Here is a 72,089-nt window from a genome sequence, read left to right as displayed (position 1 = left end):
ATTAATAGTCTCGGATCTTCAGTGTGTCATTATAAAAGAAAGGACTTGATCAATTGAAGTATTTCAAGTATAAATGGTTGCAAAGTTTGATTTTGCACCGTGAAAAATGTGAAAGTCTAACTAGTATAGATTGTTTTTTTTTTGTTTTTTGGGGGGGCAACATTCTGATTTATTGTCTATAACAGTCCAATGTTTGATAACTTCCTCCACCAAACACCTCCAACTTCACAGAATGAGGCTTGATCTTGTAGTTGTTGTCGTTCCATCAAATCCATGGCGAAGACAGGCAAACAAAGATGGAAAGAATGCTGTTTCAAACAGGTTTCTTACGAACAGGCTCCCGTTTCAGATGTCAGTCATGGTATTATTGCATTAGAGGATTAGCTGATCAACCCAGAAGGCATGCAAACTGGAAAGACAATCTATTTGCATGTGTATGAAAATTCAGCCTGCTTCAATGCAGGATTTTAATAAAGTATTACATTAGTAAAAACAGGTCATCAGTCTGTTACAGAGCAAAACCTGAAGTGACCGACCTTCACATTCACAGGTAATTGGGAGAACATGCAAATTCCACACAGAAAGGCGAAAAGACCTAGCTCGGACTCAAACCAGGGGACCAAACCACTACACCACTGGGCGAGCCCTATCATCTATAAAAATAGTAGGAATCATTGAAATGAATTTGTTAATGACTCCAGAAAGAACATTTGGAGGTCGTAGCCATAATTTGAGCTGGCTGTATATAAATAATGATCGGCACTCAAACTAAAAGTGCAGCTGGCTCGGGACTGACCCCGTCCCTGGATGACAGAGTGATCCCTTTGGCGTTTCAGTCGGGAATATCAAGCCTTTAACCCGCATTAGCCACGAGAGCAGCCCCAGTCAGCCCTGCACTGCGGGGCCTTCAAGAGCAGCCAGTTGGCTGGAAATAGGCATCATTAAAAGCATATATGAAAAGAGATGGGCCCTGGAGGAGACTAGTTAGCCTATGGACACGGTTGTTAAAGGTCCTGTTAAAGATCGCATGCTTTTCTATCTGGCCCGCTCCAAGTCGTAAATTTGTCAGGGCCGACAGCGGTAGGCTGGGTTCAAACGGTCAGGGACCCCTGCAGGTGGGAGTGTGGTAGTAATGAGCAAGGTGAGCCCTTTTAGTGGCGCGGTGTCAAAACACGAGGGGAAAAGTGGCGGGACGGAGCGTCGCACACGTCAAACGGTGTGAGAAGACAACACGGGGAAAAAAAAATATTCAACACGGGCCAGATTAGGACTGGTATGCTTGGATAATTAAACAGAGATTACCAGTCGGGTTCATATTTTTAATGGAAAAAAGAAGAGGAGAGGTTATGAGAAGGAGGGGTGGAGGTGCAATAATATTTACGAAAAACCTTCCACATGAGAATCAGACGTGGGAATTTTCTGCTTCCCCGCTAAAATGCTGTGACGTGATTTAGAAAGTGTAATCATATACTGGAAGCATATGATATACGACACTCGCGGTCCAGAAAATACCACGCTCCAATTCTGGTAGAAGAAGTGAGTGTGGCCCACTGTGATCAGAGAAAAAGCGGTTTTTAATAAAGATTGTGGAGGGAGAGAGGCAGGTCAGGTGATGAAGGGAGGCTCAAACACAGTTGGATCTGTTGGGATTGGGTGGTTCAGTGTGGGTGCGGTTTCTCTGGTCACATTTTGGGTGTTCTCGTGTTGTTCTCAGTGTGTAACAATACACAAAGGAAAAGTCTTTAGAATGAAATACGCAAATGCAGCTTCAGTTTTAAATCTGTTAAAGACAGCCACAAAGTTCACGAGAACATCCCGACTGTAAACACACTTTTAGTTGTGCACGAATCGACTGAACTCATTAACTTGCGCGGCGTATCTAAATCACAGGCACTTCATTTTGTGGTTCTGATTCTGCTTCCATTCTCATTCCTAAAGTTCCTGTGTAGAGACTCAGTTTGGCTTTTGGCCGTGGTTGTGTCTCGTTCACCGGGTCCCCCTGAACAAATGCTCTACCCGTCTCAGCTGGTCGTTATGAACAAAATCTCTCTTTGCTCAGTTTGGTTTAGTTTTTTTTCTTGCATATGCATGTGAGTTTGGACAAAAGAAGAAAAAGTTAAAAGCTGTGGGGAGAAAGACGAGCCACAGAAGACATTCTGAGAAGTTTTAAAGACGCCGGGGTACAGCATCATCGAATTATAGTAAAGTCTACAAATAAAAGTGATGAGGGGGCATCTGAAGAAACATCTCTCACCACAATAACCTGCCAAAGACTGATTCAGTCCTCCTTTTCAAACAGCTTCAGATCAAGTTAATCACATTGTCCATTAATCTATTAGTATAAAGTCCTCCACAACCGATATTCAATATTAAGGCTGATGAGCTGAATGGATAGTTTTGTTTTAGTTTTTTTGTGCTTTTGTCAGATGTGGTCTGTAGTGTGAATGTTAGTAGATCAGTGAATTATACACCTTAAGTCAATCAGGCCCTTAAGAGTCAACAATTAACTTTCAGGCATGTTTTTGGGCTCAAACCAACAGAAAGTATTTATTCACAGGAAGTGTCACCGAAGTGTCACACGCCCCCCTCCTTTTTCCCTCTTCCTTCCCCTTCTCATTCCTCTGTTCTCACATCAGGACTTCTCATTCCCTTCACTTCCAGACGTGTCCAGAATAACTCTCCCTTCTCCCTGATGGAAATCCTCCCACTCACGCGAGAAGCCCAAAACAAAGCTCTCACCTCTCCTGCAGCTGCAGCACATGGCTGGGACAATAACAAATAATAAGGAGAGCACTTCTCACGTACGGGCGCTCTCCCGTCACGGTCAGGGGTTGGCTTCGGCCTCATGCGGTCCTCTTATTGCAGAGCTGCGGGGACCCTGTAGCGCACAGTGAGACGATCGAACCACGTAGTTCGGCCATTATGAAATGTGCACGACGGCTGTGTGTCATTCCGCAGCGCAGCTTACGCGCACATTATCGCCGTCTTTCAAGCTGTAACTCAACATTCGTCTTGTAACAATCTGTTTTCGCACACGAGAGGAGGCGACCCGTTGTTGCCCCCGCCGACACCGCGGCGCAGGGGGACAGGATTTATCACGGCGCTCCACTGTGAGTCTCCCAAAGCCAGATCCCTCCCAAACCCCAGCCCCGTCTGTAAGACACAGAGGATAAAGTATCACTCATAGGCCCAAATGACATTGACAGATCTGCGAAAACAGGCAAGGAGCAGATTGTGGAAGGAGACTGGGAGGCAGAAACAGAAACCTATGCACACGAGGAAACTTTCTTCTCTTTCTCATGTGCATCTGGATTCCTGCACTTCTGAGCCATTATGTGCGAGTCGGAAGGTCGCTGGCTCGCCCCCAGATGTGCACCTGACAAACAAACGGATGAACTTCCACTTCCAGTGCGCGCAAAGGGTCACACACTTACTGTAATTTAGACACGCATGCACCGGGGCTGCTGTCCATCAGCTGTCACAGCTACTTGTTTTCCTTGAGGCGTGTTTTTCCTCCACACACACACCAAAGGAAAACTCCTCCAGCTTTTTGATCTGGTGCTCTGATCTGATTTTAAATCTGATTTTAGTAATCGATATTCTCCTCAAACCATTCAGGAGCGCAACTTTTCTTTCTTGACTCCTGAAATCTGCCTTGACATCGCCACGTGGATGCAATCTTCAGCAAGTATGTTTGCGTCACGTGCCTCACATGGTTTGAAACGTCGCTGATCTCGGCGCCAGTAATCTGTCAGAAGTATAGTGAGCAGCAGATGACAGCACAGGGAGGGATCGAAGTTAATCTCCCTCCGGGATGATAAAGAAAAGAGCATGCAGGTGGGGTGGTGGGAGAGGAAAAACAGCATGAAAGCAAATTATTAGCAGCACTAAAACACTGCACGGGTCAGCCCGGTTGTTAGAAGTCTTGGTGGGACGGCAGCATGAGCCAGGATCGTTGACGCTGCAACGTTTGTGCTGTTGTTTGCGGCCTTCACTTCATGTAGCTGAGCACCATTCCAGCCAGACATCTTTGTTTTCGTTACGCCGGAGAAAATCATCTGCAGCGAGCAGTAACTTGCACATGTGAGTTTTAAAGTACTCCCATCACACCGCATCAGTTAAGGTCATAACTGCCACTTCCTCCTGAACACATGACCTGGCGGCAGGTTGTCAGGCTGGTATGAAAGGGGCTCTGTCATCCTGACGCCTGCCCTTTTCCTTCCACCGCTATTAACATATGTCAACACCGGGAGAGTGGTGACACACACACACATACACACACACACACACACACACACACACACACACACACACACACACACACACACACACACACACACACACACACACACACACACTGTCGGCACGGTGGCTGATTTGTGGAACATTGCAGAAGTTTCTCACAGATCCTTACAGGCCGCCCTGCCTGTCACTTGGCATGCAGGCTCTCCTCAGCCCCCGTGTCTCTCCCTGCTGCTCCAAAACACTTCTATTTGTCCCGAAACAGCTGTGGAGCAACGCGGAGTACTGCATGTGATGCTAAATGCTCCCCTCTGAATGTGAGAAACGCTTCACATGTGGGTCTGAAGAGCGCAGTTCATCATTTCCTGTGTTGCACAGGGAGCCTTCTGCAGGTTCTGTCGCTGCGCTGGAAATGAGGCGAGAGTTCGACCGAGACAATCCAACATGATGCAACCATCAGTTCAAGCAGTTACACTAAAGTTATTATGTTTTTGGACTCTGGTGTAGTGTTTGGCACTCACGCCTCACAGCAAGAATGTTGCCCGGTTTGAATCCATGGTGGGGATTTTGTGTTTAGTTTGCTTGTTCTTACCATGATATGTTTGGGTTTTTTTTGGTTACTCAAAGTTTCCGGTAGATGTAGATATGAGTGTGAGTGGATTGACAGCATGTCCAGGGTGGAATCTGAAAGAGAATGAAAGGATTCTGGGAGCATTTTGCTTTCATATCTCAGTCATTATTTGATATAATTCAAACATTCAAATTTTTTTATACAATTCAAAATTAGATGTTACATCTCAAGGAGTTGTACCCTTAAACATTTAAGAAAATAAAAAATTTGAATGTAAAATTACCTTCAAACCTTTTCTGATCTTGTCGTATCACTTATCCATCTAAAACTCGATGAAAGAATGTCTGTGAAAAATGGAGCCATGGAGGTATAATTCATAAAAATTAAAGTAAAAGCTACAAGCAATTATTCAAAATCAATGCAAAAAATCAATTAATCAGTTTTCTTTTCAACACTGCTTCAGCCAAGTCAGGAGTTTGATCCTTTCCTAGCTGATTATTAGTGAAGGTTGGTGACATTCTGGACAATTCACCAGTCTATTACAGGACATACAGAGACACACACACTCACATTCACACTGATGGGAAATTTAGAGACACAAACAAACCTCAAAACAGTACCGGAGAAAATCCATCTTTGATTTATAACATGCAAGATCCTCTAAAACTCAAACCAGAGGTCTTCTCACAGTGAAACCACTGAACAACCAGAGCTCATTAATTTTTGTTAAACACAACAAAGTTGTAAGCAAAAGTGTAAAACACAAATGGGTACATTATGGGAAAAGCCTTTGAATTGAACTGAAGAAAACAAATTGTTTCCTTTTATAAACCAAAAGTTCAAATGGTATATGCACTGCAGTTAAATAGCTTGAACTTGAAGACTGCCTGCAATAACATGTACCACAGTCAGTATGGTCATTTCCCAGTGACTGAGGTTTTGCGGCGTGTGTATTTGAGTTGTTCAGCTTGTGGTTTGTTGTAACATGTCTGCTCTGTGCCTGCAGAAACCACTGTGCCTACGTGGTCCAAAGAAACATCACATGCACCATGCAGGATGGCGTGTCTACCTATGTGAAGGCCGAGTATACCACCAAGTGCATCTGGGGTCAGAAATGTCCCGTCGTCATGTAAGTTAAACAAATGAGAACAAGGAAAGCATTGGATATCAAAGTAAATCTGTTCTGTTCAAATTTCAAGTCCCATGAGTTTTTCAGGTCACTTTTAGCTGTCGGTTCTGCAACACAGAGCTCAGTGTTTAATGTAGTCTGCGTGAATGGCGCCCTCTACTGTACAGATTATATATGGCCGATTTATAGTTTATGTTGCGAAGCTCAGCTGAAAATGTGTTTATATTCTTCTTCAACAAAACTGTCAGTTGAACATTTAAAAACGAAATACGGGACCATTTCTCTATTTGCGCATGAACAATAGTGAAAAAGCAATGAAAGTACAACGGGAGTGAGTAGTCAGCATAAATACACCTTTACAATCATTCTGCAGATTGCAATAAAAAATTCTAAGAGATTAAATGACTTTTTTAACGGATGTAAGTGTATGTCATCTGCTTTTAAACTATAAGTGCCCTCAGGTTACCTTTCAAAACGCAGACGAAGGGGGAGAGTGTGCGTGTGTGTGTGTGTGTGTGCGAGCACGCAGAGTTTGATCACAATCAAAAGGAATTTCAGTTCAAACAACACAATAGGTGCTGACATGATGCCACATCATCTGAAGCATGCTTTGTCTTAATCTCCTAATCTGACTCTCATCCACATTTAATCCCATTGAGAACACGCTCATGTCTTCATCTCTTCTCTGCACTATCTTCCTGTGCTCTGACTATGTGCTCTTAATTAGTAACAAGCAGAATGACTCATACAGAACCCTACATGCACATGCTTAGTTCCTCCTCATATCTTCCCTCAGGTACAGAACGTTCTACAAACCAAAGTACAAGGTCGGTTTTAAGACGGTGACTGAGCTTGAGTGGAGGTGTTGCCCCGGCTACTCTGGAGAAAACTGTTATGATGGGCCCACGTCGCTGCCGGATGTCATGATACCACCTTTTAAAGGTTTGCCTCGCCGGCCTGGTCTGAAGGGCCTCCCCCATGGTCCTCGACCCCCGGTGGACCAGAAGCCAGGAGGAGGCCAGCTAGAACCAGGAAGACCGGTCCCTGGAGTGCCTGACGCTAAACCAATCCCCTCAGGACAACTGCCCACTGGGACGGGAAAACCAAACTATGGTGAGGACAGACTGCGACCAGACTGATGTATTCACTCATTCTGCTGCGGGCCACTCTAATGTGAAGAGTATGTGTGTCAGTGTAGCCACCTAGGATCTTTATGAAAAACTATTTTTGTGAAATCTCCTCTTTGTTATGTCCTCTGCAACTACAGGAAACAGATTTGGCGTTTCGGGAGTGACCGGTGAACGTTTGGACCGGATGGAGGACGACATGCGACGGCTCACTCAGGGATTGGACACTCTTAACGGGTTGGTGGTCGGACTTGAAGAGCGGCTGCGCACGTCCCTCCGAGAAGACACCAATAAGATCCTGGTGTCGCTGCTGCCCAATCCCCCCCAGGCCCCGGACTCCACAGTTGGCTTTGGAGAGATCCCAGATGGGACTCCTGATGGCGTGGAAGGAGGGGGACGTTTCACTGGATTTGGAGACTTAGCCGGGAGAGTGACAGAAGTGAAGGATGAGCTGCGAGCCAAGACTCACATTTTGGAGGAGATTAAGGTGCTGTGCAAATGTGTTTGTGCAAAACAAATTGGTTGAGGCTCTCTGAGCAATTCGACTAAATCACACCGCACCCCTTCCTGTACCAACCTCTGACGTCGACTCTCTGTGTCTGTAGGGGATGGTGTTGGGTCACGATGACCAGCTGAAGAGGCTGCAGGACGGAGTCAGAGGAAGACCGGTTCTAGGCTCCAGCTCCAGCTCCAGCTCTCATCTGGATGAGATCTTAGATGCCAGGCTGGCTGGGGTGAGGGCGGACATCCTGGACGGCTTTGAACGCCGGCTGTCAGGAATGGAGACGCACTGCAACGAGAGGATCGGGGAGGTGCAGAGGCAGTGCCACAGGGATCACATGGACGGTCAGGAGCAGATGCAGCAGTCACTGGACGGCAGAGAAACTGGACTCAGGGAGGAGCTGGGCTCTTTGCAAGCTCAGATTCAGGGTCTAACTCTGACAGAGAGCTGCTGCGGGCAGGTACGGTTCATTCCTGTTACTGCAATAAATACAGCATGAAAATACATGCAAGCAAAGGAGATGCTCTATTCAAGATTTCAAATTGATTGAATTGATCATATAAGCAGACCAGAAAATACATGTGAAATTCATTAAAGCATTTTATTTTTTTATATGTCCCACTCCCACCCACACACATCAACTCTGTCTCAAGCTAAATTACAATTTGTGGTCAAAAAGCAATTTTTCAATCGCATTACACTTCACAAGATATTTTTGTTGATGGCTGCTGGAATCCATATGTAATGACTATCATTTGTTGACATGTGATGGTTGGAGTTGAAAGTATGAGTCTGGATGAATCTTCATAAATACCCTTCAATTGTTGTTGCATTTATGGTTTATTTGTAGAATTAATTAGACCGGCAGTGGAAGGAAAAGTAAACCCCAGCTTTTAGTTTTGTCTCTGGCAGGTGTATTAGACTCATTTAGGAAAAGTATCTTCTCTTCTTATCCCTTGAAAAAAACAAACATATTTTTTCACAAAATGCCTTAAACCGGATCCACTGCATGTTGATCTGTTTTGCTGGAGGTGTGCAGGTGTCTGACGTACTTGTTGATGTCTGCAGGTGAACAGCCTGTCCCAGCGCGTGCTGCTGCTGGAGGAGTCAGTTAAAGGTTTGACGGAGTCTCAGAGGCAGCTGCAGACCGCCCTCAGCGACCAGAACATCCACATAGAGACCCTGATCGAGACGCGCCTGGTGGACATCGAAGGTCGGCTCAATGCAACCGACGGCGGAGCAGACGGGGGCGAGGGGCACCCGGGTGGCCTGGACGGCTTCAAGACGATGCTGGAGGACAAGCTGAAGACGCTGGAGGAGAGAGTGTTTGTGGCCGTGGAGGAGCTGAGCAACGCCACCGCCCCGGCACTTCTGGAGGGTCAGGTGGTCCCTGCACTGGAGACTGAAATCGAGTCTGTGAGGAGGAGAGTGGAGGGAGATTTAGACGGGATTCAGAAGCAGTTAATAGACCTGGAGCTCCTCTGCACATCTTCTTGCGCCCCCTCCACGCCGTCGGCAGGACGTGTCACTGGCACAGAGGAAGAAGAGGAGTGCGAAGGGATGGAGAAGAAGATGACAGACCGTCTGAACTCCCATTCGAACCAGCTGGACAGCTTGAATCACACCCTGCTGAACCTACTTTCCCACATCACCCAGGAGGAGTCGGAGGGAGCCATTCAGGGTGAGATCACATTACTGAAGGTCAACATCAACTCTGTCAATAGAACTCTGAAGGGCCTGAAGGACTCCCTCAGGTTCATCGCCAGTGAAGTGGGGCATGCCAATGCCTCGTGGGAGCAGAGGGAGAACCAACTCGTCAACCAGGTGCAGGGAATCACCAAACTGATGGGTCACCAGACCTCCCTGCTGGGAGCCGGGGAGCGGCGGCTGGCCCAGCTGAAGGGAGAGCTGGTGGCCTTGAAGAGACAGCTGGCCGGCGAGCTACAGGGCTGCCGCAGCACGGCCATAGAGGTGAAGAAGGAGGTGAAGAACGTGGGCAGCAGGGTGAGCCAGGTGGAGGGCCAGTGCAGCAGCCTGAGCGAGCTGGCCGAGCACCTGGAGAGGATCAGGGGCGAGCTGGAGAAATACTCGGACTCCTACCTGGTTGAGGTGAACGGCACCCTGGCCGTGCATTCAGAACAGCTGGCTGCGCTGAGAGGAGAGGTCAAAGACTGCGGGAACAAGGAGGCCAGCCAAAACGGAGACCAGTAGCATTTGAGCTACAGATTTTATTTTGAAGAGAGACTTACGTGTGCTTCTCATTAGGCTCCACTGACTTCCTTTACTTCTGTCGTCTCTCGTCCAGTTCCCATGTGCACAGATGAAAGTGAACTGAGGTAGTGAAAGTGATGTGAGGAGAGACAGACACAGAATACAAAGACATGCCTGAGGTTAAAGAGCCGGGCAACATTTTCCCTTGAGATTTTATGTTATGGGGCATTTGTTTATTTTCTTTGATTACGACTATTTTGTTTAGACTTTTTACCTTTTTTTTTTTTTTTTTTTTTAACTTATATGGAGTGACTGCATTGTGTTGATGTCAAACTGTTTGTATTAGAGAAGTGATGGAAAAAAAAAAAAAAAAACAAAACGCTGCTACGGGTTTCTGCTGACAAGCACCCTCGACATCCTCTGTGTGGACACTCGTCTGAAGAATACTGTATGCCAACTCGGTGCTATTTACGTTTTCCATAAATGTTTGTGTTCCACATGTTTATGAAGGGCTCATATGTACTGCTTTGACAGACATGTTCATTTTCTGCCGCAATGCTCCAAGTTGCAGGGAAATTCCAGGATTCACCATTGGGGGACAGTGAAAACACACTGCATGGTTTGATCGACAAAAGAGAAATAAAATCAGAAACCCTCAAGAGCTGTGCTCAGGTTGGACCTGTGTGTTTTTAAGGCACCATTTTGATGACGAAGACCCTGAAAAGTGCTATGCACGATGTGAATGTGTTTAATTAGGCATTACTGAAGAAAATATAATAGGACAATTACAATAATGATAATGACCATCATTATCATGGAAAACTATTAGGCATAAATATAGAAAATACACATTTGATTAGGAAGACGTAACTGATTCGCTCTCATCACTTGTCAAATAATCAAATAGCCAGAGCCAGTCAGCTCCTTTGTGTTCAATAATTATTCTACCACAAAAACAATACATGTTCCACAAAGTAATAATGCATGTATTAAAGCATAATCCAAAAGGTATTGAAATATGAGATGATCAGATAAATCTCTGAAATGAACTCTAATGATGGTGTTCTAAATATTTCTTAAGACTAATTTATTTGCACATAAGCATGACCATATAAGGATGACACAAACTTCTCTGACTGTTAATACCAACAAGGATTTTAGAGTCACTGAATTTTCCTCATTCCAGTTTCTCAGCAACTCCTTCCACTTTACAGTGGCAGGGAAGCTGGTGCCAATCCAAGAGGACAATGGTCGAAGGCTCGTGTTCCTCTGGACGAGTTCATGTCAATTTCATGGCAAACAGAACGAGACAATCAGACACATTGACACACAAGTCTCCGGAGTAACCGCACACACTCACAGCGAAAACATGCAAACTCCCAAGAGAAAGACTTGAACCGGGGGTTTCCCTGCTGTGAGGGGAGAACACTCGCCACTACTCCACTGTGTGGCCCGGTGTATTTTCAAGCATGTCACATGAGGGGAAATAAAGCCACACTAACCTCCATGTTCCACTCTGGTGGCAGATGTTCCACTCTGGTGGCAGCGTCATCACTCCCGACATCTCACTCTTCTTTGTCTTGTCGACCTTTCTCACCATCATCGCCGAAATCCCCATGAGAATAAATAATGCAACAATATCATCTGAAGTGAGCTCACAGAATCAGAAGGGTCATGAAATCTGATGTAACACGGGAATAATAAAAAGTTTTTTACTGGCAGTCAGATAGCAGATGTCAGTGCACTGAGGGCAGCGATACAAATTAACTTGTCGAGATTGTTTCGCGCTGATAATCTCACAGCAGATCTTGAAAATAATGTTGTTCGGGCTTTTTGTCGGCGTGAAATAAAGGAAAAGGATGACTCCAAATCAAAGGCCAAGAAAGGCAACAAATAAAGACCATAGGGTACCTGAAACCTGGAGCAGGGACAAAAGTGTGCAATGACCTAAAACTATGTAAACATTACAAATGAGAAGTGAAGGTTTTACTCTACACGGAGAGCTAAAAAAAAAAAAAAAGAGCCTTTAATTGTTTTTTGGCGTCTGTTGGCACAGATTTATGACAGAATTATGAGTATGCCCGTCATCAGGCTGCACTGTCTGCAGATTTCACAGAATATCAGCACATAGTTTCAGACAGCAACATCTTTCACTGATTAACTGACTGTCAGCATTTAATGGGAACCAGAAATATACATTACTTCATGCTGTACAGCATATAGGGTGGAGGAGTCCGAGGCGTGACTCCACACAGTAAGCTATTTTATGACGGGAATTCATTTCCCTTCCAGCTCTTTGTCAGAAAAGCACAGTTTCATTCATGCATTCAATTTGGTCGAAGAAGAAACTAAAACAGATTGACTGCATCTTGCAAGAGCCACAAAACACCGGCTCACAAGCCCGTAGTCACATGGTGAAGAAGTGAAGCTATGAAGTGAGAGTTTGCACATTAAAGTCTTGTAACGTCAAAGCTTGGGTGAGACCCAAAGATGGTGAATGAAGTCGAGGGAAATGAGCCGTGAAAATGAGTTGACCTTGCAGCACTGAAGCGCCTTTTAGCAGGTTTTCTGTACAGCATCAGCACATAGGTTTTTTTTTTTTAAAGACAACATCTCCCTGTAACCAGAACAGGACGACGCAATCACAGCCTAATGAAACCCAGAGGCCAGACATAAAAATAAAGTAGCTGGAGGGGCAGAGCAGAGCGGGTGGAGAGGGTGGAGGTCACAGGCACAGACTAATTTGGATGTGTGGCTGAGAGATGAGCAGGGAACAGGGGAATGACAGTGGGATGATTATGAGCACGAGACGAGAAATACGGTGGAAACTGTTCAGAGAAATGGCATCACATGGAAAATATAGGCACAGAAGCAGAAGAGGGAGGCGCATGGCCGTGACAGTCAGGAGCAGAGCTGATAAAATGGAAGAGGAAGAGGAACGCCAGGCTGATAGACGATGATGTGACGGGGCACGACAGGCAGGGACACAAAGGATGGACACTGAGACCGAGAGCACAACAGAGTCAAGCGGGATGAATAATGTGAGAAGTGGAAACAGATGTGTTTACATCCTCCCCGTCTCCCAGCTGTATGTCCTGTGTCCCGACAGAAAAGCCACAACAGGGGATGTTGAAAATGTCCTGCCAGCATAAGTGTGCGACACAAAGAGGGAGCTAAAACAGGGCAAACAGCAGCAGTGGGATTAAAGCCCCGGGCCGACTGCAGCTGAGCGCTCTGCGTCCCCATGGGAAGCTGCACTACACCAGGACTGTCCTGTGGGTGACCCGGCGACAGCGATGTGAGGAAGGAGGAGGAGGAGAGGGAGAAGACGGCTGCTGTAATACTGGGTAATAACTATACCTGAGACCATGACAAACTGTTATGTAATACCAAAGAATGTGACATATTCATGTGACAGCAACACATGAGCACTGCTCGCCTCCTCTGCCACTTGTTTTCACACATACATCAGGCCGCGCACACTCACATGCACAAAGGTTGCATCCCACAAGGCATTGCTGCTCACTGATTTGAGCAGATATGAGAGCACGGGCCCTCAAATGCATGTTGTCCGCGCGTATATCATATAGAAGGTACAAAGAGAGCTCAAGAACTGTGGAAAGCTAAAGGGCATGCCTCTTGTCTTTGTTGAGCCTATGTTTAGAAGTAGCACGCACACACGCGCGCACAAAGAGAGCGCAGAGGAAGTGTGGATAGAGGGTGACACCATTCTGCACCACTGAAACCCACATATTCAGTTATTCAGCTATTTCCTGATGCAGATTGCAGTTTACAACACTCTGTGCAGAGAAGTGCACTGAAACAAAGGCGCCACACAAGGTATCAAAGCCTTTGAGTGGCACAACACTCATGGGGGTGCGTGCGGATGAATTAATAATGGGTGTGCATGCGCGCGGCCATGTGGTGCGTACACATGCCAAGGCAACTCTTGAGATCTTAAGAGCTGCCCTCTGTGTGTGTCTGACAGCTAAGTGACACTAGTGTTAGCATACCAAAGCCTTCTGTTTCCAGACTCCATTAAGACGGGGCTTCTCCAGCCAGCCGCTTGAGCCTCGGCCAAAAATCTCATATACACACGCACACACACACATGCACAAGTTTCCCAGCAGGAGCCAGGCGGGTGTGTTTTAGTGAAGATAAATGCAGGTGTTTTTTTTGCACATTTTCAAATACAATGCATCATATTAGTTCATGTCACAATCTTTTTTTTATGTGTGTGAACAATGGTGCACAAATGCTTTGGAATGCATCCATGTCCCACGTTGAAATCCTATTCCTGCCACTTAGAATTCCCTTTTCTGAGAGCATAATTAAATTATCAGCTGTCACTTCTATTAACCGGCGGAGATGCACAGCTAATGTGCTAACTGCCAAAGGGCTGGAGCTGCTTTGATTCAATGAATCTTAAGTGACCCCTCGTCAAAGCATCTCATTCGGGATCTTATTTTGTTCTCTGCGTGACAGGCTGGAGGTTCCAAACAAGCGTTGTCATTGTCTCCGGAGCCGGACGTGCCCGGTCAGAACAGCAGTCATTGGCAAGAGTAGAAAATGGGATGGTTTTAAAAAAAAAAATAAAAAGAGCATCACAAAGAGGGAATCTTCTCTCAAGATTGTTGCAGCTTTTTGGCAAAATGTGGATCACAAGAAATGAAGGCCAGGCGTCTGAGCCAAAAGACGGACAATAAACCTCTGTTGAGGGAAAGGTGCTTAAGAGGGGACGTGATGGTGCCTATATCATTGCTTAAACTTCTTTATACTAATGCCAACATTTCATCTTCCAAGTAAAATCAATTTGTGACCATCAGACATTTAGACTTGAATAAGTTCCTTGTGTTGATCACCATCATCTCTCACTATTTTCCAGGCTTACTCTGGAAAAGCTTTGAAAATACAACATAATGGTGCAGTAGAGCTCTAAAACGAGCGGTTCCCGCTCTTAGCGGTGGCCAGGATGGGCTCTGTTTCTTGTTCAGGCAATGAAGTGTAAACGAAATGTCTCTTAACAGGAAGCATGGCCGGGCATGTTTGCACTCTGTTCAGCAGTCATCGTATGCAGCACAACCACATTATTGTCTATTACATTTACAAACCGAGTCAGTGACCACACCGATTCCAGGCAGCTAATTTGAAGCAGGCAGACCAGAAATAAGACACAGAACGAGGGGGGGAGGGGGGGGAGGAAAAAAAAGCATCAATCTTTACAAGTTTCATTTTATTGGTGTACTTTGACAATAACAATGATGGTATAAAAGAAAATTTCCATCATACAAATCTCAATAATCAAAAGATAATATGCCAATACACAAACAGATCCACATAAGGCTGACATCAAGTTTTGACAAGTGGCTTCGAATGGCTTCAATTCAAGGAGAATCTCTCTCTCCTTACAATAAGAGAAGAGCTATTTTTAAATTTTTCAACCTCTGTCGTTTTTTTTGTTTGTCTTTTTAGTAGTGGGCTTTCATACAAAAAAATAATTTGTGTGGGTTTTTGGAGTGGATTGTGTCGCTGGTTTGGGTGCCTGTGCTCCCCTGTTCCATGTATTGATCCTGCGACCTGCACCTCGCAACTGCCGTCACTTTCGAAGAGACATTGCACGCCGAAACAGGGAGCGTCTTCTGAAGTCGGATGTCCACGTCCACCGCGGACATGGCAGGACACCTCCGAGGTTGTGAAGGGCATCTAAAATTTATTGGATTGGAATTCTTTATTTTTTTTCAATCAATGGAAAAGAAATTAACCTGTGCTGGGAAGCAGTGATGTAAAAACACTGATGTCACTGTGTAAAGCTTCACGAGAACTGAAATGGCACCAAATACACCTCCAGCCAAACACCCTCTGAAGCCTTGTTCTTTATGCGAGCATCTGTAGTGATTTAAGACCTTATAGAATTTCTAAAACACTACACACAACAATATTTACAATGATCAATATTTTGATATGCACTTTTTTTTTTTCTTTTCATTTAAATAGTGTTGCTTATAAAAAAAAAATAAAATAAAAACTTGAGTGAAAAAACACTGCAATAAATTAAGAAGCTTTAAGGCTGCCAGTCTTGTCAGATGCCCAGAAAATGGTCCCTTCATTCAAACTGGCACATAATGGATCAGAACAGGTGAGATTATGGTACGATGAAGCCTCTTTAGTGAGCAGCAGTCCTGGTCTTGGTCTGGATTGAGACCATGTACATTAAATATATAGCAGGAACAAGACTAGCCAGCATGCTCTTATCATCTGAAATCAATGTAGTTCCCATTTTAGATAAAAGCGAGAGAGTGCTGACCGATTTGCCCCGTTACTATTTCATCTAGTGGACAAAAAGCTGTCTAGTAGTTACAAAAAGAACATCTTCCTAAATATATGGTGTTTGCTGATGAAGCTGCTTCTACATTGTGAAGTATAGAGCCAAACACGGACTCTAAGAATATCTCGATCATCCAGATGGCCAAATCATCACCTGAACACTCGTACTAAGACCATTTGGCTTTTGCTAAATGTCCATCTAGCTTTTAATTTAAAGCAACATTTTTTTTTTTTTTAATTAAAAAAAAAAAAAAAAAGATATTATACAGTGTATGATGTAGGTGTTAGGAACTCCAAAGAGAACCTGCGAGTCACTAGAAATCATAAGTCAAATCAGTGCTGGAAAAAAGAAAATGAAAGAATAGACAAACTTTTCAAAATGCGGATGGAGGACAGTTCGACCTCTGAAAGGTTTGTAGCCATTTCACTCGAACACACGTGGAAAAGAGAAAACCTTTGACACAAACTCTGCGCCTGTCCATGACTTTCACTGCTCACCTCCTGAGTGACTGGAGAGGAGGTAAACACGCGCTTCCACTTCCGGCAATGCACCAGAACATAAAATACAATGGGTTGGGTTTCAGCTGGCAGGATGAAAAGGCAACGGGTTTACAAATGTATGGATGTAAACTCTACTCGTATGCAGAATCGAGGGAAGCAGCCACACGGGTTGGAGGGATGTTCTGCCTGTTGATACCAGCATCTGTGGTGTCGGGATTGGTTCCAGTAAGCACGTCCAATGGGTCCCGGTAATGGGACTGTGGAAGGTCAGCACCATTGATTATCAATTCGGATAATGGAGGTGATCAGTGAAAGACAAGAGACCACAAGTAGGTTGTGATTGTGTCTTGCTCTTCCTGTGGTTGTCACACAAAATGGCCTCCTCCGACGTGTCTGCTCAGAAGATTAAGAACACCAGGCTACAGGCCCGAGTCCATTTCATTAGAACCAGCTACTTATGTCTGAGGAGGAAGTCTGCGTCCGAATGAAATGGAACAGCCTCGTTTTCACAGACCTGAACCTCGCATCCCACACAAGTACACAGAACTACGTTTCAGTGCATCTAACACAGTCTGTCATATGTCACCTACTAAATCTTCACATCAACCGCAAGAAAAATAAAAACTCAACAATTAAGGAAATTAATCCATCAAATAAATAAATCGAGGTCCAGCCTCTTTACCTCTTATTTCATCAGCCACCCACACCCCCCCCCCCACACAATACATCTTTAGAAATGCATACAAGGCGATTTGTGTGAAATGAAGTAGCTGCATGACTAGACGACAGACAGTGAGGAGAGTATGTCTGCACGATATCTTCAAAAGAAACTACATTTACAGTATTGGGATATTTTACTCAAAATCAACACTGTCAAACACATAAATCAGGAGTATTACACTCCTGTGTATTTTCAGAGAGCTATGTCGGGCACAGCGTTCGGCTGCAGGCAGCTGAACAAAAAACAAAAAAATAAAATAATCTACATGGTTTAACACCCCGAAGTCAGATTCACGCAAAAAATAAAACAACAGAAAAAACAAAACGAAACCTCACAAGCCAAATCCTGGCCACAAATTAACATACCCGACATCTGAGATCAGAACTCAGATCTGCGTTTCCATATCCAAATCTAGATAAAGATCACAAAATGAAATAAAATAAAATAAAATAAAGGCAGCCATAGATTGGTTGTTGAAGAGATACAATTTTTACAGCACCCATGGTGGAGAAGGGCTGACTAGCAGTATTAACACTCGACAATCTGAAAATAACCAAGCAAAAGCTTCTGTAAACACCAGTGACAGTGACAGCAATCAAGTATTCTCTACCTCCAATTTGTTCCGATAAAAATGAAGGCGAGTAAACATTAAGGGTGTGGGATCTAAAAATAAAAGAGTAACCGTTTATCTCTCCCTGGCCTGACTTCACACGCTGCAAGCAAAGTGAGGTCTAAAAGTCAATGCGTCGGTTTGGGAGTGCGAGTCTCCAGGAGGCCACACCGATACCCTTGCACTGACGGCGAGATACATACAGGCCATTTGCATAGCTCTCCCTCACTTACAGGCGGACATGTTCGCCGACACGAGCACTGAAAGGGTGGCATGTTTGTTTAGGCAAAGTTGAGCTGAATGTGAAGTTTGCATACGCAGTCACTCCTTTTGTGTCGTCCAATAAGGGTATGCTAGCACCCGTGCTATTGCATCTGTATTGTGAGGAAGTCAGGGCTAAGTTCCGCTGTCTGATATCACAGCTTATTGCTAACAGGATGAACATTGCACTTCAACATACAACCACGTGCAGGCAGCCAGGACATTCAATGCAACTATGCAAACACAAACATCACAGTCTCCAAATGGTATGGTTCAGGGACAAAACAGAGTTAGTAAGGGATGATTGAGGAATTAATATTCTCTGAACTTAGAATAAACTATTTCACATACAATATATATATATATATATAGAGAGAGATATATATATGACTGAAAACACTCAATCTCATTATCCTTTCTTGCTCTCTTCACCTGTAGATTTGGCATAGCTTATGCAGAGCCAGCTGCACAAGTCCTCTCGGTTAACGTTGCTGTTTGGTGTTGTGTGCATGCAAATGTTTTCACAGGTTTACTGCATTAACAAACTAATAAGTGCAAGAAGAAGAAGGAAAAAAAAAAAAATAAATCAAAATAATCAAAGCCTTAGGATCATGTCAGCGCATTTAGGTCAAGCTTTCGAGTGCGTGCGTGTGTGGGGTGTCCGTGCACCTGAATGTGCAGTATGTATCATAACTTTTTTTTTTTTCTTTCTTTCTTTTATTTTTTTTTTAAATAAGTCAAGCCCAATAGGGCAGAGCGAAATGGACAGAAGAAGAAATGACTAAATGAATGGATGCTGAAGGCCAAAATGGTGCAAAAGGCATGTGGAGACTGAAGTCTAGATAAGCCCAGATGAAAGGAGTGATGGACTGTGGCACAAACAAGTGCAGCATTTATCCCTATTTTCTAAAATGATTTATCAAACATACTAATTTGAGTCTCCATATTTTTTTTTTTTTTGCATACAAACAAAAAAAAAGAAAAAAAAAAAAAAAAAGCAAACGAATAAACGGAAAAGTCCTATGCAGTTTTGTAACCGGTGAGATATGGCTGATGTCCCAGAGGACTTTGATTCCCAGGTGTTTTGCAGTCCAGCTCTGCCTACATCAGTAGTCGGCTACAGGCGCAAGCTTTCTGCTCAAGCTGACTGTGATGTTGGTGTAGAGGGGCCTCCTGGAGACCAGCGGGGAGTAGTTCAGGTTGTTAAGACCATCCACTTTCTGTCTCTCTTTTGAGTGACGTAGTAGACTGTACCTGCAAGTACAAACAATCAGTCAGAAAAGCAGAAGAGGAAACAGAGATAACAGCACAAGCACAGACACATTAGGCTCCGTGAAATGAGACTGCTACTTTAGAAAAGACAAAAAAAAAAAAAAGGCTCATACATGAGGAACACGATCCAGGCTGTTATTGTGTGTGTTTCAGACAGAAGGAGCACAGACGGAGTAATGACTGATATTTGACAAATACAGAGGGCTTTTCCAAAGAACCGTTAAAAAGTCAATTTGCTATATGGATGAATTTTAATCCAACTGCTATATACTTCGCTCTTCTTTTTTTTTTTTTTTTTTTGGTCTGTTTCAAGCAACCGAAGAATTCGACCCTGAAGCATACAAGCACATCACATGCAAAGTATTTAAAAGAGTTGAAATACTCTCAAAGTCACTGCTCAGGCTCATGTGATATAAGCCAGTCACATGAAAAGCCAAAGCCTTGCTGCAGTTATCAGCTTCCACTTTCAACCAAAGGGTGTGTGGGTGAGATGTGTGCACCGACCGTCCCAGGAACTGGACTTCTCCGCGATGGTGATGTGGGATCGACATGTAGCGTCCCTGATCTCCGCGTGGTCTGCTCACCGTGTAATTGGCAAACTGCACCCTGCACAAACATGCCATGGCTGCTTTATTTGTATTGTACATAGCTGGGCAGATCAAGCAATGCAGTGATGACTCAGGCTTTAACCTTTACATCAAAAGCACACAATAATCACGAGTCTAACAGCTGTGCTATCACATTACGTTCAGTTAATAATATTCTATACACACACACACACACACACACACACACACACACACACACACACACACACACACACACACACACACACACACACACACACACACACACACACACACACACACACACACACACACACACACACACACACACACACACACACACACACACACACACACACACACACACACACACACACACACACACACACACACACACACACACACACACACACACACACACACACAAACAGAGAAATATAAATCACAACTGTAGACAAAAGGGGTTTCATATAGCTGGCAGGAACAAATACACAGCTTAATCGTAAAGAGATGGCAATGTACACTGAGAGCACTGTGTGTCCAGCTGCCTGTGGGGCGTAGAGAGGCAAAGGCAAATGGACAAAGAGAAAAAGCAGACTCATATTAAACAGAACGATATGCCAACTGGCCCAGCTCATTGTCCGAGCACGCCTCAAGAGTCAATACTGTGTGTGTGTGTCTTACCTGTTCCAGAGGTCATCATCTTCTCCTCCCCAGCCCCAGAATGCATTTGGAAATCCATTAATCTTTTTGAACTGCTTCACTGTCAGGCCACTCACACCTCCAAAGAACTCATTATACGGAAGCCTTGGAGGGAGAATCACATACATTACATTCACTTTAATTAAGGATATATTTGCTGAATACTCCCACAGAGGCAGAATGAGGACTCACATGTAAGAGTACTTGTCAAGTTTGACTGCAAAGTGCCGGGGCATATCCGTACAGCCGTAATAGTTCCTGTCGTTCTCCATGAGATGGTCGACATCATGAAAGATCAAACAGTCCCAGTCCAGGTCCTTCATAGCTTCCTTGTAGCCCACGTTGAACAACATGGCTCGGTTAAACGGCTCGGTACCACCCTGAAGAAAAACAGCCACCTCATTGCTATTCTTTGTGCATTGCACTCTCCCAACATGACAGTCACGTCGAACAAGATGGTTTCTCTTAACATTTCTAGCAAGTGAATACAGACAATTCTACTACTGAATGTCGGTGTGCATACCTGCTCTATGACATAAAAGGCAAACTGGAGTCTCTGTTTCTGAAGTACTGGCACCAGGTGTCTCATGAGGATGGGCAAGTGTTCATGTCGGTTCCTGAAGGGAACCAGGATTGCCACCTACATACACAAAGTGAAAGAGAACAGAAAAACTGGATTAGAAAGGCACGCAGACGCATCGATATGCACAGGAGTCATACAGGAACTAGATGTGGGCACGAAAGCAAAGTATAACTGATTTTCTGCTCTCTCAGCAGTGGGTAAATGGGAATGTGTGGGTGAAGGTGGCACCGTCACCAACAAATTATCAAGAAGACTCCAGATGAAAAAGGAGGAAGGTTTGAAAATCTTCATTTCCACAGTGTGATCTTTTCCGTCAACAGTCAGAAGCACTGAAGCTTTAAATGTTTTGAAGAGCTGCATCTTTTTTTCTATAATGGAGCGGTAACTATGACTGAGCTCAGAAACGCAACTGTGACGTTATCTTGGGGGGGGGGGGGGGAGCGAGAGAGAGAGAGAGAGACTGCTGGGTAATCACAGACTGAAAGAGAGAAGTTTGGTTGACAGGACATGAACAGTCTCTTGGGAAACAGGAATGTGAGGGATAAACAGATGGCAGACTAACTTGCTCTGGTGGACATAAAAAGGATCAACCAAAAATACATACACAGTGAAGGAACCCGGTGTAAACATGAAACACCACTACAAAGCACAAAGTAATTGTAGACTCCATTCTACTCTGCGAGACCGTGAATATTTCTGCATCTGAATGTTGGACAGTCGCATCCAAACAGGGCACAGGAATAATAGAAAACTGGTGTAACTGCAGGGATACATGAGAAATCCTCCCCACGATCACCTCTCGCGTACTCTCCAGATGACCTGAAAAGCTGCTTCCATGTAACTGTGCATACAACTATGAAGAGAGGTGCTGCACCAGCCTCGCAATGATCATGCAGGGTAGGGAACCTGAAACACTCCGTATTCCTCCGTTTCACTTCTACGATCGTTTTTGCGAAGGCTCCGTTTAACAGATTAACAAATCAAATGCCACTCGCAATAATGTATTGCAGTGCCTGGCTGCTCACGTCTGAAAAAAATGCAATACATCGTATGGAAATCATTCACTTGTAACATAGTGGGCGTCACATCAAAGATAAGACGAAATGAAGCATTTTGAGCGAGTGCATATTCGATTTTCATGAAACGAGGATTAACCTGTTTTTCTGTTTGCTTTCACGCACATGCATGCTTCACACTCACCTTCCAGCGAGGTATACAGTCTTTGGGCTTCCAGTAGCCCCCATAGGCCATGCTCGGTTCCACCTCCAGCAAGGACCTTTCCACATCCTCCAGAGATACTTCACTCATATTCACCTCCAACCTGCCCTCTGTGTGTGGGGCAGAAAGAGAAAGTGAGGAGGAGAAGAAGTAGTGAGGAGCAGAAAGTGAAAGAGAGCCATGCCACCAAAGGAGGAACAAAGTGGAGAGCGGCACGTGGAAAAAAAAAAAAAAAAAGTTAATCCAAACCTTTCACAGCATACTTACTCATAGAGGGGAGCCTCTCAGGGCAAATCTGCGAGGGGAAGTAGGTGAAGCCATCGGGGAGGTATGTAGTGGGAGGGGCATCACTGTCATTGAAGTTGAAGTCATAGGAATAATCTGAAATCACACACGGACAGAAGGGTTTGTCAGGACTTCCATCTCAACTAATTAAAAGTTAGAGTTGACTCTTCGCTGGCCTCACCGGTGCGCCTGATAATGTTTTCACATATGTACATCATCTACATCTGAGACTCCACAGTTGCTGTAAATTTGACCCCTGAAAATAACCAGGCTTGATGCTGCCTTCATACTTGGATAATATCATGAGTGTGAAGGGTTGCTCTTTGCATTTGGGTGTATGTTTTTCTTTTTTTTTTTTTTTTTTACCTGTGCCATTGACGCTGTAGGCCCCTCGCACCACTTGCTCCAGAACCTGAGCCCCAATGTTTTTTACGTTCTCTTTGATCTGGATCCCTCTGGCTTGGACCATAAACACATATTCATTCACTGTGGAAAGAGGAAGGAACAAAAGAAAGTTAAGCCATTTGGTTTTTGTTTGGGTATTACACAGGAGTTCAGGAAACTGGTTTAAAAAGTAAGCACACCAAATACCAACAGCAAAATAGCTCAAAGTAATGCCCGCTCAGCTGAAATAACCTGCGACTGTACAGGACTGTTATTTAGAACTAACAAACTGAGTGGGAATTGTCCTGAGCAGGACTTAATTGTTTTTTCCTCGTTGAGAAACAAACCTGAATAATATTCAACTTTATAAGAATGGGTCCAAGTGTCTTCCACCTGATGTGGCACAAAGTGATTATCTGCTCTGGTGACTTAATGAGGGGGATTTCCCAAGCACACATCAAGGGGCTTTCGGCCTAAAGAAGCCAAGTAATGGAATGTTAATCTATCATGAAGGGAGAGGGAAACAGGAAAACAAAACTCATTTAAGAGGGTAAAAGGGACCGAGACCACGAATTTTAATCCATTGAATGGTCACTGCCTGCGGTGTAGGACAACCGCACTGTTTGGCCTTGTTACTCTAATCTCCAACAATTGTTGATGCATTTGAGGAAAGAGTGACGGTTTCCTGGATGTATGAACACAAGAAGCCAAGAATGAGCCACTTCATACATCTCAAACAATAACCAGGACAGGCCAGCCCAACTCCATCCTATACCCAGCCAATCCAACACCAGCGTGCAGTAGCGCTAAACACGCCGTGTCCCCGGTTTACCAGTACTGCTGCAGGGCATCGTATTGGATCTGGAGGGATTACCCCTTGCACTTCAGAAGGCATGTGAACCACGGATTAACTGCAAATTTTAACCTTCACGCGGTTAAATACGTTCTCACTGCCGTGGTTACGTTTTGCTATTAAAGTCTTGGCTGCCGCTGCTGAGTCGCGGGAGAAAGACACAGAAAGCAGCTGTGCGTTCATGAGAAGTCGGCATGTCTCGAGTCGTTCGCGATGACGGTCACGACTACAGTGCAAGACGAGTAGCATGGGGCAGGAACCAAATGTTCCCGAATCCTTCGTCATTGTTCGAATTTCAAGCAACTTGCCTCATCTTGAATTGTTTTCGTTTTTTCTGAACAGAAAAATGAGTACATTTTTTAGTATGCGAGTCACATCATTTTTTAATTGTCAACCGAGGTAAAAGGTAAAAATCCCAACTTGTGCAATGAGATTCTGGATCCAAGCTCTCTTCGTACGGAGCAGCAACTCCAACACTGTGCTGCCACGTTGATGAGTCCCACTGCACAATCACCGGTCATTAATCGAATCAGCGTTTGTCATAAAGCAATCCTGATATGATCCACACTATTCTATAGATGTGCACGACTGGGCGAGTGTGTGTGTGTGTGTGTGTGTGTGTGTGTGTGTGTGTGTGTGTGTGTGTGTATGTATTACTGCTGAGCTAGAGATCCACGGGATGTGATTAGTCATTGGTAATTGTGTTACACTTTCCATCACATTCATCTTGTTTGATCCAAACTGCCAGGCTTGCAGGACTACAGACTAGTGGCTAAGCGGTAACTGAAATCGATGCTCTCATTTCATGTCGGTGACAAGCAAATGTTACAATGCCATGAGAGGAAACCTGCTTCATAAAATAATAACAGAGGAAGCACAGACCAGATCCTGTTTGCTCATATTAGAGCCCAGAAAGATCTCCACATGTCCACTTGCACACACAACACACACACACACACACACGTCTGAGGCACCATATGATGGAAAAATGCTGAGAGGCTTCTGGAGTGCGACCCAGAGCAGACAGCAACATATTTTGACATGTCTGCTTGCCATGCCGAGCATATGGTGATACATTATCTATGCATCGGCCTCACAGAACAAATCCAAAGTGTACACTTGAATTCAAAGGCCAGGCAGATTGCGACAGTGACTTCAAACTCAGTCTTCTTTCAACACATTTTATAGTCATTTTTTCAAAAAGCCTTGGTACTTTTGAATTTCAGGTAGGCCTGGAAACACTAGCCGAAGCCATTGAGCACAGATGCGAAGACCCATCAATACCCTTTCTACTGCACAAAAAGCTCCTCAGTTCCTCTCGTCAAACGTGTGCTCCAAAGACGGTGTGGTGGTGAGCGCAGAGGTGTTCAAGGCTACAAACTGTGACAAATGCAATGACACTTGACGGGCCTCAACTTTAGAGGAAACCAACACAGTGGGCCGCAAAGCAAGGCCGTTACAGCACCCAGCACGTAAAAGACTTTAAGGTGTATACATGTGTACAAGATGACAGACATGTAGACCACGAAAACCCACAAACATGCCCGCTTTGCCACCCACCACTCCCACCCATCAAGCATGACAAGAGACCTTGAACGACCTTGTATTCTATAAGGCTCACAGAACATGCTGTCCCCATGCCAAGACCAGCCCACATCTCCACATCTCTCCCTCTCTCCACTAATCTATCCTTCCCTCTATCTTCCTCTCCATTACGTTTGCCATCTCTGTGCGGCTTCTATCACTTTCAGTCAAGTCTGTTTGTTCCTGTCATTTAAGTAAATAATGCAAATGACGGATTGCAGGCTGATGGGAACAGACCACAGACCTTCAGCATACTGTATGTAGAGGTTAATGGAAAAAAAAAGAAAAAGCCAGCAAGCCAGCACAAATAATGAAAAAAAAAAAAGAAAAGAAAAAAAAGACACGCACACACAACTCTGTTCCGTTTCTTCTGCGGGGCAATTAAGTGCACATTGATAAGTCAGCAGTGGGAGGCGATTGGTCCTGTGCTGCTCCCTCCCCGATAAGCTGAAAGCCCCCCCCCTCCTCCTTACAGCAGAAGTGCTCCCTCTATGCACACACTCCTCTCAGGGCTTAAAGCTGTCACTCTCAGAAACGGTCATTTTAATGCCACTGCATATCAGCGACACCCACAGAGACCACACATACACAAGAGAAACCCACGAGGTGGGGAACTATGGGTGCAGACTCGTCACATTACAGCAAATGCTAAATGCGTATTCCGCTGGTGTAGATGGCAGCTGAATTAATTACACTATCAGTAATGTAACACATTGAATTGCCTACACATGATTAAGCAGGTCCAATTCGATAGCGTATTGGAAAATAAACAGGCGATTACTCTGAGCATTAACACTAAATCCCTCACAATTAACTGGAACAACCTCTGTAATTCAGAGGTATTGATCTATTGAGGATGGTTAGAATTGGCATGAGATGATATAAATATACAAAAGTGTCCTTTTTGTGGATTACGGTTTCTCAAACGAATTATACTTTTACCTCTTTCGACCTGTCGTGAGGCTGCAGCAGATTAATGCAACACACACTCACACAGAGAGGTGTGCATTACCATATAGGGTTTTATATACGGTACCTTCCCTTTCCCTTATTGGCTGATGTTTTAATGTCATCAAATCAAATGAATGCCTCTTCGTCTTGGTTCCTCCTTTTTGTAAACTGTGTTTTCCGTGGTAGAGAGACCATGGTGTTAACTACCTTTCACACAGAGGCACAGATGACCAAACAAGCTCACATCCTGTCTCATCTGTCATTCAAAACCACACTGTCCTGTTTTGTTTTTCTTTTGACAAACATTTGGCCATGTAACTTACTTTATTATTCCTGCACCGTGTGGTGTAACAGCAGAACATTTAAAATATTTTCACCATGTACTTGAGGCCATTTGAACACTTCAGTATAGAGATAAAATAATACAAGCTAAGCCACACCAACACAGTACAATTTTGTGCACATTCAGACTGCTGTTAGGAGTGCTGTCTGATGCTACTCGGCAAATGCACCATATCAGGAAGCATACACAGCACTGGTATTCAGACATGTTTGCTTTGCTGATTAGATACCATTTTGACGACAGTTTTAGTAACACGGGCATTCATGGTTGAGTTCAGGTGAAGTAAGCACAAATGTGTAACGCTTTCTCAGAAGGGCTTTCCCACCCTCCCGTGCTGGAGGTACCAGCTTAATACGTTGTTGCTAAATAAACAATCATTAAGTCGTAATTGTCTCCAATGCAGCCACGAGCATCACTGAAGTTTTAAAAAGTGATGTATCATCAGTGATTGTAATATTGAACTACTGAGCTTTTTTTCTTTTTTTTACGTCTTTTTCCATTGGTACAAAATCTTTTTTTTCCTCAGTTCTCGATTCTCAGAATTGACGAGAACGTCACACCCACATTTTTAGCAAGGTGACATCCTCCCCGAGCCACCACAGAGGAGCAAGTAACACATCCGGCCACTGTGACAAAGACCCTCCGTTCGGTTAAACTTTAATTTTGCTTGGGGAAGTAGTTTTTGGAGGACGACCAGCATGAGAACACGTAGAGGATGGGCACGACAGCAGACCAGTGCTAGTTATGATCACATGACACTCATAAGTGAATCATGAGTCTTCTCTGAAACCACACACACACACCCACACACACACACACACATACACATTCACACACATACACACACACACAGGAAAGTCCTCACAGACAGAACACAGAAGAAACGAGTACCCACCACTGTAAAAAAAAAAGAAAAAGAAGAAACATGAACCATGACAGACAAGGTTCTCGGAGCAGACGCCTTAGTGCAAGAGAAGTGACGTCAGTTCTTATCACAGTTCCTGGCAGGCTGCCCACTTCCTGAGAGCATCCCAACCACGCGCAGTCCCGCTCCCTCCCCACCGACACCCCACTTCCTCTCGATATTTTAATTCATTCAATCGTTATCCGTCTCTCCAGTGTTGCTGCTGTTTGATTATCAGAGGAAGAGTCTGAGAGTGAAAATTGGGCAAAACGTTAAGATGATTTTCTTAATCACTTGGCTTTTTTTCCTCTTTGGTTCCGATTTTGTCAGTCATGTTTTTTTCCTTAATCATCTAGATTTGGGGGTGTTAAACACATTTTTTATTGATTTTATTAAACACATAATAACCTTAAAATTGAAAGTTTCTCTTTGTGGTGCCACCGAATGCACAAGATAATTTTTTTATCTTCTGCGACATGGAATAGTGTTGAAAGTAGGTCATCTAAAAATCGCATGCTGACAGAGGAAAAGAACAACTATATCAGCGTGAACTAAACCATGAGAAACGTACTTATCTACACGTATGTCACACATTGTGCCGCTCCTCAACGCCATGCTTCTTGTTAGGTCTGCCCATCAATGGAGGCTACTTGAAGACATGCGACCACCACTGTGCGAGCAAACCGTGCATGTTGAAGAATACATACACCCTTTTAGGAATACGATCTGATAATTCATCCCCGTTTAACGGTGAGACGTCAGCAACTGGAGCGATTACATAATCTAGGGTCACTTTCTTTAGCTATTCCACAGTCAAAGGTCTGTATGGGCCTGCAGGAGTAAGAGTGAGTCTGAGTTGGCTTATGAAAGCTCAGTATGGCTTCAATGTGTCACTACAAAATGACAGCAAGTGACGAGTCTGAGTAAAGATCTGATTAAGACAAGAATGCTTCACGTTCTACACTGTATAAACAGCTATAAACTAAACAAAACCGAGAAACACAAAGAAGTTAGTTATCAAAAACGCTTGATTCTGTAAAACAAATAACTGATTAACGATAGAGAGATTTCAATGAGTGCGTCTATAAAAACAAAAAAAGAATATTGTATTGATGTAAACCCTAAGGGTTCATTTTCAGGTCAACTGTATAATAGCACTAAAGCACTCTACAGCGCACTCACAAAAAACACAACGCTTTGAGGAAAACAGAACCAAGCATTGCACATTGCGGCTATTGTGTACTAAACAGGTATGACACACACACACACACACACACACAGTATCTGTCTGACTGAAACTACGATCCCATTCAAACAACATGAACTCAACCTTTTACTTCTGTGGAGAGAAAAAAAAAAAAAAAAGAGTGGAAAGTCAGCATATGCACATGATTATGAGCTTGGTATGACTGTGCTCAGCCTCGACAGACAAGTGAAAGTGATCCGCTTCAACAAGTATTGTTTGTGAGCACCAGCATGTGAGTAATGCTGGTGAGGGGGAAACCCAGCTTTCAAAAAAATTAACTGCCACCCACAATGCTGCATTGCATCGACAGTTAACTGCATGGTGGCTACTTCTCAGCGGAGTTATCCTTGACTCTACTCAACTTAATTATTCTTGGCTATCTGCAGAGCAGTTTCCATTTAAAGACCGGAAGGGAGCCTGAATAAACAACTACAGTCAGAACAGAAATTATTCAGACACCTCCTGAATTTCTTTCCTTTTTTTCTTTCTTTATTCCAGTAGAAATACTGCTGATTGGGCTCTGTGATTCATACAACAGCAAACAACCTAATTAATCACATTTTGACGGTCTTTACCCAAAAAACCTTAATGCGCCAAAATAAACCTAAACTATACAACTTAATCCATACTTTTTATCCCCGTTTGGCCCGACGGTACAGACGGTACCGTGAGCGGTCTAATCAGAGCCCGTTAGGCCTCAGGTCGTAATAAGCATGCTCATCAGTGGGACTATTATTGCCCTGGCCAGTTACATGGACATTATGGGATTGAGCAGCAGCATCCAGCCGAGTCTCATCATCAACTGGGAGAGATGAAGGCAGAAAGCAGGCGCATGGCCGAGCTGTCACACATGACCTAACAGCCATGCAAAGAGCCTCCTGCATCCTCCCATCACAGCTTTCAATTAAAATGTAGATATATCCATCCAGTCCACTTACCGATTCCCGGGGCGGAGTAGATGAAATATAACGCCGAGGTGGACAGTGAAAAAAGGAATAAAAGCCCAAGGAATGACCTTCTCCGGAATCGCAAATGTGTCGGCATCATATAGGCAACAACCGCTTTTCACATCAAAACTTCGAACTATGTTATAAGAACTTGATCGGATATGTCGACATTCGTGGTACAGTGGAGAAATTTTTGTTGAAAAACGTTGTCTGGAGCCGTACAGGTAGAGATGCCAACATGTGCCACCCAGCAGTTGGTATCACACAGCCGGCTGGCAGAGCCTGTGCCCCCCCGCTGAGAAGTTGTACACGTGCCGGTACCATGAAAACTCATTTACACACAAAACCTGTAACTTTTTTGTAAAATGTAGATTTGATATGCCTTCAATTATCTTCTAAGGTGTCAATATAAAAATCGATCCTTTTTTTTTTTTTTTTTTTTTTTAAATCGAATTGTGTATTTTATTTTTTTTTTTGCAATTGTACATCCAGTATGTCCATCCAGTAGGTGGAAATGAATAAATAATTGTAGAATCACTTAAGCGAGGTTGTACTGAAAATAATGATACCAAACGCTCAGCATCAAATAGTGAAATCAAAGGTAGCAAAAAACTGTGACTTTACACAATTGTCTATGAATTGCATTTCATTTTTTATAGATATATAAATTTGAGCATTGGTTTGTGAAATCAACTAATTGAATATGTTCTCTAAGTTGTTTAACTAATAAAAGAAACATGCTCTTTTCTCCAAATATGAAAGACAAACAAAACAACAAACAAAACAAAAAAACTTCATTAACATTTTTTGTTTTTTGTTGCAATTTTAGGTCTAGTGTGTCCATCCAGTATGTCAAAAATTAATAAATAATAGTAGAATCAAGTAGGTGCGGTTGTGCTGAAATAAGGGACACCAAATATTCAAGTTAAACCCTTACATGAGGGTAAATCCAACAGTGGTGAAAACAGGCACATTTACAATTAGGGCCTGAAGGGTTAAGGCAGGAACAAGAATTAGAAAATACAGCAACAGGGAAACACATGCACTGACGTATCTGAACAATTGTTGATCCATAGACTTCACCTTTTTTCAAAGTAGTTCGGTGCATTAAGGTTTTTTTTTGTTGTTGCTAAAAACAGTCAAAATGTGTTTAACGAGGTTGTTTGCTGATATAAATATGGATCATGGGGGCCAATCAGCAGCATTTCTATAGAAAGAACTAAAAATTCAGGAGGTGTCTGAATCATTTTGGATCCGACTGTATTTTCACTGCACCGTCGCACACTCAGCCTTCTACAGACACTTCCTTCTTTCCTCACCTTTGAGCTTTCGGGTTGATTTGCTGGTTAATCAATGACAATAATTGACCGATTAATTTTCAACCGACAAAAGCACAGTTTCGCATGTTAGATAAGAATGTTGAATTGATAATCCGCAATGTCACAGAAAAAAATAAAGAGAGTGGAGCTAATAACGTACAATTACAAGATAGCGCAGTAATATTTTGTTGTGTGCCTTTTATAAGTGAAAACTCTGTAATGGAAAATGCATTGTAGGAGATTAAGAGAAAAAAGAAAAAAGAAAATTGGCCAAATAATATATGGCGCTCAGACACGGCACACACACTAACACATGCCAGTAGGAACAACATGAAGTCTAGTTGAGTTCATTATTGGTCTTGCACTAGTCCCTCTGTCCCTCCATCTGTTCTGCTGTCCCAAATGTATGCATGTGTGTGTGTTTGACCTCCCCTGAGTCCCTATGTCTGCTGAGCCACGGCATGGCAGAGAAACGCAGGGACCAGACGTGGTGAGGAGAATTACATAAACGACACTGTGGTGCCAGGACCCCTTGTTTTCACTCTGCTGCAAGCAAACACTGAAAAACAGATCTGAGGGAATGAAAGTGAGAGATGAACAGAGGCATAGAGACCGACAGATTGTGGGTATGTATGTGTGTGAGCTCCTGCGAGAGACTTTCTTTTCCTGGTACACTCTCTTAAATCTTTTTTTTCCCCCCTCTATTCTGCTGCCGCTTGATTTTCTGGGTGGATAAGAGAATGCGGGCAGTAATGCAGGGGTTATTTCTGTCAATGTCAAATCATTCATGTAAGTGGTAAATGCCAGAGTATAATGGATTCTATCCTTGGTCTGAAAAGCGTGTTAGTGGATTTAATAGAGCGCAAGACAAAAAAATAAAAATAAATAAATAAAAAAAGATTGCTACCGTGACCCCATGTGGCCTAAGCTGGGAAGATGATGAATGGATGGATGCTTAGATGGGAATAAAGAAGAAGAAAAAGAGACTGCCGTTATAGTGGGGATGTGTGATCCCTGGAGGACAACGATCGAGGGGGAAGGACTTATCAAGAGTGGAAAAGTTGAGCAAAACATTGCTCTCCGCAACTGAAATGGATTAAACATGAGGACTATATCATTTTCACCCACGACAGTTTAGGAACTACCTCCATTATGAGTGTATTTGCTGAATTGTGCAGCTCCCCGACAAAACAAAATCAAGAAATTTTTTTTTAAATGTAATAACAACAGTATTAAATGAGCGTGGGAAAACTGTTGCAAAAGAAAAATGTGGGGGTCAGGGGGAAGTCAAGCATTAGATCTTTTCCTTTTATTTTTGAAAAGAAATCGCGATAATTAAGAAATAAGAAAATAGATAATTGGAAAATTGAAAAAGCCAACCAAAGGCTTGGCAGTGTGACGTACCAATACGTCTCGGTAGGATTGTGACTTGCAGGTGTTCAGACATAATCCCACAGATGGTGGCCTTGCACCACTGGATCCTCAAGTGAGCACCTCCAATAAATACCTGGGTAGAACTGCAATTGCACCATCACATGATCAGCAGGGTAAAACTAACTGATGATTGCTTTGTAACTCCTGGATGCGTAAATCCAGATGACAAAAATAACTGCAGCAGTCTGGTACATACCCGTTTATTTTCACTAGAAATGAGTGAAACATATCAGGATATAAGCTTCAGAGCTGCTCCTACAGTCTGCCTGCAGCTGGTGGCGATAGTCCTGCTGAGTCTCCTTTAACTCCTGTTTTTGTCTGTCCACTGTGGCTCCTCACACCTGACTGAGTCTGTGTTATGTAACAAGTGCAGTGTATGGAGAAGATCTGACTACCTCTGAGCAGCGCCTGCCAGAACCACGACAACGCAGCTCATTAATTCAGCTCCAGATTCATTTCCGTCTCTTCCTTCAATGTATCCGTTACGCTTTTCGTCATCTTGCAGCTTTTCAGGGTCTCTCTTCCTGCGGGTTTCATCTATCCACGCATCTAATTTAATCCTTCCTTATCTGCTTTCGCAATCGCTAATGTCACAGAGTGTTCATTACTTAAAGGGGACATATCATGATAAATCCACTTTTTTAGCCCTTAAATGCATTTTGTTGTATATTTAGAGTGTTTAGAAGTACAGAAAAGTTCAAAGTAGTCTCTTCAGGTGCTCCGTTGATATCTTTATATTCTGTTTTGGTCATATTTTGCGATCGGTTTCGATTTTTCTATTCTCTATTACGTTTTTTGAACAATGACGTCACAGTATTCTCAGCGGAACTGCCAAATTAGGACATCGACATTTCGAGCAATCCGCCATTTTTGTTTCTCGCTGGGATTTTGTAGTCCAACCGAAGTTACGAGAGGATAAGTCGAAATGTTCGGTTGTTGGATGTAGTAACCCACAAGCTTCGTTACACCGTCTCCCAGCATCAGAACCTTTTCGAAGTGCCTGGTTGAGTTTTATTTTTCACAGAAATGTACCCACATCTGTGGGTAAGGTCATTTTTGTGTGCGCGAAGCACTTTAAGGACGACTGCTTCAGCAACCTCCGCCAGTATAAAGAAGGATTTGCCGAAAGACTTGGTCTGATTGAGCGGTCAGTTCCTTCTATCTATGGAGACGACGAACAGAGCACTTCGGTAAGCTGTATATAACGCTAAAAGGTGTGATGATAAGACGTCCCTGTCATTGTTTTGTTAGCATTAGCAGTTGCACCGTCTTCATATGTTAGCGCTGTGTGCTCGTTTTAGATTATAATGTAACTTCTGTGTTAAATAGTCGTTGTAATACAGGCAGTATTGTAGTAGTGGGCATGGATGGAGAAGTTAGTGTAAATATAGTAACACACCATTGCGTTACATCCATATGAAGACGTTGTTCTGTAGGTGCATCATCGTCATTTTCATCTCGCTCCGCCGGGTCCGACTCTGGCTCCAACATGTATGGCTGGATGGACAAATCTTCCGTTGTTGACATTTTGTAAATAATGTGTGAATATAAAGTTTCTGCGCCGCTAGATAATTGTATCTGTTCTATCAAACTACAAAGATGGCCGAACAGGGTGGCGTTGAACCGAGTATCACCTCTGCAACCTGGAGAGGAGGCGGGGTATGAAGTGTCTCATTTGCATTTGAAGAGACCGCCCCAAAACGAGTTGCTCTCAGAAGCACATCAGAAAAGGGGTTGAAAAGGGGCCTGTGGAGCTCTAATAATGAGGAATTCAGACCCAAGCATTGCAGTTCCGCGTTGTATAGACCACAACTGTATGATTTATATGTAAAAAGGAAGGATTTAAAAGCATGATATGTCTCCTTTAATATTTACAAGTACAGCCCTAACACCATCAGTTAAACTCCCTCATTGTGAAAACCACAACACATTGCATAAACATGGCTCCACCTCCAGAACATACAGGAGAGGGTTGTGACAGTGGCAGGATCGGGGCAGGACTGGGGTAATATGAGGGCAGAACCAGGGGTTGGGATCGAGGCCCAGAGCACAGTTTCATTCCTGCGGTACCCCCGCTGCTCCCTTCTGCCCACTTCCGCCTGCTTTTATATTTGGTGGCTGTCCAGAACATTCTTGTGTTATTGCAGTGGCTCAGTGCAGAGGAGACACACACACACACACACACACATATATATGCGCGGACGGACACACACACACACACACACACACACACACACACACACCGTGCCGCCTATTTTCTCCTGCTTGCTCCATTTTCCTATTCCCCCCAGCAGAAAGATGAGGTCTCTTCACAGCTGGAGGTTACTCCTGTTGACTGAACAAATGGGCCATAGCGGGCAGCTACTATATCACACTGCCACAGCGGATTCATACAGAGGAGCAAAATGCAGAAAAAAAACACACATGTCCTTCCCACTGGATTTCCACATTTAAATCCACTCAGACTTACGTAGCTGCAGTAACTAAATGCTTCTGGTATTCTTCAAAACACATAACACGGCCGTTTTACTAAACACTTTAAGATCCAGTTTTTGAATCTGGCCAATTACGTCAAATAATAATAATAATAATACCTGCTTCAGTTCCTGCAAGTCAATTTTCCAGCAGAAACATTTTGTGCTTTGACGTGATGAGATACCGCGAGGACTATGTGAGTAACTCAAGGTGGCGGTAAACTGATTAGCAAATTTTTAAATAATCTACAAACCTATTAATTTCTGCCAACAGGGATCCAGGTCAGCACGGCGACACTGTTGACTCCCCATGAAAATAAAATAATACACATGCTGTAGAAAGAGCTGGTGGCTGTTACATTAAAACGTACATACAAAAATAGAGTTGATGAATTTAATCTAAAGAATGATGGGATGTAGTATAAAAGGATAGTGAGTGCGTGGATTGCTCGGCATTTTACTTCTTACTCCCCCTTCTTGTAAAGTTCACGGTGGTCTGTGGCTAAACCAAAGAATAAAATAAAGCTGCTGGTAATTAGTACGCTATACATTTGCACTATTATCATAGCACAGTGATTGTAAATCAGCCGTGGCTACAGCCATGCTTCGTTAATCAACTACGTTGCCCTCATGAGGTTTTATTTGAGGAGCCGTCTAAGGAAGCTCATGAAGAAGTTCTCTCTTGTGTTGATCGTTGCAGGCGAGTGTTTGTCACAGAGTGATAAAGTTACACTGTTGCTCAGCCAAAAGCAATGACTTCCTCTACCCGTTTTATATTAAAACCCCCTCCATTGTTTCAAACAAAGGTCAGGTGTAATCCAGCTTGTGAGGTAGTCTTCTTTGTATTTGCTGCCAGAAGCAGCCAAAGGTGCTGATCTGGATACCTGAGAATGCGACAGGTGTTGGAAGGCAGGCAGCGCGGTGATATCACTGTCAATTAGGCCGTGTTCGCCCGGACAAAAGCACTGGGTCAAACTATCTGGCCAAGTCTAGACCATAGGATGCTACGACGGAGCAAACAACATGAAGACGAGTGAACTTTTGCTGTTGTGCAGCACATTTAAACCACGCTTGTAAAATGCACCGCTTGGGATAGTCGATGTCAAACAAGTACTTATGTTTCTTGCCTCTGGGTGGAAAATACCCAGTTTAACCTTGAAAGAGGAGTTCACACTGTTTCCGTTTTGTTGTGAGGAAAGAGCGATTGCCCGTGTAAGCAATTCTCCATTATCTTTTCTATGATGCACACGTTATGACTCCAAAGAAAATTCCTTATTTGGAAAAGAATTTGGCTATTTTCTTATGACCGCTCGAGCACAAAATACAATATAGCTCTCTATGTATGGAAATATTCCAAAAAGTGGCAATCAAACTAAATCGCTTCTAAATTAGAACAATCCAGTTCTGCGGCTAGTAGATGCAGTAGTGTCGGCATGAGGGTGATTCATGAAAATTACTTTTTAAAGATGGAGCTCGGCGCTGTGCAGGAGCTCTGTTGTTGTGACGTCCTTATTTAAAAGTGAGCAAAAACACTTTGGATGTGTGTAGGTTGTTTTTTTTTTTTTGGGAGGGGGGGGGGGGTACATGCACACAAGTAGGTGTTGTCCGTCTGGAAAGCAATCTATTTTCTGTGTTTTTGCAGAAATACAGACTAGAGCGTCCTCGCTTTCAGTAAACACTCATTACAGCCAAAGCTTAAAACCATTGCTGTCCTCACAATAATAATCTCCTACCATCAGCAGCACTCCACCCATCATTAACACTGTGTTTGAATTATACCTCACTGGCAATATCAGTGCAGTACACCGGCTTATCACAAGTTACAGTTGGACGGCCCTGAAACACATGACTGAAGTAACTATGGTAACCATCTCAATAACAAAGAGAGGCTCAGACCAGGTCAACAAAGACTGGGATTCTCCTCAGGATGATTAGGTTACATAAATGATTAGTGGCTCAACACAAGACCCTCAGCTGGCCTCTGATGTGACTCACAGCTTTCCATCTAGACCCCCTGGCACACCTTCACCCCCCTACCCCCACCCCCACCTAAACTACACTCAGCTCCGCCATCTGTCTGTGGTCAGATATCCAGACATCAGGGGTGGATCCGGGTCATCTTACTGAACGTTTCAAGTCCCAACAGTATGACAGCTATGTGTGTGTAGGCATCACCTCCTGAATCAGCCATGACTGCAATGTCTTGCTACAGATATGCCAAACAGACTAACGTTACAGTATCTATGACCGAAACAAGGACTGAAGGTGAGCAGAGCTGGCGTCAACATCGCAATCGACAATGGCAAACTCTCAACACAGTTCGAGGATAGATACTGAAAAGGAAGCAGCATGGCAATCAATGCCTTTTTTTTTTTTTTTTTTAAAGGAACTTGCCAGCAGACAATTAACGTCACAGGGAAGTCTTTCTGTACTTTATACTTCTGTTCAGTTGATATACAATAAGGAACTCGTGTAATTAAAAGATGATTTGTTAAAGCAGGACAGCAAAAAGGAAGTGGATTCACACTTCAGCACTGTGCATATGTCCATGACAGAGTTATCGCTGTTGTGAAATTGAGGATTTGTTAAGTAATGCGTCTGAATTGCACTGTTTGTGGTGTATAAATAAAACTGCCGCGGATGAATATGCAGGCATAAAATACAGGAAAAGGTTAGAAACGCCTTCATTAAACACAATGACATTGAGGAGTGACTGTGCCATTGAGAGTGTTGCCAAAGCATCAAACAAGCACACTGCAAGACTGGAAAAAAACCCCAAAAAAACCTTACAGAGTCCATTAAATTCAGTAATATTACAATAAAGAATGGTTTACAATTGAGATTTGTAATTCTTGTTGATGTAATTTCTTAGCATTGAGTAATCTAGTGAAATATATACGGAGTGTGTGTGTGTGTGTGTGTGTGTGTGTGTGTGTGTGTGTGTGTGTGTGTGTGTGTGTGTGTGTGTGTGTGTGTGTGTGTGTGTGTGTGTGTGTAAGCAGGGTATCATACGGTCAGTGGAAGGCTTTAAGAGGATTGCTCATGCCTCTGATTGAGCTCACAAGGTGCAATGAACTCTCACTCTATTGATGTTTAACTAAATTCCTTTGTGAATAGAGTATTTAGAGTCACATGTCCTGGGCATGCATACAGGGACATGAGACACTTTTACCGCCAGTCGTTTTGCATAAACAGAAAAGGTCTAGAGAGGAGCTGGATAAATGTGGGTTTACTTGATGTTTGGACACATCAATAGTACGTAAGCAAGGCCAATCCACTTCAGACTCTTTACTGTCTACTAGCTGTGAGCTGCGGTTACTCTTACTCAGGTGTCCCATCTAAAGCGTGTTGGACAGAGAAAAGCCCATGTCTCAAATGACTGAAATGACCATGTCTTTGAGGATTTGTTGCCACTCGTATCATCATGGGAACAAGGATGGCATGTTTCTGGGGTTGGTGCAACAATAAAAAGAAGTCAGTCCTGGATGGGAACCATGGAAACGGCAGTGGAAATGTCAAACGACAGTCCTTAAGTGCTCCAGCCAGGAGGATTTCAACCGCTGCGTATCTAACTTTTTCTTTGCTTTTCACTTTCAATTTTATAGATTTTTATTATTCATACAAATAGTCACACTCAAATAATCATGGATCAAATTTGAAATAGTGAAAAGAATGTTACAAAAGTTACAGCTGAATAATTTAGTAACATTTTTTCATGCTTGCCTATTTATAATGTAATCCATCTGAAGCAGCTTGGCACAAAGTTAATATTTCACCCTGGCCATCTCCAGCCTGTGGAAATTAGCCCGAGGAAGCGAGCTGGATTGAGCTAAATGGACGGATCAATTAGGCAGCAGGAGGAGAAGGAGGGCGATATGAGGAGTGAGGGCAGCACTAAATCAGGCCTTCAGGGCCAGAGATGGATGGTTTTATGAAACTCAAACTCTGAAACAAACGAGACCGTGGCGGCGAGGCATCAGACACGCCAAGCTCAAGTATTATCAAAGAAACCAATCTCAACTTTCCAGGCACATTTGCCTATACTCAGACATACAGTCACTCCCTACTGCAATGCACAATGCACAGACAGTGCTGCAGTCAAAACCCAGAGCCAGCCAATACCGGGTGCTATGGTTACCACAAACAATGCTTGAAATTTTGAGGCCCCCGAACTTGTGAAAAACACCAACTTTACAAAGGCTGTTTAATGACGGCAAGCCAGAATTTGGAACTTCAAATATCCCATTTCTACTGTAAAATAAATAGAGGTCAACTGTTACGATGCAGGTAAATGAAAGTCTTCAACTAGGTTGAAATAAAACCCAAACAAGATTACCATAAAGAATGCCCCATGTCCTCATCAAAGTTAATGATTTACCCCCATTAGGGCAGTTGGAGCAACAAGTCGGGGGTCTAAAACAGTGCTGTCATAAACACTGCTGATCTGGGTTAAGGCTGAGGTTAGGGTTATGGTAGCAAACTGCATAGCTGCACAAACAATCCGCCTGGCCTCCGTGCTTCCCCACAACTCCTATCATTTCTATTCTTCTTTAAAATCCAAATCAGGATTCAAATGTTCCTGAGGTACGGCGGGCACCCGTTGTCACTTCGCAACAGCTTGCTTTGCAGGAAAGCCACTGCGAAAAAAAAATCCACCAAATGCACAGAGAAGTGAACCGAGCTCTGGATATGTGCCCGTTTGCAGCGCTTAATGGGTGTGACGAGAGGAAACGTGAAAACTGGTAAACAATGTTTGTCCGAGCAGAGGCACACTGTGTCAAAAGCAGCTTGTGAACACAGGCCCGGTCCCTGACATGACGGCAGAGTATAAGGCAAGTAAAGCATCAAAAAACAATGTTCTCGTCGCCACTGTAACCCCATAATGCAGAAAGATAATGGCTGAATCTAAGTCAAACCCATATTTGAAGTAAACAAAACTAAGAACCTCTTGACGATGTGACTCGGCTAATGTTGCCATGAAATGGCTCGTCCTAGTCATACCCTGGGTTATGAAATGCTTTATGGTTGCACAATTTCAATGACACTTACTCGTATAACTTTATGAATAGATGACATAATGTGAGTTGTGGAACCATGACCTTTCATAATGTTCGCTCCCAAAAAAGGAGAACAGCTTAAAAATATCGTCATCCAGTAACAGCCATAAATTTGCTCCATTCCCACACACAACAATACCGCTGACAGCATATTGACAGGAAATAGTGACGCAGCAATTGAAATAAGTTGATCAAATATGCAGTGGGTTCATAAATCTACACTTATGGGGGCAGGCAAACTGAAAAGTTCAAAAAGCCTATGTATTAGCCACTGTCAGTATGTGAGCGCTGCCGGACAAAATGTATTTCTTGACTTACGAGCAATCTCCGTGGTGACCGTTAGTGGAGGGTGATAGGCCGACGAAGCACGCGTCGGTGTCAATAAACTAATAAGTGGCTGTAAAAGGTATCGTAAGGTTGCATTAATACTGAACAAATAGATTTCATCAGCAGGTATAGGAAAACAAATCCTACACTGCCTTCAACAAATAGTGTTGCGTGTTGAGTCAAATTGACAACTTGAAATTACATTTATATTTTTTATTTTTTAAACAAATACATTAGTTAAAATGTATTGTAATACACAAGTGGAGCCCTGGGTTACTCGCTAACCATATCTGAATTGCCTCACTTGCTGCGAGGCGACTTGGAAAAACACTATAAAGACTTTGCACTGTCAGAAAACCACACCTAGATATTTAGCAGGTACAAGATAAGATACATGCTGCGTTACAGGCAGACCTACACCCACACAGCCATTCAGACAGCAGTACGAACCTGGGCTCTCAAGACAAAAGGCAAGCACCTGGTTTCTCGCTCGCTCCCCATGGATGTGGAGGTGTGCGTGTGTGTATCTATGCTCAAACCTATAAATAGAGGCTGCGTCTTCCCTAGCCCTCACCCCAGTGGGATCCTCTCATGTTTTAATTAAATAAACTGCTGCAATCAGGCCCAGCTGTGCCCTGCATCCCCAGCCTGCATCAGTCAGCATCCACGCTCACGGGCGACATGGGGGCCGAGGCGTTAGTGCATGTGAGTACATTGGAGGCAAGAAACACCAAGGCAGCGGCAGACCATGAACAGAAAACAGAGAGAGAAATTGGGGCATGGTGCTCTGCCACCTGGGTGTCATAGGAAGCCCTGCTCAGGTGTTCTGGATGGGTTCCCCGATGTGCAAACCAGCAGAAGGGAAGCAGCTCAGCGAAGGTCTTTCATCCCTTACTGTCCATTTCGCCCTCATCCTTTTGCCTTCTCACACACACCAAAAAAAAAAAAAAAAATCAAAAAAAAAAATCCTCTAAATCTTTCCCCTGTGGCTTCATGCAAATGATTTCTTCCAGCAAAACGGTTATTAAAAGTAAAATCATAGCAAAAGCTCAATATTTGCTGGTGTGTAGTTGAAGAGCATTTTCTGCATAAGAAATTACAACGTGATTAAAAAAAGGCTCATATGCTCTTTATTTTTACAAATACCAGTAACGTTAGTTTACCAAATACTCAAAGAGGAACCATGAACTATCAGGAAATCTAACTCTGACAATAGCATTTCATTTCCTTCCTCTTGAATGCAGACGATAGATTGCCTGACGTTACCTAATGGAAGAGGTTAAGACCATAACGTGGAGGGAGTGGGAGTATTCACTTTGTTAGGTATAAATCAACAGCCACCTTTACAAGGGACCTAATACGACTACCCTTCTCGATTAATTATCTTTTAAAGATCTGTGCTTTATCTGTGGATAGAAGGATGGATCGTGAAACAGCAAGTGCCAGGCAGACAGTAACAATAATGCATTCTGTTGGGCATGGTTAAATCAAATGCTAATGCTGTGTTGTGGTTTCAAATGTTTTTGTTAACCAGCCCCATTTGCTTCCTTGTCGTCTTTGACAAGCTGCCGGCTCGCTGGTGCTCTGACCACACTTTCTGAAACCTCAGCTAATGTCTGCGAATCAATACCACAACTAGTGAGTAAATCATACCACCTTCTGACAAAGAACTTCTTCCAGTTCTTTTCAGACGCATCACCAATCCGTCACATGACTTCCAGAGTCAGGCTCGCTGTAAAAGACTTAACTGCAGCTGGTAACAGCAGTAAAAGCTGCCTTGTACTTGGTTACCATCTATAATTAATGGACTGGTGCTGCTGGTCCTTGTTCCTTTTTCTAAACTCACCCCCAGTATTCCACATGGCCATTACAGCCCTACAACAGTCAAAACCTGGGAGGATGAATATGGCCTTTTGCAGTTCTCATTAAGTTACCAGACGGCATCAATACCTGAGCAGGAAAAACAATGAAAAACTGAAACGACAGAATATTTTTATCTCAGGTACTCAACGATTTACACGTTCATTTCTTTCGCATTTAGAGAAATCGTTGAGCTGAGTCGCTTGGACTTACACAGGCTATTCCTGTCAGTAATGTGTCTTCCATATGAGAATTGATTCATTTATTGATCAAGTTGTCCACAGCTGGTAAAAAGCGTGAATAAGTCAATAACGATTTTAATGACCGAGAAGCTTTCTTTGTGATGTTTTAGGCTACACCTGAGTGACTCATATGGTCACCATATACAAGATCTACTTATCCAGCATGTGCATCAAGGCCTTCCAGTGTTTCGAACAGACTTAAGGCTCAATCGGGCCCAACCTTAAAAAGCATGTTCAGCAAGCATAACAGCATACCATCCACCGGTGTCTTTTAGACAGTAAATAGGAAAAGGTCCCAGTGGCCAATTTTTAGCAGCACTTTGTTTTTTTCTGTGGAGCGTTTCCTTTTGAACTTTCCTCTTCTGGGTCCCAAAATAGACTAAATGCAGCCATGCTGTTGCTGCTTAGTTGCACATTCATCAGTGTTCTCAAAATCCAGTCAATGGAAAGTTATAACAGATCTGCTGGCACACAGTCAAGGACGGAGCCAGGCAAAGTCCCATTTTAACAAGTGCTATGCTTCAAGATAAGCCCTCGGATGCAATAAATTAATTCATGTTTGGGTGATGATTGCTGAAATAGCCAGAATATTACGGCAAACTGGATAAGAGGAGTTGACCATGGCCTGAGCTGTGAAAGGCCATCGCAGATTCAGTGATTATAGACATGAAATACTGTGAAATAACAGTGAGCTAACATGCAGGCCCACACGCAATAAGGAAGAGATGAGGGTGATAAAATAAGAGAAGGCTCTGCGTGATGAATTAGTGAAAAGGAATGGGGAGATTCAATGATGTTGCACAGCTGCATGTGACTTACAGGCAGCACATGATGTGAGGAATGACTTGCCTGTAAGTGATCTCTATGCTCAGGTTCACATCACAGATGCTATTTAGGCCTATGAATCATAATGCAAAAAAATAAATAAAAAAACAACACACACACACACACACACACAGCCAAGCGGTTACTTGCAAAATACAGTCGTTCAGCTGGAATGTTTTATAGACGCACCCAAAATCAACGCTAAATTATAATTTTTTTTTCCTCGTTTGGCCCGACGGTACAGACGGTACCGTGAGCAGTCTAATCAGAGCCCGTTAGGCCTCAGGTCGTAATAAGCATGCTCATCAGTGGGACTATTATTGCCCTGGCCAGTTACATGGGCATTATGGGATTGAGCAGCAGCATCCAGCCGAGTCTCATCATCGACTGGGAGAGATGAAGGCAGAAAGCAGGCGCATGGCCGAGCTGTCACACATGACCTAACAGCCATGCAAAGAGCCTCCTGCATCCTCCCATCACAGCTTTCAATTAAAATGTAGATATATCCATCCAGTCCACTTACCGATTCCCGGGGCGGAGTAGATGAAATATAACGCCGAGGTGGACAGTGAAAAAAGGAATAAAAGCCCAAGGAATGACCTTCTCCGGAATCGCAAATGTGTCGGCATCATATAGGCAACAAAAGCACACACAGGCACGTTTGCGTATCTCCGACGAGCGTACAGTCCTGATGTGTCCGGATGAGGAGCCGGTAGTCCGCGGACAAGCCAGGATTCGACGAACCGGGCGGAGCAGTCGGTCTGCGGCAGCGGCGAGCCAGGCGACGAGGAAGTCCGTGTATATTTCCGCGGCAGGTCGGGGGATAGGATGGAGCCTCCAAGATTCAATCAAGACACTCCGATTTCATTCCTGTTGGAGGGGGTGGGGTGGGGGTGATTGCGGCGGTACGGACGTTGTGTCCGGCGTCGAAGCGTTTGGACCTGGCCTGTGTTCTCAAACGGAGACCATCATTTGGGTTCCACGCTACGTCGCTATGGTGTTCTGCCCCTCCTGCGCTTCGCCTGCCGCCTGCCCAGCCCTGTGTGAATGGAGCGCTCCCTCCGCAAAAAAAAATGAGCAATACCTAGTGGGCGTTAACGGTGGCTGAAGCCCAACACACACACACACACACGTACGCGGCTCAACGCTAAAAACGTAACCCTGCTCCGCTCGTGACCACGTTATGGCAACCCGCACGAGCCCCGGCACAGTTAGCCCCCTTAGCTCGTGGAGTCACAGCACGGCGGTTGTAAGGAGCGACGGGTCAGGTTTACCTCACGTTTGAGTGCACGTAACGTTTTATACCACGTTAAAATGAAACGTTAATACGGGTTACCATTGGGGCTTTCAATGTACAGCCTGGATTTTTCTAAACTGGCCTACACCAAGTAAAAACGAAGCAGGGAGGCACATTTATACGTTCAGACTAATATAAAGTTTTTTTTAATGACGTTAGGGCATACTTTTGGCTTATATCAATAAATAGCCTCGCGCTCATCGACTATGAGTCACTATGAATACGATTCTTAGAGCCACTTTGCCTCTGCAGGTACTTCAGATTTTGCTAAATTCGGTAGAACTACAATTCCCAAACAACACCACCAAAACGTGGGCTTGCTGCAGCTCATGGGAAACTGATTACATTTTCATCATGCAGCGTTAATGCATCAAATAAACATTTCAACGCAGGATTTCTCCCTCTGAAACAAACATACACTTTAATATTTTACACACACAAACTGGGTCAAACGTGTCGATTTAGTGTGCTTATTTTCCACGCATTCAACCCAAAAACGTTTAAAAGACTACAACTCCCAGCAGACGCCTAACCAGGAAGTGCAGTCGTGATGTCAACAGCTGCACGAAGCTGTCGACATGAAACTGTCTGTCTTCTTTTATTACAAAACCTTATTTTCGTGTTTTCGGGTCGTGGAGTGAGAATGAGAGGAGTTAGTCTGAAAGTTTTGTCGCTGCTGTTTTTGCTGTTATTCGTGAATCTGTGCGTGACAGAGCGAGCTGAACGGGACAACTCGTTGGATGTGCGTGAGAGAGCTGACGATGAGCTAAATGTGAAACACCAGGAGGATAAGACTCCCCCTGAAAACATCCCCGCAGCAACAAAACCCGATAAAGAAGGTGACCTGGACTCAAGCGACCCCCTGAAGGACGGACCGCCTGTCAGGTTCTATGTCATATATTGGCCTTTTAACGGAGAACTTAATGGAGGCTAGTCGTACTTGCTCAAGCATAAGCTTTTTATATCAATTAAAAAATAATGCAAAGTTTCTCGTTATGAATCCACGTTAATAAGGTATTCTGTTAAAAATAAAATGAACAAGTTGAAAATCATACCAGGAGAGTACATAGATGTATGTCTGCTTGTATGTATAGTTTACAACATAAACATCCTCCTTCTTCAGGAAGCTCTTTCTCATGTTTCAAAGAAAGTGCAGCATGTTTCACCATCCATCCATCTTCTATATCAGGGGTGGGCATTCCTGGTCCTCGAGGGCTGCAGTCCTGCATGTTTTCATTGTTTCCCTGCTCAGACACACCTGAGTGATCATGATGACGCTCTGCAGAAAGGTTGCCAATGAGCCAATGATTGCTATCATCTGTGTTGACGTAAGGACACAATGAAACCATGCAGGACTGTGGCCCTCAAGGACCAGGAATGCCCACCCCTGTTCTATATGCTTTATCCTGTGCAGGGTTCCGGGGCACTGGAGCCCCAGCTATAGACAGACAACCACAGAAAGGCCTGGCCAGCATTCGAAAAAGCTAACCACTGCTCCACAGTGCCCATCTGTTTAAATTCTTGTTGGAACCCAGCCATAGGGTTCCAACAACATTTATTTGAACTGGACACCAGGTGAACTCACGCAGGAGGACACGCGAAGTGTGTGTCGAACTTCCTGGGATTGACAGTTTTCTTCTGGGCGTAAGGCCTGGCCCCGACATTGGGTTGGTCTTTTCGCAATCGGTCAATTTGGGATTGACATCTGTTACCAACTGAAATCAGACGTCCCATGTTTGATGAAACTGTGTGTGTGTTGTTTCGCCCGGAGATGCGAACGAGGCAAACTAATGAGTCTCGGATTCTGCAGTCCTTCTTATCTCAGGGACACAGTGACTCCCTGGCAAGAGACTCCTGCAGGTGTTTCATGTAACTGGTATGGATGTCTCGATAACTCCCTGGTTCAGTCATTGTCTGTTATTCAAATTTAGACTAACATTGCAGCTCAGTTAAGCATATTACTTGCCATCCCTTCATTCTATATATTTATTTATTTCAGGGTCAAGGAGGGCTGGAACTGATCCTACAGGTCCTAACGGTCACCCTGAAGTTCCCTGTAGATCACCCTCTTGCCGCAGCCGTCTCCGTCCCATCCAATAATAATATCTGTAGTTGACTTCCTGACCAATGAAGTCACATATGATTTATCATTGTATTTGTTTTACAATGGAGAGCATCTGCAGGATCAGCAAAAACACATTGTGTAAATTCTCACATCATGGTCATATAGCAGTGGGTTTGGCCCCTAACACTGACGAATGTGGTCTTTCACTATTGAGATAAAGCTGAATCGAGTGCCTGTTTTAATTCAGCCCGCTGGTCTTGGTGACCTGCTTCAGCTGCTCCAGTGGAGCAAACATTGTTTTCAAGGTTGAATATGTGACACTCATCCAAAAACTCTATGAAAATAGCTTACTGTATTCCCCAAAGCACTGTTGTCATCACATTCTCATCTGGTGTGCCCAGATCATCACCCCGTTCACCGCATTTTTAAGAAGTCCTCTCTTTCAGTCTCAAATTCAACCTGGTTGTCTCGACAGAACTTCTCTGCATGTATCATGCTTCTGTATCATGTTGCGTTACATGGTCTGGAGGAAATTACCTGTGGAGAACTGTATTTCACATTCAATGCGACATCAACAGACTAAACCTCAAAGTTATTGGAAGTAGTTGTGACTCCTTAGAATAGTAGCACTGTCTCATGGATACGACAGGCTATAAGTGACAAATCGTTATTTCTACACGTTCAGCTTTGACTAATCAGAACTGTCAACATAAAAGAGTGCACATTTAATGGGCTTAGTTATCGGCTTGACTCTCCACTCTTAATGTGCTTTTTTTCTCCTGTCCTGTCACCGTGCAGCAAGTCCAATGACACCACTGAAAACTACAGCAATGAGACCCTCCACTCATCAACAGCCAACACCAAGCCGACTACCCCGGCACCACCGACCCCCAAACCCATTCTGCCTGTCCAGACGGGGGTCAAAGCACAGGAAGAAGAGCAGTCCAGCGGGCTGACCATATTCTTCAGCCTGCTTGTAATTGGTGAGTGGACATTTACTCTCTCTGTCAACTGTTAGTGTTGCACTCTGTTGGTGCAGCTTTCCCATTCACAGAGGATTATTTTCTCAGAGGAATGTAGTCGAGTCTCCATCTGAGCACACGGCGCAGAACGTTAGCGCTAAAGGGAGCCACTACAGGAAGAATGCTCATTTTGCTTCATACAGTATGCATAGCTTTGAGCTTACACTGCTAATAACGGAAGGCAAATGTGCCACCACTTTAGTGTTTCATTCAGTCAAGCTTGAGGATGATGATTCAGGATGATGGAAGCGGGAAAAGGAAATGGTGTGGTTACACGTTGCAAGGTCATGAAGTGCTTTTTCAGGCACAATATGCACATTATCCACATTAGTTCAATCTACCACTGTAACAATAAAGACAAAGGAAATGGCATAAATCATGCATGAGGTTACCGATCAGACTTGTTTGTTGTGTGGAAACATAGAAAAGAACTACATGTTTTCGGGAAGTATGCACTTAGGAAAACTAACAAAAATGCACACATGAAATAGCTTGATACAGATTTCACAATTTACGACTAAAACACGTTGGGAAAACGCAGCTCTTCCTGAAATCCAATTGATCATTATGGAATGTTTCCATTCTTAAATGTATATACTTCAATGGTTAAAAGTTTAAGATCTTTCTAACAATAAACAATATAACTGGTTTTTGGTATTTTCCATCATAATAATGCTAATATGTGTACACATTGATTTACACAGAGTAATTTGCCTCAGATAATGTCACCAGATATTTGAAATGGGACAACAGAGACTTTTTCCAAACAATTGCCTCGCCTTTATAGCTTTGAACTATTTGGTGTGAAGTAACTGTGCAGTTGGAACAAAGTGAATTAGGCTGTATTTATGTGAACAATGGAAATTAAAACCAAGCTCGGTTCTATATTTTCTTTGGCGTTCCAGGCCTGTCTTCAGTTGGATATTTAACGACTGAGAACATTGTATAGTGGGGTGCGGTGGATGTTTTGGGGCTGATCTGAGTAGTTGTGACATGATTCTTTTGAGCATGGATGTATTTGTCCTGAATATTCATTCAGTGGTCTTTGCCCTCCCATCTTCCCTCAGGTATCTGCATCATATTGGTGCACCTGCTTATCAAGTTCAAGCTGCATTTTCTTCCAGAGAGTGTGGCTGTCGTCTCTCTCGGTGAGTAGCGTTCCTAGAGCATGTTGGGAATCCTGAAATATAAAGTATTTCTGGACTTCAGCACAAGTTAATGCTACGGCACATTTAACCAGAATAGCTTTCTTTTGTTGTGCATTTATAAACCACGCAGTGGATGTGTTTTTTTATTTAATTTTTTTTATTAATTTATAAATTCACTTTATTCGCTTGGAGTCTTAGGTCCAACAGTAAAATAGAATATTATATTCCATATTACCACTGTCTCCAAAGTCCAGACGTGTAACTCGACACTGCTTTCCTTTGGTCTGATTAAAACCTTTATAATTTCATTGTTGGACTGCTGGTCTGTTTGTAAACCAGCTGTGACTTTCATTGAAAAGTGAAGTAAATATCTATGGAATGTTTGGGCCTTGTTTAGGTGTCTCTTGATCTCTGTCAAATAATGATATAAAAAAAAAAATCAAAAAAATAAATCCAAGTTTTCACCTGAGTAAAACAGTATATCAACAGCATCTGATGTCAACACTGTTCATGCAACACAACTGGCTACTGAATATATTAATAAAAACCTTTTCCATGCCTGTTTTACCTTGAAGGGTTTTTACCAGAAATATCGAGGAGAAAAAAAACAGAGAAATCAAATAGCACTCCGACATTATTTCGTTTTTCAGAATACTCTATTCGAATACTTCTAATAAGTACACTGAAAGTGTGTCTTTCCGTCTGGATGGATGAATGAAGGTGAACCTGTCAGTGCCATGTGCTGCTGAGACACTTGAAGTTGACCCTCTCATCTCATTCCCTCTGTTCATGTTTGCACAGTTTTGCTCACACAGACTCGGCGACACACATCTATCTTGACCCTGAAGGTCTTTTCCTCCTGCCTGGCCAGTCTCTGGGGGTAGTGGGGAATTCTGCTGGCAAGAGATAACACTCTGCTTACAAATCTGCTTTTCCTTCCTCATCACTTCCTCTCTCCCATCTACTCATTGTATGTCTTCCTGTGCGCTATCCCTTTCAATCTGACAATATATCTGGACTCCCTGTGTTTCTCGGTAGCTTTTATTGGATTCAATTCTCCACCTTATCAGTCTTTCTCTGTGCCCTTTACCCGGCTTTGTGTTTTTCTCTCACCCTTTTAATTAATGCTCCACTGAGTCCTTTTGCAAGTGAGCTGACGGCCCAAGGGGACTTTTTCAAAGTCAAAAACTAAGACAATGGCCTTTTTTTTTTTACTATTCACACCTAAATTATTCATGAGCTATGGTGGACATTTGCCGGCGATCAATTTTTTTCCCTAGCCCACTAAAATAGCACCACTAAAATAGCACTTTGCTTCAGGTTTTCAATCCATTTGAGGGCGATCGCAGTAAATTCCCCTTAAAGGGATGTTGTGAAATATTTAATCAGTTTTATTATCATTTTTCTCTTCTGTCTCTTTCTAGGGATTCTGATGGGAGGCTTCATAAAGATCATTGAATTCCAGGAACTGGCCAATTGGAAGGTACAGTGTGGTTCACACCCTCTTTCTTTCTTTCAGTGGGACTCTCCATTAAGCTGTGAAGCATAACAAGAGACGAGCATTTTTCACAGGCCCTGTGTTTATATAGTCATTTAAATTGCCTTTAAATAAGATCAGTGTTAATAATTTTACTATCTGTTAAACCAGCCCAGTGTAGCTAGGAGGGAGGGACAAGAGAAAGTGGGCACCTTTCTTCCTTCTTGCATGAGCCACTTTATTTCATTCCAAATTCCCCGGGAAACCCCCCAACATCCCAACTCAATAAACATCTGTCGTCCATGTGCTGTTGTGTGTGTGTGTGTGTTTTTTCCATCTCTCCGAGGCCTTTCAGCTCAGTCATTCATTTCCTGGTTGCTGGGTTTTGTTAGAAATCTCATCTCTATCTCAGTATTTTTTATCGACTAGTAGTGACACACACTCTTCTTCGTTCCCAGTGAGCCTCGCTTTTTCTTCTTCTTCTTCGGGTTCTCACAGCCTTTAATTAACATTCCTTGTTCTCTGCCAGTGAGTGAGAGAGCGAGTGAACAAGAGCGGTAGAGAGATGGCGAGTGAGGGGGAGGGAGCAAATGACTATAGGTTGTGTCAATGTTTCTTGCACACAGGGGTCCATTGTTATTTGCCCCGGGGCCCCCGCGCTGGTGCTGAGTCATCAACACTAGTAACCAGAGCCCCCGGAGCCCCTTTAACCATGTTGCCTCTGTCCTGTGAATCTGTAGACAACATGAAACAAACAGTCCTGCACACCTGCTCATGTTGGTTGTGACGCTCCAGAAGAACTGAGCTGAACTTGCAGCACTCATGACATGCAGCCGCAGCTCTTGCAGGAGGCATGTCGAGGTTTATGGCCTATTGGAGTCTTGAAAAGACCCATAATGTAAATCCATTATGGCTGACCTATTTGTTTTTGAGAGAAAGCCTCTCAGAGTAGGATGCGTCATGCAACCTGTGCACTGACTAACACGGCCAGTGGCACAACTGTGGTTCTGCCAGGGTCATTTTTGTTCAGCTGCTGTGCTTATTCAATTGTGCATTCATTCACTTACGTCTTACCGTCATAATCAAACGGAGGCATCTGTCCTCCCTGATCAACTGGGAATCACCTCAGATCTCGTTGTCAAAAATGATGATAATCTTTTTTTTTTTAAAGCGCGGACATCATCTCCTTGAGCTATATTTCTGAGGCTGGTGTAGCAGGCCTTTAGGAGCGTTCGCTGTCATTGCTAAATTCACCCTCTCCTTTTTACTGCCAGTCTGTCTTCCTTTTGGCCAAGCCGCCCCACCCTCCCTCCCTCTCTCTCCTCCTCCTCACAAATTAACATATGAACCAGGGATTCATGTCATGCTCCTTTCAAGGATCCTCAATTGCTTTTCTCTCATCTGTCCGTCTCTCCCCTGTGCTCTGACACAGATCGTAGAACAAAAAGAAATAGCATGATGATTTGAAGCACTTTGTCTCCAAGACAAAGTAGAGAGAAACAGGTGAATGCATTTACTCTCCAAATAATCATTTAGTTTTGTCTGTGTTCAGATGTAGGGGTCTGTAGTGTTTGATCTGGGCTCACCATTTTTCTTTGGTGGCAGCAGCAGCGGTGTGTTTTAAGCCCCAAAGGGCAGTGCATACTTTTATTAGATCTCTCCTACGCCATTGGGGGAGAGAGTGACATAAGGAGTGAAGCTTTAATTGTGGTTTCAGGGCGTTTTTCCCATGTTGTGATGTCACTGGTTGTCAAAGCTGAGCCTCAGGGGGCTTATACTCTGAACGAAGGTCTCTCCAGTGTCCCCACTCATAGTATTCTCTTATCTCTCAACCCTCTTTTAACTCTGCTCCCTTCATCTTTTCTCATTTAGTTCAAGCTCTGTCTCAGCACTTCTCCAGAGTGTATCCATCCTCTGCTTTCTGGTTTTTATCCATTGCATCTTTTCTTCTCTTGTAACATAGTCACTGGCCACTCTGTGTCCTCGTTAAAGAATATATGGCAAGATCTACTGACCTTCAAGTAATATTCGAGGGTGGAAATAGAAGAGCGATATGAATGGACTTGAACATGATGATAATGATATTGTTTATGTTGCCGCATGAACTGGTTGGGGCATGTTAGAAGTTGGAAGTCAACTGGGATTTTCCCATCACACGTGAAGACCGATCTGAAAGCAAAAAACATAGAATGTGCAGTGGGAGCAGAAAGGCCTTCTTGAAGGTGGAGGTCACCCTATGCAAAACACTGTGAAGGAAATCGGCTGCAGCACCGAAAGATCAAACCAGGTGCCACAACTGTCAGCAGGCACAGCAAAAATACATCCAGCCTACCGAATAAAATACATTTCCTGGTCTGATGAGTCTGAATTTCTGTGGCCACCTTCAGATTTCAGGGTCAGAACTAAGCAAAAACAGCGGGAAAGCACCTTTGGTAATGTTCTTGGCACACTGTGTCTCTGTTTGTACCATCTTAACATCGCTAAAAAGCCAATCAATACCAACGTCCCAGTCATCTCAGTCTACTTTCTTGAACATGGTGATAATTCATTTATGTTAGAGAAGTGTCATTGGATCTGTTTCATCATGAATGTGGGATGAACAGGGATGTGTAGCCTCCATAGCTCCAGAACTTTGTTGAAACTTGTCATGCGATGAATAAACATTCCTCTGTAATTGTAGAGATCATAGCAGTTTTTCAGATTCTTTTCTGACATTTTGAAACCGGCATTATTTATGTGTGGTTGTTAAAAATGCACGCTCTTGTACAGCAATCAAAGTCAGATACAGCGTACCTGTTTATGGTTCAGGTGTGCTCATTCCTCACCTCCCGTGTTGAAGGCTGGAGTTTTGCTGGAAAAAGAAAAGTTAAAACAGGAGAGGGAAGCTGGAAGCGACAGTTGGCCTACTTTCCTTCCTGAAATCTGAATAGATTATGATTCAAGCAAGAACCTAAGTCTTTTTACATCTTCCATTGGTTCCCTGTGTGCTCAGTGCATTTGCAAGAGCTTGACAACCTAATTGTTGACGGATATTCACATCTTTTTAAATCTGCTCTCTCGAGACATAATGCCCACAATGACGACTTTAAAAGACTGTTTGAGGAAATGTTTAAATATTGTTCAGTGGTTTTCTCTTCTCTTTTTTTCCCACTTCTTTTAGATCTTAGCCCTGAGGAAATAGTTAAAAGGGCAAAAAAAATGAATCAATTCTGGAGGTGAGGAAACTAGTTATGTCATCATGTTTTATGATGATTTGCCTGCGTTCTCCATTTGAACTTTTAAACTCACCAGTCACACTGTTTTTAAGTCAAATGGCAGATAATTAGAGCATGACGCTGCTTGTGCGACAAAGTTGAACCACGGCTCCATGTACCTGCAATACCTTAAAGGAAACCCACATCAAATGTGGAAGTAATTGTCTCCATGTCATCTGGTTTGCAGGCCTGTTGGGTGGAGATTCAGGCTCTACCAACTGTCAAAACTGCCTCACATAGTACAAAGAGCCAGACTGTTGACGAGGTGAAACGTTGCCCTGCCTTCTTCCATGTTTCTGACGGAAACAACTGCAGCCCGGAAATAAACCTCCAACATGAACATGCACTAATGCATACTGCGTATTGACGTTTACATTACTGACATGGATTTTGCACAAAGCACACAAACGCACATACACTCGTGATGCATCATACAGGCACATTGGCAGCCGGGGCGTAATGCACGGGCACGTGATGCTTATGTCTGATCTTGGAGGCTCGCCCATTTAGCTGAGAAGCAACAATGATTTCATTATATTGCAGCAATAATTAGAGAGCCAAGGTCACTGGGCTGCTGTCGGTGTACGAGTGGATGAATGAGGAACTTGGAGATATAGGCGCGTTTTCATGTTTGCAGAATGTGTGAAATTTATTTGTTGTGAGCACCATCAAGAAGGCAGTGAGCACCGTGTGTATGTGTGACCCCACCCATGAGCCCTTCCATTCCTGTGACTAAGTTTCAGATCAGCTGATAGTCACTGAAATCTTACCACACAGAGACAGACTGCAGAAGGGTATTTTTTAAGTGAGATTGTGTAATAAGCATTGAAATATGTTGTTTTATTATTTCCACTCATTAGTCATACTTTGCCCATGATGTCCATCCATCTTCTGCACTGCTTTATCCTGCTTTGGGTTGTGGGGATGCTAGACTTCATTACCCCCTGGACTCAAAATGGACACATACGAGGAAGTTAATGTCACCTTTAAGCTCTCATGGAAAACTGGAATACCTGAAGAAAAGCCCCCAACCCAGACTCAAACCGGGGGCCTTGCGATCCACTACACCATCGTGTGACCCCGCGCATGATTTAACAGTGCCAGTTAGGATTTTTGTGTCCTGTTATAGATCGTTTGAGAAGATGGCATGTAACAGAGCGATCTACTTGCTTAAAATGTTTCCTTAGCTTTCTGTTTATGTTTCCGCTTCCAATATATGTTGGGTTTTGCTTTTTATTTAATCTGCAATGCTCCCAGCTTCACTCATGTGGAACTGAGTATTTTCCTTATACCTCATCAGTTTGTTGCCATTGGCCGGCGTCCTGCTGAAAACCAAGGTTTGATTCAGTGGTCCGTTGCCCACCTGCTGCAGTTTATTTACTGCAGCGATCGGACTGTATGTGACTGTTTCTCTTCTTCTCTGGTAGGAAGAAGAAATGTTCCGGCCCAACATGTTCTTCCTCTTGATCCTGCCACCGATCATCTTTGAATCTGGATATTCTTTACACAAGGTACAGCAGCAGATCGTGTCAATAAAGCTGCATTTACACAGCTGACAGATGTTTTCAACATGATTTAAAAACGGTGTAATAAACAACTATGCAAATGAGAGTTTCTCATATTTGCACCAAAAGAAAACATCATTTCGTGCCCAAATATCCTTTTCTATTGAATTTTTCAAAAACAGGCAGCTCTGCTATACGTCAGATTTGTTTACTTCTTATAATGTAGCCCATCTCGTTCATATGCTCTTTGACTCCCAACATTTTAGATTTATTTGTGAGTCTCTGTTCTGGAACGACTCTCGCTGGGTTCAGAGCCTTTTTCTGTCTTTGACATCTCTTACACTTACACAAATTTGGATTTGTCTTTGTTCCCATACTGCGCCCCACTTTTCGTTTTAACACTGACAACATGTTATGCAACACTCCTGTTTTTTTTTGTTTTTTTAAATGGCATATTACCAAACCCGTGAATTCTTAAGCTGTATGTGGACGTATGTGCAGGGGAACTTCTTCCAGAACATCGGCTCCATTACCCTCTTTGCTGTGATTGGCACGGCCATCTCTGCCTTCATAGTTGGAGGAGGAATCTACTTCCTAGGCCAGGTGAGGCATCCTCGCCGTAAACAACGCTGCCCTCACCGAAAGAGTGTGACTGGAAACGTTCAGTTTAATTTCCTGCTTCAGCTTCTTAGTGTAGTTTTATGTGCTACTGTCAGAGAAATATTTCTAAAAATGATCTGCTGTTTTCCGTGAGGTCAGATGTCCTTGTCTGAACTCATGCGGGTGTCTTGTGTTTTCAAATGTTTTTCCTAAGGCTGATGTGATCTATAAGATGACAATGACTGATAGGTGAGTACTGGCTCTTCCACTCTAAACTGCCGTTAACCAACAGCCCTTTTTCTCTTCACCACAATGGAAAAACAGGTTTTCAATGAACCTCTCACAATATAAGTCTTGTACCCAACATTAGTAAACAGGAAATTCTTTATTGTTACTCAAGTCTCATCACCAACTGACATCTAAAGTTTACTGGTGGAGATTTAAATAGTTAAGCCTTCTGTAACTTAGTGGATCTTTTTGGGAGTTCCAGACGGAGGGATAATCCGGGTGCTGACACAAATAAAGTCTGTTACTCCACACCCGTGTGTTTTTAGCTGAGGAATTTACCATTGTTGTATGTTGTCCTTCCTGCACAGTCAGCTCAAGTCCTTGTGCGTGGGTCCAGCTTTCACACCAGGCTTTTGCCTGCTAATTTCCGGCAAGGATGTTTTTTTCAGTGCCAGTACTGTGTTCGCAGTATTTCTCTTAAACCACTGAACATATCTCGGTGACACTTGCAGGCCAATCTAGGACATGGACTGAGAAAGAGTCTCGAAACAGTCCTGGATTCCGTGTCGCAAGCTGGAAGCATGCAGAATCTTGCTACTTTTAATCTTCTGTGAAACCTTACTACAAGTTAACTTATGTTTGGTTACTTTTGTACTTTTGTGTCGGTAAATTTTGTCTACAGTATAACACACACACACACACACACACACACACACACACACACACACACACACACACACACACACACACACACAAACTGATGACGGAGCTCAAGGCTAAAAGGACAAACAGGCAGCCCCTGCTTAGCATCTGAGATAAGAAGCCAGCAATAAAAACATGGAATCGGAACCACGATAAGAATATATCGAATCCTCAGTAAAAACCTTGATGGGAACAAAAGAGGGAAACAATGGTTTTCAGTCTTGTGCTCGGAGTACATTCCAGTTCTAGAACATGCTTTATGCACATTGTGTCTCTTTGGGCTATGTTAATGTTTCCCTCTTTGCTGTCCACACACGTTTATTCTTGCCTGTGAAAGTGTCACATTAACACGGTTAAAGTCCCCCCCCCCCCGTCCTTCTCACACCACTCTGCAGCTTTGCCTTTGGCTCGCTCATCTCAGCCGTGGACCCCGTAGCGACCATCGCCATATTTAACGCTCTCAACGTGGACCCGGTCCTTAACATGCTGGTGTTTGGTGAGAGCATCCTCAACGACGCCGTCTCCATTGTCCTCACCAAGTAAGACTCTCTGTTTATTCCCACATGGGCTGTTTATTCGCCAGTGCACATGCAGGCACATTTACATTTGTCCATGCATGATGTTGACACAGCCTTTCACCGGCGGCAGCCCCACGGACAAAATGCAAAGACTTTTCTATGAAGGGAGCAGAGACACACAGCAGCAGGGAGCAAACTAACCTGCTGCTTCATCGGGTATCCCCGTACAACATCTTTAAATACTGCATTTATCCAGATATGGCACTGGACAGCAATACAAAGACAAAACACAAGAGGGAGGCAGAAGTTCGGGACCATCTTTCTATTTAATACACTTCAGTGCGGCATTTTTATCCACTACAACTACAATAAACCTTTTTTTTGTTTTTTTTTGTTTTTGTAAAGATCACTTTTTTTAATGGTGCCAATAAGAAGAAAATAAATAAGGCGTTTTTTTTCTTCATTCTGCAAAATTTAAGATAACACACATATACGCGGTCGTTATTAGTAGCCGAGGGGGTTGTGGGATATTCATGAGCCAAAAAAGAAAAGCTCCTCAGCACCACCAATGTTTTCCTTGGAGCTTCCTCGGAAATGAAATGTAGTTATTTTGTTTGTTAGAGTGTCTCAGGAGGCCTTTTAATAACTGCACTGATCGAGACACTACAAACGTCAACTGCTAGTACTTCTACTAATTCAACACTCTATTTATAGCATGAATTAAAACAAATGGAGGCTAAAACAATAATATAGCAGCTCACATAATAACTGCAGCTTGTCTGATGGATTTACATTTATTACCTGTATTTTATTGTATTTTATTACTTATTTATACCGGTATGTGTATTGTACAGTATCCTGGGGTTTCTTGAAAGGTGCTGATAAAGAAAGTGTATTATTTTTACTTGTGTTCATAAACAGGAAGACAAGTATTAATGTGTTCCCATCAGATTTAAAACATGTATAAAGTGCCGGAAGAGGAAGCGAGATAACTTTGAAACACACCTACATTTCTTCTGATGAGATCTAAATGACGCTTTAACAGGAGATTGAGTAAAATGTTAACTGTCCAAATATAGTGAAACTACTTAAGGTTTATGGCATCAAGAGAAACTTAAGAAACGTCCTTGAATTTGTTGAGCAGCTTCTTATACATGTCGCTATATTGCAGGTAAGAGGGACCAAAGCACGACTTGACAATACAGCCAAGTGAAGCCAGATTAGACATAAAAGCTGTAAGAAATCCTTAAAAAAACACAAGAATAACAGTGTCTGGGCTCCGAGCCGTCCTAGATAAACAGAGGCACAGCAGGTGCTTCCAGTAGTAAATATCAGCGGCCGTCTCCCGACCTTTGAACCCTCCCCGCTTTCTGCAAATTACTTGTCACACTCTGACTGGAGGAGAGGAAAAGAAAACAAATGAATAAACCAGACGTAGTTTATCACGTTAAAGAATAAGCACCATTGTCTTGCGCTTCCTCCGCTGATACCTGACGATGTGTGTTTAAGGTAGTACTGCTGATAAGCGGAAAAACTCTGTCGGTTGCCAGAAGTGTGATGTGATGAAAGTGGAATTCATACACGACATTCACAGACCAACCCGTCTGTCAGAAACTTTCCAATAATCACATGACGCCATGATTCCTCTCGTCACCAAACTCTGTGTTGACATAAGGTACAGTCTGTTCAGGGGGACGCTCTTTCTCAACGAGTTTCCGCGGTACCGGCCGACCTTCACACAGTCGCGCGCAGAAAACCCGACAGACGAGTTTGACAGGAACATTTGTCGGCATCATTGTCACTCTATCTTCCGACTCTGTACGCTCTAACGCCGCCTTATCTGCCCCTTCTCACAGCCAGCTAAATGTGCAAAGTGATCTCAAGTGTCTGCGTGCCCCTGTAGAGTAAATGAAGGTATGAATAATAGATAGGCCCAACAGCCCTGGCAGTTTGTTTGTTGTTAGCACCTCGCAGAGTAGCTTTCTTAGAAAGCTACTTTACAGTTTGTTGTTTTCTTTTTGTTTGTTTTTTAACAGCTGTGCAGCTAATGCTCTGCGTGGGAGCTTTGTTAATGAGCATTAGCATCAGATTATTTATTGTACTGATTGTGTCTGGCTGCTTGTGTGGGTAATTGTAATCAAAAAGAGAGGATTTAAAGTTCAGAACTAAAAAGAGCTGTCTCTCCTCCGGATACAGCAAAACAAATCATTTGACTGTTGTGAAAATAACATCAATGATATTGTTTATGACTGACATGCTTATATATTGTGGCGCTATTGGTGTTGTAAAGTATGGTTTTAACATTTGTGTGCTGTTTTTGTCTTTTGTTGCTTTCTTTTTTTTTTTTTTTTTATAAAAGTGCTTCAAACATACAATTTATAATAAAATCTATTTTTATATACTAAAACTAGTTACAGACAATGAGATTATTCATCTCCATTGTCACAAGTCATTCTATTTCCATCGCCTCCCTGGTGTGTTTAGTTATTAACGTGGTGATATCATACAGCTAATCTCGGTTCAGATTACAGGATTTTGATGGTGGATTACAAACAGTTTCCACTGTAATCTGCATATGCTCTGTTTAATCCCTCTCATGCTTTCGGTGGTGGAGTGTGTCTGCCCTCTAGAGTCAAGTACAGATATTACAACACTAAATCTGCTGCTGAGGTATTGTGGCGTCTTTTGTAATGTTGTTTTTTTGCTCTGTGTTTCAGCACAGCGGAGGGTTTCTTCTCCCGCTCCGACAACTCCGTGGTGACGGGCTGGGAGACTTTTGTTCAAGCTCTGGGTTATTTCCTGAAGATGTTTTTTGGCTCTGCTGCCCTGGGAACCCTCACAGGACTCATCTCGGCTCTTGTATCCCGTCTCAGTCGCATCTCCTTCGTCTCATTCTGTGCACATTTTCACTTCCCACCTGCCGTACGGCTCCTTAAATCAGCGGCCAGTTCCTGAAACACTTTGACCTGAGGAAGACGCCCTCGCTGGAGTTTGGCATGATGATCATCTTTGCCTATCTCCCGTATGGTCTGGCAGAGGGAATCAAACTGTCCGGTGAGAGTGTGCAGACCACAAAAGGACTCCTGTTTTGGCTTCTCCCGCTGGCCTCTACTCACAGCTGAATTTCTGTACTTTCAGGAATAATGTCCATCCTGTTTGCGGGGATTGCGATGTCTCACTACACCCATCACAACCTGTCTCCTGTCACCCAGATCCTCATGCAGCAGACGTTGCGCACAGTGGCCTTCATGTGTGGTCAGAGAAAACCTACTTCATGTGTTGAAGTCGTAACTTGTTTAATGTCGTTCAAGCAGGATTTTTAACACTATTTGTCTCTTTTTTTCCCCTTTCAGAGACGTGCGTGTTCGCATTCCTCGGTCTCTCCATCTTCAGCTTCCCTCATAAATTTGAAATATCTTTTGTTATCTGGTGCATAGTAAGTGCTCTCTTATTCAAAGATTATCTCAGGCTGGTCTTTGTGTAACCCGATTTGTTGAATCTGTTTTTCTTTTCCCTCTCTTTAGGTCCTGGTTCTTCTGGGCAGAGCTGTCAACATATTTCCTTTGTCCTTCCTGCTGAACTTTTTCAGAGATCACAAGATCACACCCAAAATGATGTTCATCATGTGGTTCAGTGGTGAGATGACTCAACATGGGGGAACTTTTACTGAATATCTTTGTCGAATAACAAGCTTTCTGGTGTGCGTGAATGCGTTTTATTCCTAAAAATATTTTGATTTCAACGTAAGTTTATTTTCTAAAGTTTTTTTTGTGGTGCAGAGTATACGTGATGAAAATTTCAATATTGTCACAAAACCGAAGAATTGCTACTGAAACTGACTACGATCTCAACATAAAGCCAATGTTAATGAAACCTCCTGGTACAAAATACAAAACACTTCTCTTATAGCTTTTACAAAGTCACCCTGACAGCATGGCTCTCCAGTTTTTCTCATGTAAATTACAGCTGTTGATTACGTTTTCTGACATTTTCAATTGTAAATTGTAGGCGATTATGTGTTCTGTAAATATTCACTGTGATTCCTCTCTCTTCCCAGGTCTGAGAGGCGCCATCCCCTACGCTCTCAGCCTTCATTTGGGCCTTGAACCGATTGAGAAGCGTCAGCTAATCGGCACGACCACCATCATCATTGTGCTGTTCACCATCCTCCTCCTCGGGGGCGGGACCATGCCGCTCATCCGCATTATGGACATCGAAGAAAGCCAATCACGTCGTAAAAACAAGAAAGACATCAATCTCAGCAAGACAGAGAAGATGGTAATGGATGAAGCCCTGCGGCACACACACACACACACACACACACACACACACACACACACACACACACACACACACACACACACACACACACACTGCTGCCTGCATTGATACTTGCTGTGCCATCCTCTCATCTGCCATCAGGCTCTTACTGTTGACTTCAGAGGGAGAAACATGAAGGGATTGATTGTGGTTTGTTTGAAAGACAGTGAATCAGTGAATCAGCGGGGAGTGAAGCACTCGCATCACAACGATGCACTCTTGGAATCGTGGAAACTCGGACAGCTGGCATTGATACCATTTCTCAGACAATGCGAGCTATTTAATAATACATTTAACTGTGTAGGCTCAGAATCTGAATAACGGCTCAGTTCTTTTGAAGTACACCCCACCATTGAGGTCACGGTGGTGTGTTTGCATGACCTGTATATAAAGTATTAGCATGTTTGATGTGTTCCAGAGCTAAGTGGTACTCCCTTGAGGTACCAGCAGCTTCATCTATCAGACCCCTGTCTTCCTCATGGCCCTCATACCCTCTTTGATGTAATCCCCCCTCTTTGGTCCCTTTGCTCTTTCTCCCTCCTCTTCGTAAGAGCTCCACTGACTCCACCACCCTCGCCGCTGTCCTGTCATTTTATCTTTTCCCCGCACTCACCTCCCACTCCTCCGTATCGTTCAATTCTCCCTCTCTTCTTTCATTTTGTTCTCTCTGTTTATCTGCCTCCCTTCTCCTTCCTCATCTTCTGTCTCCAGGGTAATACCATCGAGTCAGAGCACCTATCAGAGCTGACAGAGGAGGAGTACGAGGCTCACATCTACCAGAGACAAGATCTGAAAGGCTTTATGTGGCTTGATGCTAAATATCTTAACCCCTTCTTCACTCGCCGGCTCACCCAGGAGGTAAGAGAGAGTACACGGTGAGATCTGTGCACTGCGTGGTATTCACAGTCCTTTCACAATGTTTCGCCCGGACAATTTGATGCTGCACTTTTTAATGTGCATCATTGTTCCCTTCTATGCAATAATAAGATCAAATCTAGAATTTTCCCAATCACTACCAACATTATCGTGCCAGAATTCAAAATATCATCATGGTTATCACATTTTTATTATTATTATTTTTTGTTTTTCTTTTATTACTGTCCACCTGCTGATGCAACAATGCAAATGTCCCCTTTGTAGGATGATTATAGGATTATATCTTTACTTTCACTCGATTAAGATAAAAAAAAAAATATATATATATATATATATACAGACAGACACCTCACATTACGGCACCCACAGAGTCAATTCGCTTCTGTCACGACTGATAATATTGATCTCGCAGATAATCATTCTCCCCATCATCATCCCGCTGCTCCGTATATTTTAACCTTCTTAGGACTATAATTATAATTAAGCTGCTTGGATTCATTTTATTAAATTTTTTTTAGGTGCCTTCTTTTATAAGTGAGCGATCTGCCTCTATTTACAAAATAACTCCAAGTTATTGATTTGATATTAATATGAGTCGTTGGCAAACCCATCGGATGTGAACTGTGTCGGTGACGGGACTAATTCTAGTTACAAAACTTGATGTCTTTGTATTTTGAGTTTACAATCGAGCAATCCAGAAATATTTAACAAATAATTTCCTTTGGATTCGTCCACTGTTTTCATTAGGGAAATAAGAGAAAGAGCAGCGCTGCAGCATCAAAGCCATGAATCTGCACTGTGATGGAGAATTTAGTGCTGCATTTTCAGTAGATGATTGTTGAACATTTGACCATTTAACACAGACGAGCATAGAAAACCAGCTAATGTTATAAAGGGAAACAAAGCTGTCCAATAATTCACATTTCAGGGTGGTTCTGCTCTCATTTCGCCAGTCTGGCCAGAGAAATAAAATGAGTTCTACACGTTAAAGATAAACCAAGTCATTGTACATGTAGGAGCAAAGAGTTTGTGAGCGATGAGTGACTTCTTGCCTGTGAGATTTAATATCTGAGCAAAAGATAGTGAAATAATTGCTGCACTCTTATCAGGCATGCCGGCACAGAGAGGAGGGAGGAGCTGCAACACTCAGTGGGAATCCTGCTTATTAATTCACACAAAGGCATCATTTTCTCCAGGGGATAAAAATATTGATATCGTCGGTTTGTTTGAGATTAATTCTGTATTAGCGTCACAATTCAAGTAAAAGCCTTGCATTTTTTATTTTTTTTTTAATACTTTCAACTGTGTTCTGCAGCCTTTTATTTATACTTTACTGATCGTTTATGTGATGTATCTCAAGAAACAAGACAATATGTGACGCTTCAATACTGCATCGTTTCATTTTATTATTTCTTTCTAATGCCAACTTCCAAAAATATAGATTTATTTACTGAATTGTGCACCATCTGCTATATATTCATTCATAGTTTATTATTGCTGGAGTCCATACGAATGTGATTTCTGCATTGATTGTCGGAGCAGGAGTCCCCAACAGGACAGAAAATCCTTCACACTTTCTCCGCCCGACGACGCTTCATTAACGGACACGTTGTTGTTTGTGCTTTAGGATTTGTTACACGGTCGAATCCAGATGAAGACACTGACCAACAAGTGGTACGAAGAAGTCCGCCAGGGGCCGTCGGGCTCCGAGGACGACGAGGACGAAGCGGAACTCCTGTGAAAGCGAATGAAATGTGTGTTCTGCCATGTTGTTCGTCACCGAGGAAACTTTGCTCGATTATGCACGTTTCACGGTTTGTTCCCCAACGTTTCCCAGCGTGCGTTTCCCGACGGCGAGTATAAAGGGTAGCGGCAGTGAAGCTTGTGGCCTAAATTATCTGTCTAAAGCAATACTTGAGCACTTTCTACGCTTCTCCGTTCACATTTGTAATGCTCTCTGCTATCTGGCTCTCATTATGTGGTGTTCGCTGGAGGTTTCACTTTGTTTCAGGGGAGGGATTTAACACCGCGCGGCTGCAGGGCTCAGTGTGGGGTTTGTATAAGTCACAGATTTCAATAGAATTAATTGTCTCAGTGTCTCCACTTCTGTATGCATTAGAGTTCAGAATTAATTTTCTGTCACAAAAAGAAAAAAAAGCCAGCACATATATGATTAAATACAAGTCACAAATGAGCTACACTCCACTAACCAGGCGGCAAAAATTGGGGAAATGAAAAACTAATAAGTGTTTTTGTTGGGTTTTTTTTAACATAGAAATATTGCAGGAGGATAATTTTGTCCTTGGAAACTTGAAATTACCTTCCGAGATCCAATTTAAGTCCAAGAAACAAACTGGAATTCTCTGTGGAGGTTTATGCCACTAAACTGTCTGAAGAGGATGTTCAAGTCTCTCTGATGTGATTTTCACTCTGGATTAGTAATGGCAGACACGTACCAATGAATGTGAAAGAAATCTGGCAAATGTTTTATGATTTTTATTTTTCTATTTATTTATAAATCGTCCACGTGTTCTTTGTGGGATAATAGCTTTTTTTTTTTTTTTTTTTACACACGCTGTGAACATTACAAGATGAAGACAAAAATATATTAAAATGATGTGAGATTTTATCTGCACCGAATCATTCTTTATTAATAAAGAAAAGGTCTTGGGTCGAAAGCAATTTTTTTTTGTCTTTAATTTCATCCTACGTGCAGGAAAGACGGCACGAGAGTAATAGATACCTGACATCTCTGGTACGCTCACTAGTGTCTCAGGTGAATAAGTTTTAATGCAACATTTCCATATTTCGATGAGGTACAATGATGATTGCTCACTGCTGGTTTTTCTAATGGGGTTTCCTTTCACTTTCCTCTTCCGAAGCTGCATGAGCTAATTAGAATTGGTTCCTAGATTGCAGCGAGCCTCGGTGGGAGGTTGTAATGCGTCTTGACTGAGAAATGGAGCCAGGTCAGTCTGTCGAGTAATTAGAATCGCTAAAAAGGTTAATGCGTGGTCCTGCTGGGGAGAATGTCCTGTCACCTGGAGTCCAAACCCTCGCGTCCCGCTCCGAGGAGCAGTCGTACCCTTGAAGCCTCTCGCGGGACCTCATTAGGTCTATTTATGAGGAGGATCCGAGTCTGTGTTGGCAGTTGGATGTGCACATGTCTCAGGGCCGAGTGTGAAGGAGGTCGCACATTGAAGTTAGCGCTTCATTAAAACTATCAGCAAGAGAAAAGGACATTTTGCCAGAACATGCAGATCTCTACTGACTGGACATTGACTGAACACATAAATTTTTTTTAAAAAAGCCAGACTTTTGCTTCAGTTTCAGTCACTTCCTGCTAAGTGCCATGAATTGATGGGATTACGTAAGAAGAAATCCCCAAATTGACATGTTTTTGTAATAACTGTGTGTTACCAGTAGAGGGGGTCCAGATCCACTGGAGTGATGTATGAAAGATTAATGCGCTCAGATAACAGTGGGTCACAGTGCTTCATTATATGCTACTAATTTGCCACTATGCGTATTTATTATTGAAAACACAGTTCTTCATTAATAAAATCTGCCTCCGAGTGGGACATTATTTCATGGTTTATCTGGCGGTATTTTACCAAGAGAGATGATTCAAACAAGTTTTTGACATTACCTTTGCTGTGTTCAGCTCCTATCACCTTCCATGGATGGTACAATATTACAGTTTGCGCCGTTCAAAGACAGACATCCTCACCAAGAACCCCTCATTTGAGAAGTATTTCATCTTTCTTATTTCACTTTTCTTTTGTCGTCTTTTTCTCCTGTCGAGGGTTTGAAGTAGGGAGTGGATCATCTTCTTCTGATGTGTCCCGTCTCCTCAATCATCCTGAACCTCTTCAGTGGCCTCTCTTTCCTCCTCACCCATCGTTTCTTTCCTACAGAGTTATCAGTGCTTCATACGTGACCACATCATCTCAAACTGTCCGGCCGTTTAATTCCTGTTCTGCTCTGTTCTGCTCACCTCCAGTGAAAACCAGGCGGTTCTCGCTTCTTGTTCGCCTGCCTCTAAAACACACTAACATCTACTTTTCCTTCTCTCCTACCAGTCAGGCGTCTCTCTCCCTTTTTACCATCCGTAATACTGACGCTCACAGTCCATGTTCTCTCCTAAACGTTTCTTCTCCCCGGGTCCTGCTTCAGTCTACAGTTACTCAGTTTTCTAACAGCGACATTGGCAGTTGTTATTAACCCGGGTCTCGTATTTCAATGGGGGGAAGCTTTAAGCCGGGCACCCTCCCGATGCAGCCGGGGGCAGGTGCTCATTTTCTGCTAGATTGTCTCTTTCCTTCATCTCAAACCAGGTGAATCGGGTTTCGCCCCTTTTCATCCCTGCATGCTGTTCTTTTGACTCGTCTGACTAAATGGTGGAGCCCATGGTTTTAACTCTTTGGGTGTGAGGTTTCATATGCGAATGGTTTCTATGTTGATGGACCACAGACCCCCAGGGTGGGACTCTTTTGTTCTCTATTTCCATGTCCATCGCTTCATTTGTCCTCAAGGGGCAATTCAAGTCACAGCGTAAAGTAAGAAATAGCCTGACATCAAAGAACCATTAAAAACAACCAAATCCATATATAAAGGTGTACGCGAAGAGCAAATGTGTATATTATAATATTTTCTTGCAAGAGGTAGTTAAATCTCAAGTTTATGAAGGAAGAGATGACGTTTCTCTCATAAGCATCAAAATGTGCCGTAATTTATTAACGTCACCTTCCTTCTCCGTATCCTCCAAAATGGTCTTTCTGTCTTGTGTCCTAAGCACCTTCAAAGGGGCCGAGGTGGCATGGATTGACCTTGACCCTTTAAAGCTGGATCATCGAATATTTCATTGATTTTTTTTTCCTCCAACCTTGAATGCAATTTATGCATCTCTTTTCCACCTGAGCTGAATGTTTTAGGTGGAGAAAATCAAGGTGGTGACTTACACTTTTTTTTTTTTTTTTTTCCTAACAATAATAAATTTTTTGGGATCGGATGAAAGATTAAAGAAGAAGTGGATGCAGTCTGATCTACTGCCGAACAGCAAATGCAAATATGTTGGCTGAGCTAATGAGAACATATAATAAAAAAAAATTGTTCCACAGGTGATAAATTAATATCTCACTCTTGGCGGGCTGACAGCTTTGTGATTATGCACAAGCGCTTGCACGTAAACGTGCGTGTGTGATGGACCTTATGTTTAACACTGAGCCGCAGGGCTTCGGCGGGGGGGGTTTCACTGATTAACACGGGCTGATACAAAAGGTACCACATCATCGTTGAAATCTAAAGAAACAGCTGGAGTGGCTCTTTTCAGGGTACACGGTCCTCCAGCGTCCTCCCGGGGCAGATTTATCTGTCTGTTTACTGTTAATTCATCATTCCCTTTAATATTAAAGCTTCACTCCATTTGCTATCTGTTTCTCTTTAAGTCGGCTCTCCCGAAGGCCGTCTTCAGGTATCGACTTGTTCAATAACTCGGGTAATTGAAAGTGGCAGGATTTTGACAAAAAAAAAAACAATAAGAGGATTTCTATTAAATCACAGCAAAATTCACTTCAACCACTTTAAGGTGAACTGTGAAATCTGTGGAAATTTCCACCCTTGGGGTGGTTTTAGGATGTATTTCAAGAATTCCTCTCTTTATCAATTTTGGCTCTTGTCCCTTTTTAAGTGTGCGGCGTGCAATGAATCCAGATCACCTGTTTCAATCTCAATAGTTTAAACAGAATAGTCTGAATTCAGACTGCTTGAGTTTTAAAATTGACAGCTATATAAAGTATTTAGCACTGAATCCAGCTCTGCAATGATAAAATGTCTTTTTTTGTTTTATAAAAAAGAAAGTCCATTCATCCATCCAAAAAAAGAAATGAAAATGTACTGTTTTCGCTTGAAAATCTTTTATGAATGAGGTCTGACTTTTCTGAATATGCAGAAGCAGAACTAAGCCACCTGGAATCACCTGGAATCTCTTATGTTTTCTGTATTACTTGTTTAACATAACTTTGTCGTGGGCAACGCTTGGGGCAACCGCTGACCTCTGGTGCACTGGAGGAGTGAAGACACTCTTTGGCGAAGCACAAAACCAAATCACCACCGTTATTGTGCGATAATGTGAGATGTTGTACAGCAGAGGTGTTGTTTATTCTCACCTTTTCACAAGCAGCCCCCTTTTCTGTGTTTAATAGAACTAAATCCTCCAATCCATCCATAACTCGCCACTTTTGAAAAGCAGATTTGATCAAATATGTTCACGTTTGTGATTACATTTCTTTTGGATTCAATTTCTTACGTTATTAAATGGAATGACATGACTTGTTAATATTCCAGCTGCCCTCCAGCTTCCAGCTGCCCTCAGTAATCTTCAATTTGATTTTCGATTGCAGCTTACTATTTTTTCCCCCTTTGTGTACAGAATAAAGATAACATAACTACAGCTCCCGAAGAGCTCACAACGAGAGACATTGTTGAGTTAGCACTCAATCACAAGTCAGGACAACGTGTCATAGCAGATGTGTGCGAGGCAGTTTTGATTTTATCTGCAGAAATGTGGATTTCTTCTGAAGTAGAGAAATACAACGGACACAGAAGAGTACGGGTGTTTTTATTTTTGAGTGAAAACGCAAAGGTTTCATTGCATTTTGGGCGTCCGACCATTGAACGGCATGATGTGGTAAATAGTTCTTCTGCACATGCGTGAGTAGACGGACAATAACAACAGTGGCAGACTTCAGTCAAATAAAAGATTTACCCCTTTATCAAGCAAAGACTATATTGTGAATCTTTCACATCTTTTCTTGTTATTGTAAAACTGAAGTGGCCAAGACACCATTAATTAAATCATCTTGTGATTCATTGAATTTGCTGTAAATGTGTCAGAGATGAATTAGTATTAGAAATAAGCTTTAGTAGAAAACCATGAGATGACCTCATTCGGTGAGGTATAAAGTATATGTATGTATAAAGACCCCTCAGGTTCATGATTAAAAGCTATATTTCATATTGTGAAAAAAATTTAAGAAATCCAGCAATCAACCCTAAAAGATTATATGTGAGCGTTAAGGTGGTGAAATGTATGTGTATGTGCAGTTTCAAATGTACGCTCATTGACTGCAAACAAAGTGTTTAAGGATCATTTTTGCACTTATCACATTATCTTATTGGACCCGGGACTCCAGTGAGTCAAATGTGGAATTAATCTTTTATCTTCTGTCTTCAGGGAGTCGTGTTTTATGACATATCTTGTGTTGGTCATCTTTTTTATCAATTACAAATGGCACGCCATTTAAATGTAAAATAATTATTCAATGTCCATATAGTTTTTGGAGTGCTTTAAAATGGGTTGATTGCAGAAAAATGCTGTTGAGATTTAAATATCCTTACAGAGGAAGTTTACGACAAGGTCAACACACACACACACACACACACACACACACACACACACACACACACACACACACACACACACACACACACACACACACACACACACACACACACACACACACACACACACACACACAAAAAGTTATGTAAGGATCTCCAGTTAAAGAGAACTGAGGCTTTGTGCTTCAGGGCTGTCAGAAAACTCGGCGGTTTTAGAGCTTTACAGGGATGTTTAGATAATCATGTAAGTAGTTGAAGTTGAAGCTGAACTTCCCCTCCTCTGCAAATAAAAAGAAAACACGGGCAGTTGGGAGGAACTAAGCTGGGCGGGGGGGGGGGGGGGGCATCTCTGACATTGTCACCTTTAAATAGAATTATGGGGAGTGCAACCTATTGACACATGCAACAGGAACACGATTACAGCAGTAATCCCCGTGTGGCGTTTTCATCTGTGTCCTGTTACTCAAACTAAAATTATGCAACAGATTATTAGTTTAGCCTCATCCTCTGTGTTTTCAACAGACCAAGAACTTGTTTTGTACCCGTATGTTCAAATGTTCAAAATCACCATCATGTTCACATTTAGTAGTTGTACAAATTACTGAGCTGTATAAAACAATTTAACTGAAAGGGAAAAAACTCAGACAAACCTAAGAATTAACTGACTGAAAAAAAAAAATACAAAAAATAACACATCTTAAATGTGAGGCCAGAAACCTGGCTGGTGCCCAAAGGAAAGATTTTTGTTTTGCCTCCACCAAACAAGCACATGCTGTTTTAAAAAAAGTACAGTTTTCAGTGGTTTTGAGCGTCGTTGTCGTGTAACCGGACACTCAACACTCGGGACGGGAACTGAGTTCTGTTTTAGAGAATCCAACTTTAAGAAGACTCTCTTCCTGACTAAAACCGCAGCCTCACAAAGATTCTCATAGTGCAGGGCTGCTTGTCGGGCTGCTTCTTGGGGTCACGAGTCACGCAACAAAGAGTTTTCTGTGCAACATTTCACTTTAAACACAGTCCCTGAAAAAAACAATAAAAACTGGACACTTATATGAGTTTATAAAAACACTCATGTAACTGCATTGTCAATAGTCAGTTACAGTCGAGCATCACTCTTAACACTGCACGATTACAAACCCCTGAAGCAGAAATTGGCACCAAAAAAAACAAAATCCACGTGTAAATATTCCAAGAGCCTCCTCAGCCTGGAATCAGGCAGGCCGTCAGACCACCTTGTATTGACAGCACAATACAAATTGCGATCACATCTGAAAATGTGTTTTGTGTGATTCAGTGGTATGAAAAAATGAATTAAGCAAAGTGCGACACAAAACCTTTGTTTCAAAGTTAACTTCAGTGAAGTCGTGTTTCTGCTGTTCGCTTGTGTGTGAGTTGGTGTTTGAAAATACCTTTTTAAAAACTGTCAATTTGACAAAACATCCCTTTAAAAACCCTTTTTAACCGACATCAGCCTTTTTGACGCATACACTGTTTTGGATTTGCACACATGATGCACATTTCTGCTCCAAAAATTCTAAAATCTGAAAGATCTGAAATTTGCTGATGAACATGTTTATTCATTTATTGATTTTTGTTTGGGAGGAACTATTGCTTCTCATTACTGTTTGAAAGAATAATGATTACACATGACTAAGCGTGTTGTGTTAACCTGACTACAAGTGGCTGAGGTGTGAAATAGAGGTCTCACACACACACACACACACACACACACACACACACACACACACACACACACACACACACACACACACACACACACACACACACACACACACACACACACACACACACACACACACCGACAGACACACTCGTCACCCTGAGTTGAGAGATGAAACATCTGTGACGTGTGAATGATTGTGTGTGTGTGTGTGTGTGTGTGTGTGTGTGTGTGTGTGTGTGTGTGTGTGTGTGTGTGTGTGTGTGTGTGTGTGTGTGTGTGTGTGTGTGTGTGTGTGTGTGGTTAAGTGATGAACACTGGAGAAGGAGACCACAGAGTGTATGTCCACCGGTTGAATTGACCACTCAGCAGAAGAAGACACAAAGTCAATGGTCTCAATGGGAACAATCGATCCGGCAC

At 43.0% G+C, this 72,089-nt stretch overlaps 3 protein-coding genes across 5 annotated transcripts in view; 2 read left to right on the top strand and 1 right to left on the bottom strand.

The window, feature by feature from the left end:
• The window catches only part of emilin3b (elastin microfibril interfacer 3b), a 16,595-nt gene extending 4,814 nt beyond the window's left edge, over positions 1-11,781 (top strand). The window contains exons 2-6 of the mRNA XM_080469258.1: positions 5,820-5,942; positions 6,739-7,055; positions 7,210-7,556; positions 7,675-8,031; positions 8,640-11,781. Of these exons, the coding sequence (XP_080325384.1) occupies positions 5,820-5,942; positions 6,739-7,055; positions 7,210-7,556; positions 7,675-8,031; positions 8,640-9,782 (2,287 nt within the window). The 3' untranslated portion in view covers positions 9,783-11,781. The remainder of the gene's footprint in view (positions 1-5,819; positions 5,943-6,738; positions 7,056-7,209; positions 7,557-7,674; positions 8,032-8,639) is intronic.
• Positions 11,782-18,929: 7,148 nt separating this feature from the next.
• On the bottom strand, positions 18,930-44,852 carry b4galt5 (UDP-Gal:betaGlcNAc beta 1,4- galactosyltransferase, polypeptide 5). Of its 2 annotated transcripts, none has more exons than XM_080469478.1 (9): positions 44,099-44,852; positions 23,192-23,311; positions 22,808-22,921; positions 22,523-22,650; positions 21,263-21,379; positions 20,932-21,119; positions 20,722-20,844; positions 19,976-20,077; positions 18,930-19,453 (listed from the first exon to the last, which is right to left on the bottom strand). In XM_080469478.1, the coding sequence occupies exons 1-9, from the start codon at positions 44,205-44,207 to the stop codon at positions 19,306-19,308; spliced, it is 1,149 nt and encodes a 382-aa protein (XP_080325604.1). In that variant the 5' UTR covers positions 44,208-44,852; the 3' UTR covers positions 18,930-19,305. The 2 variants fall into 2 exon arrangements, with proteins under 2 accessions (XP_080325604.1, XP_080325603.1); XM_080469477.1 differs by lacking the exon at positions 44,099-44,852 and adding an exon at positions 30,029-30,142.
• slc9a8 (solute carrier family 9 member 8) lies at positions 44,750-65,267 on the top strand. 2 transcript variants are annotated; one of them, XM_080469475.1, is made up of 16 exons: positions 44,750-45,757; positions 47,736-47,920; positions 49,027-49,107; positions 50,532-50,590; positions 55,266-55,349; positions 55,845-55,946; positions 56,158-56,192; positions 57,269-57,412; positions 60,109-60,250; positions 60,340-60,445; positions 60,530-60,646; positions 60,745-60,827; positions 60,916-61,027; positions 61,449-61,669; positions 62,423-62,569; positions 64,215-65,267. In XM_080469475.1, exons 1-16 carry the CDS (start codon positions 45,423-45,425, stop codon positions 64,326-64,328), a joined length of 2,067 nt encoding a protein of 688 aa, XP_080325601.1. In that variant the 5' UTR covers positions 44,750-45,422; the 3' UTR covers positions 64,329-65,267. The 2 variants fall into 2 exon arrangements, with proteins under 2 accessions (XP_080325601.1, XP_080325602.1); XM_080469476.1 differs by lacking the exon at positions 57,269-57,412 and having other exon boundaries at positions 45,417-45,757.
• The last annotated feature ends 6,822 nt before the right edge of the window (positions 65,268-72,089 follow it).

Source organism: Lipophrys pholis (genome assembly GCF_963383615.2).
Source record: "Lipophrys pholis genome assembly, chromosome: 8".
Lineage (NCBI taxonomy): Eukaryota > Metazoa > Chordata > Actinopteri > Blenniiformes > Blenniidae > Lipophrys > Lipophrys pholis.
The sequence above is the reverse complement of the archived record's forward strand: the minus strand, read 5'-3'. Positions and strand labels throughout refer to the sequence as shown.

What these genes read in the sequence shown, in the direction of transcription:
- b4galt5 (XM_080469478.1), bottom strand. Translation starts at nt 44,207, where the DNA reads ATGATGCCGACACATTTGCGATTCCGGAGAAGGTCATTCCTTGGGCTT. An exon ending in TGAGAGGCTCCCCTCTATGA is followed by an intron (nt 22,651 to 22,807) that starts GTAAGTATGCTG and finishes CCCCACACACAG; the next exon opens with AGGGCAGGTTGGAGGTGAAT. An exon ending in CCTTTTATGTCATAGAGCAG is followed by an intron (nt 21,120 to 21,262) that starts GTATGCACACCG and finishes GTTTTTCTTCAG; the next exon opens with GGTGGTACCGAGCCGTTTAA.
- slc9a8 (XM_080469475.1), top strand. Translation starts at nt 45,423, where the DNA reads ATGTCAACAGCTGCACGAAGCTGTCGACATGAAACTGTCTGTCTTCTT. An exon ending in TGTGGCTGTCGTCTCTCTCG is followed by an intron (nt 49,108 to 50,531) that starts GTGAGTAGCGTT and finishes GTCTCTTTCTAG; the next exon opens with GGATTCTGATGGGAGGCTTC. An exon ending in GTCTCCATTGTCCTCACCAA is followed by an intron (nt 57,413 to 60,108) that starts GTAAGACTCTCT and finishes TCTGTGTTTCAG; the next exon opens with CACAGCGGAGGGTTTCTTCT.